We start from the raw sequence: 72089 nt of genomic DNA on the forward strand, positions 1-72089 counted from the left end.
CCGATGGGCCAGGCCCGGCGACATGCAGGTCAAGTTCGTTTGCAATGCGGCTGTACATCGGATGATCACCAGCTCGAAAGTCATGTGAGCGAGCAAAACCCCCCAGTTAGCTCGCAAACGACTGCAGACCATACTATTCCTACGCCCTGCATTTCCAGCGGCTCAAACTTTCCGAAACAGTTCCCCGGTGTCGCTTCTCCAGGTCAGCCTACGACCGAGCCAGCACAGACAGAGAAACCCGCAAGAACCCCCGAACAAGCCCTTAGGCGTTCTACGAGGACACGCAGACCGGTACAGCGTTTCAATTTAAAGGAGAAAGAAGTGCAGCATACTCTGTTCATCATTTTTTTCCGTTGCGCACGCGTCAACGTTCCGAGTCGGTGTTCGGAACGGCAGCCGCTATCGCCGCTTCTGTTTTTCCTTTCCCTTTCTCACGTGACGCATGCCTATAAAGGGCGAGCCTACTTCGACAATAGACCGAGGTTTTTCTCTCTTGCTAACCGGCGTGGCTTCTGTTCCTTGGCGCACCGCTGGTGGCCATGGCGATACTACACAATGAAAATGAGGCATGAATATGAGTAATGTTTGAGCAGATACCGCACCTTACAGAACGTTGGCCAGGAAAGTTCTGAGTCATGCTGCTTGCCTCCTGGCTTGAAGTGGTGTCTTGATTATGAATATGATGTTTTTCTTTCTGGTCGTAGAAGGTCAAGTTTCGTCAATCATGACTATGTATGTACTCTAACATGTGCCTTGACATCTTACTGCGGCGTAGTGACGTTAACTGAATTTCGTTGCATGGATGGTCACTCACGTGGACGCCAGCTTTATTACTTATGGGAGAGACTTGTTTTACTCTTAGACCGCTCAACGTGGAAAACATGCGACGCAAAACCATCACTTAACCACAAACTAGGAACACAAGAACCAGCCTGAGCGGCAGCGATGACTTCGCACGGAAAATAAACACTTTCTATCAAAGCAAGACAAAAATCCACAGCAAGTTTCAGTAGCTACCAATAGAAAACGATGCATCTTCTTCCTTAAACAGGAGGAGGTACCAAAACCTTGAGCCTTTCCCTATCCTTAACACTCGCACTATGACTGCAGACGCGCTAAGAAAGGCTAATATTAATAATAATCTAAATGCTCCTCTGATTTCAAATCTCCCTACAGATGCTCATTGTATCTTAGTTCAATCACGAAGACAAACGTTTACTAAATGCCACAAAAAACAAAAAACAAACTTGTTTATTCACATGGAGTCGCTTTGTCGCAGCCACGAAAGGGAGAATAGATATACGAACAATGCGTGCCGTTGCAAATATATCGCTTCGCCATCCGCACGCACAGGCAAACACTTGTGTGGCGACAAACAACTGAGTGCCTGGAGAATCTGTACACCACTACACCCCATGTCTCTCTTAATTAAACGCAGGCCAAGGACACGACAAAATTGCCGAGCTAAAGGCGTTGCCACGGGCGGCTCTATGCCTTGCCAAGTTATATCAGCAGGGCGTCTATAGAATCTCCACCGCTGCGAATTTTTGTTTAGTTTATAACGTTTAACGTCCCGAAGCGACTAAGGCTATGAGACATGTCGGAGGCCATGTGTTCGTGTCCCATGAACATAGTGCTGGTTTCCCTCCGCTTTCTATTTACTTCACTATATTTAATCTAGAATACGATTACAGTATCATTTCAGGCACAAGTTAAAAAAACTAACTCCTATGGTTTCCATGACTTCGCTGACTGCAGAGATATGCCTCCGGATAGTACCTACCTATACCAGCACTTACTGTGGTCAAGTGGCTCAGGCCACATAACGTAGAAGGTGCGCACACTGCACAAGCCGAGATATTCGTTGTGGCCAATCCTGGATTTTTTGAAGTCTAAAGTCTACAACCTTTGAAGTGCAGAGTTGATTAAGTAATTCCGCTCGAAAAACGGCCACACACGTGGCCTATTCTTGTGACGTTGTTGAAAACGTAGCAGAGCGAAAACACGACAATGAACACAAAAGTTAACAGGACAGCTTCGCCCTCTTCATAACGCGCAGCATCATCTGCCCATGCAATCATCAGTTCAGTTCAGTTCAGGCGTTCAGTCGTGTCCGACTCTTCGTGACCCTATGGACCATGTCACGCCACGCTTTCCGGTCTCTCAATATCTTCTTAACATCACATAGCTTCATCTGCAATGCCTCGAGAATGCCATCTAACCATCGCGTTCGCTGCCTACCCCTTCTCCGGCGACCCTCAACCTTTCCCAACATCAAATCTTTCTCCAGCGACTCCTCTCTTCTCATCAGATGACCAAAGTAGCTGAGCTTTAACTTTAGAATTTGACCCTCCAATGAGCAGTCAGGGTTTATGGTCGACAATATCGACTGATTTGATCTTCTGGCAGTCCAAGGAACTCTTAAGAGTCTTCGCCAGCACCACAATTCAAACGCGTCAATTCTTCGGCGGTCAGCCTTTTTCACAGTCCAACTTCGCATCCATACATCACAACTGGAAAGACCATAGCACGGGTTATACGGATCTTGGTTGGCAGACTAATGTCTCTGCTCTTTACTAGGCGGTCAAGGCTAACCATTGCTCTCTTTCCCAGAAGCAGGCGTCTCCTAATTTCATGGCTGCAGTCTCCTTCCGAGGTAATCTTGGCGCCCAAGAACAGAAAATCTGTCACAGCTTCCACTTCTTGTCCATTGATGCTCCAGGACTTGATAGGGCAAGACGCCATGATCTTCGTCTTTTTAGTGTTCAGTTTAAGCCCAAACTTCTCACTCTCTTCTTGTACGCGCATCAGAAGTCTCTTGAGTTCCACTTCACTTTCTGCCATTAAAGTGGTATCATCCGCATATCTAAGGTTGTTGATACGTTTTCCAGCAATCTTCACTCCAGCTGAAGACTCGTCCAGACCGGCCTTCCTCATGATGCACTCTGCATATAGGTTAAATAGGCAGGGCGACAGTATGCAGCCTTGCCTCACCCCTTTCTCAATCGGAAACCAATCAGTAAGACCATGCCCAGTTCTGACTGTGGCCTCTTGCCCTTCATAAAGGTTCCTGAGGAGACAGATGAGGTGAATTGGAACTCCCATCTCTTGGAGAGCTTGCCACAATCTGCTGTGATCAACGCAGTCAAACGCTTTCGCATAATCAATAAAGCAGAAGTAAATGGGTTTCTGGAACTCTCTTGCTTTTTCCATGATCCAGCGAAGGTTGGCAATTTGGTCTCTAGTTCCTCTGCCCTTGCGAAACCCAGCTTGCACGTCCGGAAGCTCCCAATCCACATACTGCTGCAGCCTACCTTGCAGGATTTTCAACATCACCTTGCTAGCATGCGAAATAAGCGCGATCGTGCGGTAGTTGGAACAATCTTTGGCACTGCCTTTCTTTGGAATGGGGATGTAAACTGACCTCCTCCAATCCCGTGGCCACTGCAGGGTTGTCCAAATCTTTTGACATAATGTATGCAGTGTGTTAACAGCGTCGTGGTTGAGGTTTTGAAGCAACTCAGCTGGAATACCATCAATTCCGCTAGCTTTGTTCTTAGCAAGGCTGGCTAAGGCCCATTCAACTTCACTCTTCAGGATGCCCGGCTCGAGATCAGTAATCACAACCGTCCTATGTTGGGTTTGCACATCCGGGTCCTTCTTGTACAGTTCTTCTGTGTATTCGTGCCACCTCTTCTTTATCTCTGAGGCTTCAGTGAGGTCCTTGCCATGCAATCATACCAACAAGCTAAAGCACAGCTCAAGTGAAAAAATACGCACCCGGGAAACTAGCCGTCTGTGTGCGAAAAAAGAGCATTTACAGAGACACCGCTCTCACCAACCACGCGGCCTTTCCCGTCCACGATTATTGCAGTTAATCCCGATTTTGTCTCAGCAATACAAATTTTAAATATCGCTTTAAGTTCTACTCGCAGAAACACAGTACTGTCATCGACGCCTCCATTTCTATAATTACCACCAGTATCATAATGAAAACTCTGGAAAATAAAATTCAAAACTCCCACCGCCACCAAAAGTGTTTTGTTCTATCTTTACCCGGATAAATATTCCTTCTAATGAGAGGCGCCTCCCTGCATTCCCATAAACTAAGGGCAGTCGAGCCGATAATACAGGGCACAAACAGTACGAGGAAAGCGACCGTATCCCTTTGCTGACTGTCGCTATAGGACGTGCACGTAAGGTTGGTGGACGACCAATTCAATGAAAGCGCTTGGACGTTAAATTGAATCGGGACGTTGACATAATCGGCGGCTGCGTTTCGATGGAGGCGAAACGAAGTGGCGTCCGTGTGCTGTGCGATGTCAGCGCACGTTAAAGATCCCCAGGTGGTCGAAATTACTCCGCAGCCCTCCACTACGGCCCCCCTTTCTCTCTATCCACTTTCACTCCCACCTTCCTCCCTTCCCTTACGGCGCGGTTCAGGTGTCCACAGAGCAAGTGTGACAGATACTGCGCCTTTCCCTTCCTATGAACCAACCAACCAACCAACGTTGACATAAAGAAATTGTGTCGTTCTCACGAACGCATGACCTGCAAAGACAAATTGCAGGCCCAACTAAAGCTGGTAAGCCCAGAGCTTTCCCCTATGACTACATGTGCCAATTTGAGGAACGAATTCAAATAGATCCTGCAGGGAGGGTGGCCAATCGCAAGGTATTAGCCGCCATTCCATACGCGTCGATATGGAATGGATATAAAAACCTTATCATTGGGATTCCTCGGCTGCAGAATCCGTTAGGCTTGTTACACTAACCTGTGTACAGGTGCACCGAAACCAAAACGGACCACATTCAACCTGCCTGAGTATGGCGCCGAGCTAAAAAGCTCGTATATCCATAGGGTAAATGCTACCCACATTTGATCACAGTGGTCTCCTAGACTCAAAGTGGAGGCATTCGTGCTGCAGCATAAATCACTGGGCATTGGAAAAGCCAAGACGCGCCGCCTATGGGCGGCTTAGCTGTGTCGCTGATAAGGATGATAGTGAAAATGACGAGGAGGATGCTGGCCAGCCAGCTTGTGGGTTTGTCCTCGTCTTATATCACTGCTTCCGCAAGTCCTGTATGCAATATCGACGTCAAATGTCAGTTATATGGGATTTTATGAGGCATAAGCAACTATGGCTATGATACGCCCAACACAAGTTTAGATTATTTGATATATCAAGTACCTAGACCTACATTCATATTTGATTCAAAACAATTGCTTTTTTTTTAAGAAGCACAAAAGCAAGAGAAAACTCGACGACTTATTGTTCGCTTTAAAGGAATGCTGGGTGAAATATAATGTGTTCTTTGTAAAATGCAGTAAAATACTTTTTTCCTGAGCCTTAAAATGAAATTCGAACAGCGGAGCGCGCGCAACAATATCCAGCTGAGGCAGTCTCCCTATCATCATCATCATCACAGATTGGCTCGTTGTTCCGATTTGCAACTGCTTTTCTTTCTTGAGAGACAGAGAGATGGTGGGAGGGTTCGCACACCGGAAGAGGCTGTGACATACGGGGGTGGTGCGAGTGATATTACGGAAGCCATATCAAAACGCTCTATGCCAGTGAGGTGAGAGCGCTCACTTAAACCACGCAGGCTATAGCCGCTAGACAGCGAAACCACGCTGCGCAAGCCATCATCTTTGAAGATAATAAATGTGGCGCTCCAATTGCACAACCAGAAGAGTACTGTTAAAAAAAAAAAAAAAACAGAAGGAAAACAGTCGCAAACCGGAACAAATTGCCCGTCTTAAACGATGACATTGAGACTGGCTCAGCTTACTTTTTTTTTTCACGTAATTCGCTAATCGCTTTTTATTTGGCGCCAAAAGTGCTACCTTTTCAGCAAGCGCGGAAAAATTGTCTGCAGGTCTGGCAGTCTCTCAAGCAAGATGACATAATAAGCTGTTAACGTCCAAGGTTATAGACTGAATACCTTCTAATATCCACGATTGGCCGAAAACATTTAGAGATGTTTTGTAGCCTACAGCTTGCAGGGGCTCAGCCATTCGTGCAGAGTAGGCTGTTACACACGCAGGTGGTGTCCGGACTTCGGAGGCACAGACTTTAATACATATGAAACAAGTTCTTCAAGCTTTATTTGTAGCGCACCTGTCAGGTTGCATGACAAAGTACCCTCTGCTTCAGTCATCATTCAACTAAATGACCCCCGAGAATATTGGCCGGAAGAAAATAAAGATATCCCAAACCCACATGCAATCATTATGTCATAAGCTGCGCGTTTAAAATTGGTCGGCTTGCCCCGTTACCCTCACCGCAAACAACCAACCCACAAACGCCCGAAACATAATTTGTACTCATTGACCTGGTCAAATATTGTTTGCACCGTAAACGAACGCTTGACGACAAGCCTTCGTCGACCCCACTGACTTGGGAGCCTTCGTGGAAGGTACAAGAATACCAACGCGACAGTGTTAACGATTTCCATCCGTGGCTGCCTGTGCGGATCTTGGTGTGTAGCACACTCTGCAAAACACTTAATCACTAATCCTTTATTTGTGCCCCTATTATCTCACGCATACTCCTTATCGTGAAGCTGTAAGCAACCATATTATGTGAAAGACCATTGGACATAGATATAAAGCCCTTCTCAATGATATCTCATGAAAGTACCTGCATCGTAAAGGGTAGCATATGTCTGACTCGGAGTGCAAGAACCCCTGAGAGTTCTATATCCCCTCGCTGCTTCTGCCAAATGGGCCGTGTCACACTGGCGCGTGACGTCACACAACCGCACGACCAATCAGTGCATGGGCCTTCCCTGCTGCTACCTACCATTGCCATGATCTGCACCGGCTGTCAAGACGTTCTGTTCATTTGTACAATAATTCGCTCGATCCCCTTGTTTTTTTCTTGGCCTTGCCGTTCGAGCCGCGTTTGAGATCAGAGTAGTATAGTATATTGGCATTTAGTGTTGCGACCATTTAGTCTATCTAAAGTGAAAACTGACAGCCACGCCTGCGAAGCACGCCAGAAGAAGCATAGAGGGCAAAATGCATGATCACACGCCTTTTACCCTATTCCTAAAATCGCCACTTTATAAACAGCAGTCTTCTTGGGCGGAAATAATCGTTGGTGCCCACGCTCAACGCATGCTATTTCTCTGCAAAAGCTATAAATGGGGCACCCCGCGCATGTTCGGATATGTAACGGTGGGGTAAGATAAAAGTGAGGATAAATAACTAAATCAAGGAACGAGATTGCGCGCCTGTGCCTGTAGGTGACGTGGAACGCAGGTTTGCCACTGTCTTCCGCATCCCACAATACTATGATTGAGACAATACCTGGCAGGTCTTGCATATGCAGCTCATTTATTCACATGGCCTGCAGTGGTTGGTCCGATCAAGTGCAACCCCTTCACATGCTCGAAAAAATGTATCAACTCCGACGCGTACGCACCTCAATCGCCAGCTTGGATTTGCCTTGCTCAGTGAACAGGCAGGTCATAGGATTCGCGATGATCGAGGCGGAACTCTTGATTGCTGACTTGAATTCGGCCTCACTGGTTTCAAGACCGCCTAGAACACCCGAGCATAGGCTGCTTGCTAGCAACCCGCAGACAGCCTCACTGGCTATGGAGAGGACTGGAACATTCAAGGCTGGGATGCTGGCTGTGAAAGCGCGCGTGGACTCACTGATTTCGCCTGGGTCGCCCAAGAAACCTTCCGCGTCCTGCGCCAAGAGAAAATAAAAAGCAACACTGTTGATTTCCACCATTGCCAGTTGTTGTTTACAAGAACCACATGCACTCCGACATTCAATCAGTCAACAAAGACAGCCTACGACAAAATGTTGTTCAAGACCTCGCCGAGGATTTGCGAAAAGGCACAGACGTGTGGCAGCCGGAACAAGTTGGCAGTATTTAAAGACTCAGAACATTTTCCCAACGGCCGGCATGACCTCGCAACATCAGCATTGAAGCAAAAGGGGCGTGCTCATGAGTGGGTCCAAGTCTGCATGATGCACCTGAGGCCATGTTTTGACGCGTGAAATAGCTGAAATAGCCGCTTTCAATTTCACGATGTTTACGATATCTGTGTCGCCGTTCCCTTTTCGCCACATATGCAAACATTGGACTACCTCTACCAGCTACAATCGACACATGGTCCAATCGTCCGAGCGCTCGATCTAATCACGTTCAGTGAAATTCACCTGTTACGAAGCAGATTACAGGTGCTATGAAAGTTTCAGTGTCATTATAAGCGCATGACACTTGTGCTTCTTCAACGCTCTTTACATTTGACATCAATAGTAGTGCTGTAATATAATTAGAGCGCACACTGGCATATCTTCTGGCGCTCTTCCGTGCCTAAACACGACTCACCGTTACCAGCAAGAACACTAGATGCCGGAAAGTCGGTGCTGTACTCATTTAAACTGAACGAGTAGCCAAATGTGTCATAACAATTTCGTTTTACTTTAAGTTCATTTCATCGTGACATCGACTATAACGAATACAGCAGGAGTTGAGTAAAAATACTAGTTCGCGCGGGTTGCATAGGTTTATTTTTTAGGGTTGAATGTCGCAAATCGATTAAGGATATGAAGGATGAGCCCTAGTGGATGGCTACGGAAATTTCGACCACCTGGGGCTCTTTAACGTGCATGATGTAATAAATAGTGCGAAGAACAGAAGGACAGAAAGGACGACGCCGACAAGCGCTAACTCGAAACTAAGGTTTATTGCTGTTACACCCAATATATGCATGGCACACTGAAAAAGAAGAAATCAAAGCGGGTTCCCTAGGGAACATGTCATGGGTAAAAAACCAACGCAGCAACAGGTGTCACTCATCAAGGAAAAAACCAGGGATGAAAACATTAGTGAATAATGCTGCATGGCGGAAGGTAAAAAATTATGCTCACAATCTACCAAGTTTACCGAAATCGTGGAGGCCTACCACATTACGTATCAGTCCCGATCTGTGTATCAGCCAGCCGTTGGTAAACGTGGAAGATTGTAAGCATTATTTTTTAGCTTCCGCCATGCGGCTTTAATGACACACGTTTTCTTCCCGGGTTTTTTTCCTTGATGCGTGACATGTGTTGCCCCATTTGTTTTTTACCCATGACTAGTTCCCGAGGGAATTTGTTTTGATTTGTGTTTTTTCCGTGTGCCATGTATATATTGCGTGTAATCAGCAATAAACCTTTGTTGCGAGTTAGCACTTGTCTGCGTCGCCCCTTCTGTCCTTTTGTTCTTTGCCCTATTTATTACATCGAACGTTCACCAACTCGCCCAGATTTCTGTGTTACTTATTCGTCAACGTGCCCTGGCATCGCCCAGTTCACGGGCGTTTTATGTAACGCCTTCACCGAAAAGCGGCTGCCACTGCCGGGTTATGCATCCCGCGTAATTGGGTTCCGCAGTCGAGCGCCATAACCACTGAGTCATCGCACTGGATAAAGGAGGGTAAGAAAGAAGCCTGGCCAGTCTGGTCGATATTAATATAAAGATTTTCTCTGAAAGGGATTAGCACCGATAAAGCTTGTAATGTTATCAAGGCGGGCGGATGAGCAAGCTGGTGCATATCCATCTGGAAAAAAAAAAAAAAAATCACTACAAACTCGTCGCCTTTTTTAGTACTTTTGTTGCGACCAGTGCGACACCATCTGCCCCAACGCACATCACCGGGAGCAGAGACCAAAGAAAGGGGATTTATGTAGTGAAAGCTAAATGGAATATTACAAATATGTCACCCAGATCCCCACGCTTTGAATTCGCGATAAGTGGTTATTTCATGCAAAGGAGTGGCTGGCTTTTCATTAGGCATGCGAGAAGACGCTCACGGTGCCACTGCAGTACTGCATCTTTTTGATTGAAGTGTCATTCCGTTGACTGTCGCCGTTCAGTGCAACAGTCAGAGGTGCATATGGGCTAGCGCAGCTGCTCTTCGAATGTTTCCTTCTTTTAAAAACCTTCCCAGTAATTCTCCTTTTGGGCCCCACAAGGTTTTCACAACTACGGCATATGAACCCAATAGAGTCCGAGAACCTTTTTCCCAACAGGGAGCGCATGCGAAGCACGCTGAGGGATCACATACGCTTGGGCTCCTGAAAAGACAAATGTTGAATTCGAGCAAGGGTCCCACTCATTATAAGGTGAACCTACATGCAGAATGCTGAAATTAGCGAATAAAACACCTAAAACGAGGGCATGACTTTCTTTAACAATATTGCCCCGAATTTAGTCCCCCTTTCTGGCTCCGCGTATAACAGGACGCTGAATCTTGAGCTTGCCACGCTTATGCATACACTAAAGCGAAAGCGTGTCGGTGGATCTTTTTGATTGTAAGTAAACACGTAATCTTGAGAATGTGGCGCACGGAAACACGCATCAATTAAAGAAATAGAAAATATCGTCGTAAAATGTGCAGCCATCGCAGCAGTGCACGTGAAGCCAGTAACGCTGCTTTCTTAAAAAGCATCGCATCGGAAGCACTGCCCTCGAAATGATGGCATAGGGAGTATGCATCCAAATCCTACAGCGCCATTTTGTGGTGCAGGTTGCAAACCAAAACGCTGCATTCCTATCTGATTGCCTTATCACCCCCTGCTTCGGCTCCGTTGCAATGGCTATGTTCTGCGCCTCAAAATGGCTCTCGTAACTTCATTTGAATACCTCCTATATATGGTGCACTAGAAATTTAGACGCAAGCCGGGGCCATGCACAGAAATACGGTGACTGCCGAAAACGCTCGTGGCATCACGGCACCCCCTATTGAGGAGTATCACACACGGGCCCCTCTTACTCAGTGCACGCCTGTACAGTTATAGATCTTTCTCATAGTTCTGGATGTAAGTACTTTGGGACCACAGGAAATCTCGGCCCTTGGCTAACACGCTTTTTCTACAATTCTAAAACATAGTAATGGATATAACAAACAAGGCCGGCCAGGCAGTGTGAAACCTGACCCTTCTGCGGCAAACTACTGAAAACGAAGACAAGCGGTAAGTGTCAACCTGTTAAGAGTAGGACGAAAACACAAAAAGCTTAATTGGACCGCTAACAAAAATACTTGGCAGAGACTCTTAAAACTGCTTATGTGCACAAATGCAAAAGCGTCCCCTCGTGTAGCATGGTGGTGTAATCGGTGCGGGATATTGCCTCTCCGCACGCGCCGCCCTCTCCACTGGAGGACTTGCGCGGAAGGTGACGCGTGAACGCGTATCTAAACGCGTATATATGTACACATTCGTAACTTCCTTCTTTTTCTTTTCTGGATTACTTGCGCGTCGCGATTAGCATCAAGCCTCGTGAATGTTCATTGCACACATTCCGCTTCTTACAACACGTTATTTTCAGGCGCTGGGTCATCTTACATGCGTACTGACCATGAGTCCTGACTCAACGCGAGGCATAACTATACGCTACGTTTCTAAAAACTCTGCCTCTCAATTCCGTCGCTCACTGAAGTTCTGCGTCAGTTATGTGTCTTTATCCCTCAGTCATGACTATCACATTGAAGTATGACTGTGCGTAATGTTTGCACAGCCTCTGTACCTTACAGTACGTTATCCAGTAAAGTACTGAGTGACGGTACTTGTTATCCTGGCTTAAAGTGGTGCCGTGATTATGGCATGACTGATCTCTCCAAGTTCGTAGAAAGTTACGTTAATTCATGACAACACGATTACTCTTAGAAGTGCTCTGAAATCATACAATGGCGTGATAACGTTATCAAAATTTCGGTATTCACCGATCGCAGACACCAGCTCTCGTCCTGATTGGACATGAACGTTTTCGCATCAGAGCGGAAACCGCTAACAGCATGCACCGTCACATCATGAGGTAAGCAGCAAGCAAGGAAGGAATCAGGCTGAAAGGCATCAAAAATTATATCCTACAAATACACTTTGTCCGCAAACGAGAAAAGCGTAAGAAGTTCCGTTAAAGGCATGATAGAAAACGACGTGTGTTCGTCCTTAATCGGAAGGAGGTACCGCAACATCGGGAGTTATCCAAACTCTAATACCAAACCTTCATAGCCGCTTCTCCACTTAAAGCCTAGTATTGCAGCAAAACGAGCTCCTGGATATATTTAGGCGCCCCCAATCTACGTGCATTACCAGCCACTCGCAAAGCCCAGCACTCAAAGAGGACGACTGAACCGCCTCCGGTGCGCGAAAGCCAAGGGGCGCTGCGGTTAAAAAAAGGAGGCAAGCCATTTGGAACCAGGAACCTCCCACTACCAGCGCTCACCTGTTCGCTGCAGGCGGTATCCGCAGTTATCTGCAGAAAGCGCCGGGTAGGAGACTTGTGGCTGCTTGCCGGAAACATGGCGGGGGAGCTCAGCGAAGAACACCACCGACCTGATTGCAAGAGATGGGCGGCTGCCATCAGCACGCGGCGCGTGTCTCGTAGCTGCCTCCTCTTTCTTTCTCTTCGTGGTCTCCAACCGCAGTTTTATTTTATCGTTAGAGTTATAGCGGACGGAAGGAAAATCTCAGCGGTATGCCGAAAGCAAAGTATATTCGCAGAGATCATTCCGAAAATGTTAAGGGAAATTTACTTAGCAAAAAGGCGCAGGGTCTGTTGTAAAGTGGTCGCCACCGCCTATAATTTGTCAAAATATTTATTGTCACGTGCCTCGGCGTTGAGCCGCAACGGTGATGAAGTGGTTGTTGGCGCGTGCAGAGCGCTCCCGCCGGACCTTGTTCGAAGAACGCTTCGTGAACGCTTCGAGAACGTTTCGTCGGTCTGCCTGCACTTGGCCCTGCAACCGCTCATCTGACGCTCTTTGGGTCGTGACACTGGTGGAGGTGCCCTCAATTCTTCCTTCTGGGGCTGAACCTGCGACCCACCTACCTCTCGTAATTACCCCCGTGCATCGTACAAGCCGTAACCTTCAAGGTTTGTAACCGGAGGCCTTTCCTATTGGGGGATCGCCCCTGCATAACACTCCAGCAGATATGGCAACGTCGCCGCCAGCTCATACGTGAGTACTCCATCTCCTGCTCCCCCCCCCCCATCCCTGTGCCACCCTGAAGACCCCTCGCATCCCATGGCCATTCCATGGTGACCAATTCGAAGATGCCGAAGACTGGTTGGCTCAGTTCGAACGGGTCGCCGCATTTAACGAGTGGGACGACCCGGAAGAACTCCGCAACGTTTATTTCAGCCTTGAGCACGCGGCCCTGATGTGGTTAGAGAATCGCGAATCCACACTATCCACCTGACCGGGCTTCCGAAGTCAGCTCCTAAGCTCATATGCCAGAAGAGACCGCCAAGAGAAGGTCGAACTGGCTCTGAAATAGCGCATCCAACTCTTAAACAAGAGAGTCGCAATGTACGTCAAGGATGCAACGCGTCCCTGTTATCGGGCAGACCCTTCCATGCCAGAACACAGGAAAGTGCGGCTACTAATGCGTTGGGCGAAAGAACAGTTGTTTTGCGGCCTCATGAGGAAGCAGCGTACCACCGTCGCGGCGTTCCTGACTGATGCCTTCCTTATGGAAAAATGCTGCAGCAGCGATCCAGCCAGTGAACCCGTCCAACGGCCACAGGCCCACATTCGACCAACTTGAACGTGATCATCTGAACAATCCAGGCGCTCTACGTGAACAAATTCGCTCCGTGGTCAGCGAAGAGATCCAGAAGCTTCAAGGACCTTTTCCCCTTCTGTGGATTGCCTGAGTAGCATAATGCGGTTTCCGCGAAGACGTCCTGAGCGCACTCAGGGCACCAGACGTTCCGGTCAGCCCACCGGCATCCTTTCCGCCGGTGACCTATGCGGACATGCTGCGCTGTCCTGCCCACTTTCTGCTCAACCGACGTACACTCCTCCGGTGGTTGCGGTTCGTGCTGCTCAACCGGCTCCCTACCGGGAGAAGCGGCGCCTGGCGCCACGGAAATGTGACCTTCGGCGCCCACCAGATCGATGGCGGCCTCTGTGCTAACACTGTGGCGAGGCCGGTCACCTCTACTGGTGGTGCCCTAACCGCGAACGGGTTTTCCCCGATAGTCCTCTTCCAAGGCCTTAAGAGCGGCCGCATGAAATCGCCAAGTACGTCACCCATCAGGCCTTTCCGCCATCTACGCCACGCCGTCAATCGCAGTCCCCGTCTCCTCGTCGCTCGTCGCCTTCCGTATCCCTTTATGCCTCTGCACCACGTGGGCCATACTCCAGCCCCCGTCCGCAAAACTAGCTCCGGCGACCTATGGAGGCGAGGCCGCCGAACACCATTTCGCCGAAAAGCTTCCTCCTCCGCCCCAATCGTATCGCCACGACAACCACTGTATCACCGATCAGCCTTCATCATCCGACCGAGGGAATCACTGCGATCGGACCGCCACAACCCCCGAGCATCTCTCGCCACCGCACCGACTAAATGGCACTTGAATTAACCGCCACATCGTAGAACATCTCCCGTCTCCGCACCGGCTGAATCCCTCCGAAGCAGTTTGCAGCATCTCCAAACCGCTCCCTCCGCCGCACCGAGTAAACCACTTCAACCCCAATTCGACCTCGGCGGGCTCTACAACCGACCGGATCTCCATGGGCATTCCTGTTTAGTCGACGCAAAGGAAGTCAGCGCGTTTATCGACGCCGCAATGAATTCCTCTTTTCTTAGCGGACAACTGCCGATGGCCCTGAAAAACGTCAAAACGCCTTAGGGTTGTAGCCACATACGTACGGCCGGAGGTCATGTCGCCGCACCCCGTGGTATGTGTATGGCCTGAGTTACGGTGAGTGGCTACACGTTTGTTGCCACTTTTTTCGTTCTGCGCAAATGTTCTCGCGATGTTATTCTGGGCATTGACTTTCTCCACGACCCCGGTGCCACAATTAATTTACCGAATCGTTTGATAACGTTCTTCACTGAGATGGCGACAGGGAAGCCTGAGCTCAGTGACTTTCGATCCGTACTGCGAGTCGCCGTCAATAATGACACAGTACTCCTACGCGTCAGCATCATCGCGACAGATCCTACAGCAAGCCACAGCGGGGACTGAGAATTGTCGAGCCTAATGTATTTCTTCTTCTTGCTCTAGGCGTTTTTGTACCACGTGGTTTAGGCGTTTTTCATGGCGATCAGACAGAAGTAGTCACATATTCCAGCAATGAGTATCGCCATCTTTTTCGCGGAACAGCCACAGCGTACCTAGACCCCTTTCAGTAATCTGTCGAATGCTTTACATGCGAGACAACCAGGTCTAAAGTGCGAGACGATTCAGTCAAGGGCGTTGACATAAATGCAGACCTTACGCACGCTGAAAACAGGGAGCTGCAGGACCTCTTGCTTGAGTTTGGTGCTTGTTTCATGTCGCCCTCTAAAGTGCGACTACAGCCATCGTGAAACACAGGATTGTTACGCATGAAGGCACTCTTCCAATCCATCAGCAGCCCTATTGTGCGTCTCCTCGTGAGCGAGACGCTATCCAGAAGCAAGTCCAAGTGATTCTAGTCGATGATTTTATCCAACCATCAAGGAATCCATGGTCGTCTCCTGTCGTCCTCGTCATGAAAAAGGATGGTCCACTGCTCTTGTGCGTCGTCTACAGAAAGCTAAGTAGCCTGAAGAAGAATGAATTTTACTACCTACTCGCGTTGACGACTCCCCCTGGCCAATCCCTCGCCGTGGGTATGTGCCATTTTGTTTGAGGTCGTCATCATCATCATCATTGACGACTCTCTGGACAGACTTCTACACGCTAAGTACTTTTCTTCAGTCGATCTCCTAAGTGGCTATTGGCAAATTGAAGCTGATGAGAGGAACCGAGAGAAAACTGCCTTCATCGGTTTAACGACATTCGTGTCCTCCCCTTCTGGCTGTTCTGAGCTTCAGCAACCTTCCAGAGGATGATGGACAAGGTGCTCACTGGTCTAAAGCTTCAGACATATCAAGTTTACTTGGGTGATGTGATCATTTTTTCTGCAACTGTCAAAGAACATCTGCACCGTCTCAGAGCTGTCCTCGAAGCCGTTCGGAACGCCAACCTGTCCCTCATGCCTGAATGTTGCCACTTCGGTTTCACTGAATTGAAGTTTCCTGAGCACGTCGTGTCTGCTGGCGGCCTCCGGGCTGACCCTGAGAAACTCGCAGCTGTTGCGGCATTCACACCTTCCTGAGACAAGGATGCAGTCCGGTGATTTTTGGGTTTCTGTTCCTTTTACCGTCGTTTCATTAAAACTTCACTCAGCTCGCTAGCCCTCCCATGGTCCTAACTCGGGATGATGCAGCATTTTCCTGGGGCAGCGAACACAGACAACTTCCGTCGAGCTAAGGCGCCGTCTCCAAGCTCCCCCAATACTGACACATTGCGACGACGATGCTGACACGGAGGTGCGCACTGATGCAAGCAACGGCAGACTTCAAGCCTTCCATATTCGATATTCAAGCCTTTTGTTTCGAATACAAGCCTCGTGACATAGTCATGCAATATATTGTCGGTTTAAATTCTAGAAGGGAGTTATAGAATAAGGGAAGTCAAGGAAAAAAAGCGCACTCTGGAGCAAAGCACGGGCGACCGGTAAGTTTCAAAATAGGGGTTCCCCCGACGTATTGGAGCCGCATCGATTGCAGCACCCTTACGGTAAACCATTAAAAACCGTGCAAGTATATAGCAGGTAACGAGTCTATTGTATTCACTAAACTGGGATATTATTGTACGAAATAATTTAAAAGCCCCAAGGGTACCAACCGTGGGCGGGGGGAAGTCCCCCCATGTAAGAGCTTTTGGATCATACCAGTTGGGAAACTCCGCTTCAAAAACAGAGCGGATTTAATGCGCATTTTTTGGTTGTCTATGAACAGTCGCGCCATCTAGAAGAGGTCAAAACAAGCCTGCTGTTATTGCCGTCATTGATTTCTGGAAACTGTTCTTTTTCTTTCTTTTTTTGCACTATAATAAAATGTAGAAGTGATATCCAAGACTTTTTTGCTGCTGCAAATCTTGAACATATTTTTTTTTTCCTGGTGATGCTGCATTTATGAACAATCTGAAAGTTTATAATTTAGCCGCGAGTGCCGCCCCTATTCGTAAACACCAAATTTTGACCAATAATAACCGCCGTTTTTAATACATCGGTCCTATGGTAAGTGTCTCAACTGGTAATATTAAAGAGCTCTGCCCATATGTAGCGCCGTCATTATCAAACCCATCACTGTGGCCAGCATAGTTGTTTCTCATTAAGTAAAAAATAAGCAAGGTTTGACTGGAGTTCTCCAGTCCTCCACTTCTCGAAGAAGTCGAGCGTCCTCTAGGACCCCTACTGTGGGAAATAAAGTTTTACCAAACCAAACCAAACTGGAGTTCTACAAACAGCAGTAGGTAACGCAATTTAAAAACCTATTAAGCAGTTTTACAAGTTTTTAAACACTTTTCAGACATTGTTTGTGACATAAGGAGTTTAGGTAGGACAATTGTGAAACATGTTTCCGAGTAGACGCTCCTTGAGTTTCGGTTTGAAAGTTCTCTTTTCGAGTGTCGCTTCAGCTTGCAGTTGAAAGAGCAAAGCATTTAAATTAAGCCATTGGAAACAAAGAGCCGCTTGCGCTCTCGTGCATCGCGATAGAACCTTCATGAGTTGTATGGAAGGCCGAAGCTCCAAAAGGCCCGGCATATCGCATCACGTGCATGTGAGTAAACGCGCCGCATGTAACTTACATTTGCAAATATCACGGCAGGCTCTTCCTTTAACCACGAGAGCTATACCTGAACTATGTACGCAAGGCGTGTGAACGATAACATCCCGAGACAAATGACACCTAGCGAATTGAACATAATTATTTTGCAGATTCTCTTACGGGAACAGCTGGGCTCATTCAGCGCCACGGGTTTACCACCATCTCTGTTAGACCAGAACAAGATCTGCTCACAGCAGTCTCAACCGTCATTTTGTTAAATTACATAAAGAAAATGAAGTAAACAGTAAAAACACACGCGAGGAGCCTTTAACGTTTGCTGTACGGAACGCTGGACATTTAGATTAAGCCAGGCAGAGGAGATTCGCGTGTGCTCAACGGACGAAATGCACGCAAAGTGCGTAACAGTAACAGGGCTAGCCAGCCTTGAGATAACACAGAAGAATCGTGGCACCTATATGAGGTTACAAAAGATACGCGACGCAACATATACCATAACAAATGCTCCAGCGGCGAGAAATTTATCGTTGTTTACAGGAGCTACTCTACAGCAGCCGACAGCTAACTGCACGCCGCCATCTTCCAACGATCTATTTTGCCAGGTTCGAACCTTTTTCATCGGCCAGATTTAGCAAGCAAAAATCATCTGGCAACTACAAAACAGTTTGATGATGGCGGGGCAATCACGAGGTCTCCACTCGAATGCATTGGCTGAACGAGTAGATTTCTCTTTAGAGTTCGGGTATTCCGTCTATGGCAAAACCGTTTTCATAAGACAACAAAACATTGGCCATGCTTCACCAATCCAAGCTATGCCAGGAAGCTTCATTTGAACCTTCCGCGCTTTCTGGCGTCTTGTCTCCATCACAGCCAAACAAGGCGAACTCGCTAAGCTTGGCAGCTAGATAAAATTAGCAAGAAATCAGAAAATATGGTTGTTTTTTTTTTCTTTTTTTTCGCTAAATTTTGATGATGCGGGCATCTTTAGACACAGCACAAGCTTCGTACGCCAGTTTCATTTGCCGTGAAAGCGCAACACGACGCATCGTTAACGAAGAATCGGTGTTTTGGGCGAGCGGCCGCTGCTTCGAGGGACACCGCCATGTTGCCGTAACCCAAACAACAGGACCATTTGCGGAAATGCTCCTACGCATGCACGACACAGGCGCAGCTAGCGCCCTGAGTAGGCGATTTGGCTTTGGTTGGAAAACATGACCCACTTTAGCTCCGCCTAGCCGTACATTCTTGCGCTATAGTGCAACGGATGATTTGAGCTGCTTGTTTCGCTTTCGCCGTGTGTGTGTGCCCGTGGCTTGAGAAAACTTATCACGTATTTTAAAGAAAAACTTTGGACACGTGCAAAAAGGCTGTCTGGGTACTTAATGACTGGTCCCCGAGTACGCGTCGTCTGCTGAAAAAGTAGTGTGATCCGCGTTCTCTTCAGCTGCACCTTTGTGGAGGCGCTGTTTTGTTCTCTCCCGGTATTTTTTTTTTTTTGTCAGGGCTATAATTCGGTTTTAGGTGCTTTTTCTTCTACAGCAGCACTACGTACAGAAAGGAGCCAATCTCCGCCTTGAGACAAGGCGGTGTAGAGCTTGCCTTTGACAGCTTGCACGAAACGCTGAGAGCGCTATTTTCCTGTACAGTGCAGTAGTTGACCGTAGAGCGGGCCACGCAAATGGTGCCAAAGCAATGGTTTACTGTGCAGTCGTGGGTTTTAAACGCCGAACGCGGATTAAATCGCAAAACGTTAAGTCCGGACAAGGCAACTGCGAGTTTTTCAAGATACCAAAAGTCCTCTTGCACGAATGCGACATAACCAGGAGCGACCGGAACGTCCCAGACGAGAGTGGCTTTCCCGCAACAACGACGGGACCCTCGCTCCCACCACCGTCAGGTTCAAGCACAGGATCAGCAGGTCATCCGCTGGTGCTTGTAAAAACAAAGATAGGGAATTGGCGGCATCGAAGGGCACGCCACGACGAAATATCAATGGACATGTACAAACGTAATCCAGTAGGCAAAAGTGACCGGCCCACCACAGCCATAGGCGCCTCCATGCAAGCAAGTGGGCGTGTCCGAATCAGACAGGCAGAAAAGAAGAGCACAATCTTCCGCCTCTGTACAGAGCGTGGTTGGGGGTCGGCAGGATACTCCAAGGAGTCCCTCATCCCCAGACTCAATTGCAGGATCTAACAGAAATGCACTGGTGCTTGTAAAACCAAGGATGGACTGTTGGCAGCAGCAGCGTGCACGCCACAACAGGAAACAGGTCAAAAATGCACCCAAGTATAAAGCAGCCAGAAAAAAAAGAGATAAATAAAGGATACCCCAGATTACGCAGAATACATAGCGCTTTCAGCGTTCATGCAAGCTCCCTATAGAAATTTTGCATGAAGTGATGCATGCTGGGTAATCCGCCATGATGTCTACAGCGGACGGCGGGCAGCACAATTCTACCATAGAACAGCCAGGCTGAATTGCCCGAGTGCCTTGTCGTTTTCGACGGTCCACCCAGCAAACACTCGGCTGTTCGTGCGCTGCCCTTACGTGCGTGAATAATGTCGGCAAATTTCTGAGCAACGTATGCGTCGACGCTGTGCCCGAAAGATCAGGTACCCTATGACGAAATGCAGAGCAGTGTGATGCGAACCGGCCATGCTACGCGCGGACGACTGACTGCACTATGCGTCTGGGCTTGTGGCCGCCCGCCGACATCGCCGTCATTCTCGATTTCTAGTTCTGGCGACGAATTTAATACTTCCCCGTATTGGCGTCGATCTCGCGTCTTTTGGCCCGTGCGAGCCATTCGCGTCGGCGTCGCTAGGGAGATCATTTGCCTTCTCGCAATCATGCTGACGCATTTTTGGAATCGTGTAGAAACCGCAGTCGGCCTGGCCGATCGCGCCAATATCGTCTGCGCGCATGGGCAAGAATGCAGACGAGGTTGTGTGGCAGTGCCGTGCTGCGCTGTCTGCTGTCGACAACAAGATTGCGGATTACCCAGAATGCATCGCTTCATGCAAGCTATACCTTCACCAAGAACTATCGACCTACATAGTACGTCCGTGCAAGAAAGAGCATCCTATGCTTTCAGAGAAACCCTCAACAGCAGCCCTGGTACGTGCTGGCAGCTTTCGCTAAGGCTTCAGTAAGGAATAAGAAAACGAAGAATTGTTCACTACAGCACGCAGTCTTATTACAGCCACTTGAATGCCACGCGTTTTTATCCAAACTAAGCCTGCGCTATGCAACAGCGACGCTAGTAAGTATATATAACGAGGGCCACAATGAAATACAAGGCGCGAAATTAAGACGAAATCGTTGTTCGAATCCGGCCCTTTCCGAAGAGGCTGGGTGTTATTGCTGTATTTCGCGCTCGATCCAAATGAACACATCTCGGTCTTATAAGAGTGCTGCCATCGACAAATTAGGTGAAAACTGAAATTTATGTACTATATGAACAACCACTATAAATGCAACAATAGCAAAGTGCTATCTGAACATCGAGAGCACGGCAGAGCCTCACTAGCAGCAGGAAACGGCCCGTCAGTAAGCAAAGCTCTCGCGTATCAGCGCAAGCGTGATGACGTAGCACAGCGTGTCGTCTACTTGTCAGTAAATTTTGGCCTGCGTCAGAAGCTGCAGGGACCAAGTCGGCAGGAACTCCTGCCCTATCAAGAAAGCATAGACAAACATTTGCACGTGTTAATAAATAGCAGATCCCCTTACACAGTAACATTCATCCGCGCATTACCGCCCATGTAATACACGTTTATTTTGTTTAACAGCGTTCAACACAATATTACCCGCGTCAAACGGGTAATATAATATAAAAAGACACTGTTGAAAACCAGTTGTGTCCTCTTCGCAGTGGCCGACCCCACCATCCCAGCGAGCGCCATGGCAGGGCCGACTAGGAGAAAAGGTAATTACCTCTCCTTAGGGGAAGAAGGATAGATGGATGGAATATAAGCGCCCCCGTTGAAACGGGATGGTAGCAGCAGCCATCATGACCGTTTTGGGTGCGTTGGATGCGCCACCATGACGTCTACGCGGGTTACCGCGAGGATACGACAATGAGAGCTTCTATCTCCAGGCGGCAACACGAGTGGTCGTCTCCCGCAGCCTCTCCCGCCAAATTCTGGGGGACAGCAGGCACGGAGTACGCGGCGCTCACGGGAGCACTCGTTGTACACGATCGTCCGTCCTCTGGTTCCCTAATGGTTCCCAGCAGCGAAGCGACCTCTATAGGCCGCTGTACGGTTGCTTTTTAGACCCGTTCCGCACGCATGCGGCCGCACCGAGACGACCGGTTCGGAGGGGCATACAATAGCGCACACCCGCGTCCTTCGTCCGCAGAAAAGTTGACTCATTCTCAACTTTTTGCCCGCACGTGCTGATCAGCAAGGCGACCGGATTGCAGCTATTGGTTGCGCTGTAGGCGACGTCTCTGGCTCCTCCTCCTCGATCTTGCCAGGCAACATGGTCGCCAGCGGTGTGAAGCGAAGCGACGAGCGAAGCGTAGATGGTCGTTGTTGCTCTGCCGCAAAAACCAATATACTTAGCGCGCATTGCTAATACTAGTGTTCCTATCGACTGTGATTTCCCCTCAAATCGGTTCATATGCGCCACTGTTATCTGCGCTGAGCTGAAGGCAGTGATCTTCCAACCGGCGAAGTGTACTAGGTCGCACCGGTATCATGATGTGTTTGTGATTATCGCTAGCCGCGAGGATCTTCACGGCCGACAGCCAGCAACAGTAGTTCACGGTGATTTTCATGCGCACGAATCGGCTCCTCAGCGCATCGAAAAGTGTCCGTGCATGTGTTGCGTAAGTGTTTACGACTTGAGCGACTGCCACCTGGCAAGGAAGAGGACTGTCCATGTTTGCAAAGTTCGTCACACACTGTGTTTTCCTAATGCTGAAATTAACTTGGTGACAGCTAGTCTGGCATCCGTTCCGCTGGTCGCAGTGAACGCAACAGATACGAGCACACGACGTTGTTACCGCGATGTGTCGATCGCCTGTGTTGATCGCGGTCCGTGTATGCGCTGCGCTTGCCGAGCCCTTCCCGTGCGAGCGCCGAGCCCTTCGACGACGTTAGCTGCGCGGCTTTCGGGCTACTAATATGTCACTATATTCCGCGGTTTGCGTTTTGTGCTGATATGGGTGCTCGACGGCACTGTGCAAACTAAGAAAATATCGTGTACTTTCACGGCAGCTGTCACTTTGAGAGTACCTTCCTGTTTATTTTTATTTCCTGCTAGCTATGTGCACCCACGACCGGCTTTAAAAGCCGGTCGTGTGTGCACCTATGTCTGCAATAAGTATCTGTGCGATGAATCGGTCGACTGAACACTTCTGTATGTGATGGGCTAAATACTTTATCACCACATCAGGTCTTTAAAAAAAATCATTTAGACGCGATGCCAAAAAAAAAAATAAAGTACAGTATGGCGGGAGGTCATGCTTATGAAAAAAAAGGCACACCATATGCAACTGTGCCTCATGATATGGACACTTTGGTGTACCTAAGGCGCGTTGAGCATGAAAACATATTTGGTTAAAAAGAAAGAAAACAATTGAAGAAATTATTGTGATTACAGTCTGCTTTCTTCCTGCATAACTTGGGTGAGTTAAGTTCATTCGACAACTGCTTAGACAAATGATGTATATAGGCTTTATACTGACATGATGCTGTTATGGAGTTGCACGCATTACATCCCATACTTGTTGCTTTGACAGCTCTACTCTCGCCAGACTGCATGCCAACTCAGTTTCATTGGTATTAAGTATCTATTCAGCTGCATTTCTTTGCTAAGGGGTACCAATTGAGATATTTCCGATGGTATCAAAATCAGATGTCGTCGATGCTCATGTCCGTGCCTATTTGCTGCTTTCATTTTGCTGTGAAGCCCATGATTACTTTCCTACTGAGTGATATCAATAATGTACGTGTGTGAACCTTACAACAATGTAGGATGCATTACAGATTTTTTTAGTCCTTGTTACATTTGCTGCTCGCCTAAACTTTTTTGCACCTTGCAAAGTGATCAACTGGGTTTTCTCACATATCAGTTTACATTTGCTGTATAGCCACCACTGTGCATGGTCTCATACCACATTTGCAAAGATTAATTACCTTGTCTTTTCATCGTGTGTTAAGCATTATCACATGGGTATTGGTTCTATAATGCTGATGTTGATCCACTATGAAAGCTCTGAGGCATGGATGTAACACCTGACTTGTTGACACTGAGGTCACATGTAACTTAACCTGAATTCATTCCTTTTCTGCTTGGATTGGATATGCTGCTTGCATTCACAGATTCACTACTCTGCTTTGCATCTATGCAGAGTGTTACCTTAGCTTTGCAGGATAAGGTCATAACAGAATGGTTACAATCTAAGCGGGCAGCTTAATTCATTTTGTGCAATGACTAGCAAATGAGCTGCCAAGCCTTGCAGTGGTGACTAACTGCTAACTATTTCAACATAATAAAGAGCGATTTGGGAAGCAGAGTGTGTGAGCTGAAGGTCTCAGTGTGCTTCACAATTCATGAATTCACAAAAATATTGTACACAGTGCAATGAATGGTATGATGGCAGTTTCACAGAGTAGTAGCCATGTAATTCAGTCTGTTTTACTTTCCTATGCAAATACAAAGAGCCTTAGAAGCCCTCACACACTATAATATAAACCTCGGTACCACAGTGGCAGTTTTGTTTGCAAGCATTGCTGTGCTTATTAATGAAAAATACATGGGTCACAAAAATACATTTTAACGAGGTGTAGCTGTATATGTGAACTTATTTCTTTTTTAGTTACAGTAATGACACAAACAGCCAGGCTGTGTGTTTTTAAACTGTGGGACTCAAGAAGGACATTTCTCTTTGGAAAGTGTGCAAGATAGTAACAACACTGTGTTTCATGGAACAAAAATTTGTTCAGCGGAAAATATGTCGGCTTAACTTGCTCTTAAATCTTTTACACAACACATTAAAATGGGTCTTGTGGAGCTGGCAAAAACACTGCTAAAAGACAAGAACAGTAGGAAAGGATAAATGCAATTGTACTATGTAGCAATTCTTGTTCTCCTTGTTTCTTCATGCAGTTTCCTCTTTTCTTTTCCCACAAGCTATCCCCACAGTGCATTGGGATCAAGCCCTTTAGAATTTACTCAAAGTCAGGACAGGAGAAAGTACAGGAAGCAGTGTGTATGTGTACTTGTAATGCACATTATACTTAGCCATCTCATATACATTGGCCTCAAAGTCCCCGCTGGGGTGGCGCAGTGGTTACGGCGCTCGACTGCTGTTCGCAAGGATGCGGGATCGAATCCCGGCCTTGGCAGCCGCTTTTAGATGGAGGCGAAAAGAAAGGCACCCGTGTGCTGGGCGATATCAGTGCACGTTACAGAACCCCAGGTGGTCTCAATTTCCGGAGTCCTCCTCTACGGCATCTCTCATAGCCCAAATTGCTTTGGGGCGTTAAACCCCACAAACCAAATCAAACCATGGGCCTCAAAGTACTGCTTATTCTCGTCATAATCCCAGAAGCATGCACCCCCTTCCAATGCAAAGCATCTGATAAGAGACTACAAGACAGCTTCCACCATATCAGTTAAAACCACAGCTGCGTCACGACTGTTTCATTTGAAGCTGACCACAATATATGCCAGCAAACCATGCATACCAAGTATCCCGGCTAAATTTAATCAAACCTTAAATTAGGTAGAGGGGTCTAGGCTAGTGAAACCAACCGAGAACTATTCAGAGTTGATTGCCCTAGTCTCCAATGGCTATCCATTTGCCATGGTTTTTCTGCAGGTAGTAAAAACTAATTAGTGACTTATTTATTGGCCCCAGGAGCAAAGCATCAGTTCTAAAGTTGTAGATAGGGCTGAAAAACAGCTACCCGCAATGTTTGCTTCAGGTATGATTTCCATAGCTGGCTTCCAAATCGAGCTACCATATGACTAGCTGCTCACACATATCTCAAACTCACATCATGCAAAGTCACACCATGGAGAGCACTTCAGACAAAAGCCGATTTCATTGTCTGAGCCACGTTTTGGGACATTGAAGAGGAATTGCTGTCATGCAGACACTTTATTTATTGAGTTTGTTGCCGTTCAAGACAGAGAAAAAAAAGCAAAATAGAAGGCACCTTTGTGCAAACATTTCTGTCAGCTGTTTTGGAAGATAGTTTACTACTTGCTTATTGATACTAATTGTTCTTGAAGCCAATAATTGAAATGTTAACTATATAGCCTCAATCATTATAGGGCTAAACAATGAAACACCAGCCTAGGCCAGGCAACTTTCAACAGCCCGCAGCTGGATTAATTCACTGGGCTAGGGCACATCGATTTTCTGAAAGCTAGGACACCTGGCATATAACACACTGCATGACGATCTTTTTTTTTTAGTTGTTTTAATGTCATAGCCACCTTCTGTTTTAAGTACATCACACAATATGCTAAGTACTGATTTCAGGAACATTAGGGTTAAAATAATGAGTTTTATTGCACAAACATTTCTCAAATGAAAATAAATTACCTTCACCCAACATCAATGCTTTCATAAAGCAGCAGCACAAAGAGAGCCCTGTGGAACAAACATATAGTAACATGGCAAACTGCAGCTAATGTAAATACTTGCCTTCCTGGGCACTAATTACCCTGGCATTCTATCCCCACATAGCAATCGCCAATAGCTCTACATGTTTCGTGCCGAAATCCTCATGCTTTAGCTTGCATGTTACCGCACTGAACTGCATCCAAGAAATCAATCGGTTGTGAGTGAGCTGTTTTTCTCTTCAGGCAACGCCTTGAGTCTCCATTTGCTTTTCACACATCTGTCCCATATTTCATTTTAATTTTCCTTTAGGGGAATGTGGTGGAAGGCAAAAGAGAAAGCTTGCATTTGTTTGAGGCTAATCATTAGTAGATCCTCTTCCATAATTGTTATCTTTCCCGTGTTGTGCTAATTCAGGCTCCACTAGATTTTTTTTTAGCCTTTTTTCATATTGTATACATGCCCAAACAGTCATATCATTCCTTTTTGAATGTTTCTTTCAGCATTCATAACTTTAACGCCTGGTGAATGCTGCCATTGCAGGTTCTCGTCTTTTATCCTCACTGCACATATATACCTTGGCATCAAAGGGACCGGTGCGGCTACTTTTGCAACTAATAGCTCTTTATTGGGCTGACTTGTGCCCACAAAACAATAAAGCAAAACTGCGTCGTCAATAGTAGCAATCGTGCTCATCGGTCATCGAACCATAAATGCACATTCATTCGACAGTGCGCAATTTAAATTTGGCGTAGAAACATCTAATTAAATCAGCGAAGGCATACTAGAAACGTCAGAAAAGTGGACAGACGATGCGGCGGCAGCTACGAACCGTGCGAGCAAAGGCCAATTCAAATTTACTGTAGTGGCCATGTAAGCACTCAGGAACTCTACTGAAGCGCTACTCATTTTGTAGCTGACGAGACCCCATGAGCACAACAAAAACCACGCCATAGTGATCCCGAGGCAAGCGAACTGTGCCTAGGTGAGAAGTGATTCGGGAGCCAGACAGTGTGATTGGAAGGATTCAGTGTGCCTCACAGTTCATGGGCTCACAAAAATATTGTCCATAGTGGAACGGTATGATGGCAGTTTCACAGAGTAACAGCCAATGTGATTCATTCTGTTTTTTACTTTCCTACTGAAACAAAAGAGCCTTGAAAGACCTCACTTTCTACAATATAAACCTCGCTAACACAGTGCCGATTTTATTTGCAAGCATTGCCGTGCATATTAATGAAGAATACATGGGTCACAGGGCTCCAATAGGCTCTTTTTTATTGTCCAAGTACCAAACTTCCATGTCAATGAAGTGTAAAGGCATTGCAAGGCTCATCTGCAGAAAATGTTTTTGTAATATGAGTCGTATATGTCCATACTAATAACAGGGTCCATATTAACGAGGCATTGCTGTATATGTTAACCTATTTATTTTTTAGTCATGGTAATGACACAAACAGCCAGGCTGTATGTTTTTAAACTGTGGGACTGAAGAAGGACATTTCTGTCTGGAAAGTGTGTGCAAGATAATTGCAACACTGTGTTTCATGGAACAAAAATTTGACGAGTGGAAAATATGTCGGCTTGACCTGCTCTTAAAACTTTTAACATTAAAATGGGTTTTGTGGAGCTTGAAAAAACACCGCTAAAGGACAAGGACAGTAAGAAAGAATAAATCCCATTGTACTAGGTAGCAATTCTTGTTCTTGTTTCTTCATGCAGTTTCCTCTTTTATTTTTCCACAAGCTATCCCTACAGTGCACTCGGATCAAGCTTTTTAGAATTTACGTAAAATGGCAACAGGACAAAGTACAGGAAGCGTGCGTATGTGTATTTGTTATGCACACTGTAGTTACCCACCTCATATACATTGCCCTCAAAGTGCTGCTTATTCTCATCATGTCCCATAAATACATGCACTCCCTTCCAATACAAAGCATCTGATAAGAGACTACACGACTATTTGAGCATTGCATATGACACACACGTCATTTATACTGACTCTACTTATGTAGTCTCAATGCATTACCAACCTGCATAAAGAATATTGTTACGATGCGGCAAGCCGATGAAGAAAGACGACAGAACATCGTAACAATATATTACATTGGCAGTTAAGGATGGCACTTCATTTCATATTGAGCACAATGTATAGTCTCAATGCATTACCAACCTGTATAAAGAATGTGTTACATTGGCAATCAAAGATGGCACTCCGTTTCATATTGGGCACAATGTATGTTGTGCAGTAGATTTCTAGAGATAGCTTGAATCCATGTAATAGCAATGACAAATGCAATATACATTCTTCACATCACTGAAGAGGCATATTGAAGGAAATTCTAAACAGTAATGTTGATGAAGGCAGTTTTTGAGGCCTCTCTCTAGAGTGGAAGCAGATGCCGGAAGCAAAGGTTCTGTCGTAGATGAAAAGGTTGCAGAATTTCTGCTAGTTTGTTCAGGAGAACATTGTTACATGTTGTATGTGTTTCTAATGTTCAATGTGACCAAAGTGGACATCTGTTTTCCTTGCATAGCAACCTTAAAGCTACACCTCAAGTAAATATGACCTGGCAGAGCATGACATTGTCCATGACATGCAGAACATGTAATACAATATGGGCCGAGGAATCAATCTTTTGCATATCACGTGGTAGCAGCCCCATGGTTTGGTTCTAGGGGGAGCAAAAGGGCTTCCTTTTAACCAAAAAAGAATAGCAACAATTTCCTTGTTTACTTTTTATTTGTCAAACAATACCATGCGCTTTGTTGTTGAGCAATAAATGGCAAACAAAGTAAATGTTTTAACCTTACTCGTGCTTTGCATACAATGGTTCTGTGAGCAATATTCATATATAATCATTTTTATATTTAGCTTACAATATTATAGCTCGAATATTAGTGTTCTGCTTCCAAGGTCTTTATATCTTGATTTGAAAAATGACCAGTGGAATATTTTACTTGCTAGAAGGCTTCAGGGGGGGGGGGGGGGCATCTCATTTAGCTTCCACAGCCGCATCACGACTGTTTCACTTGAAGCTGGCCCCAAGAGGAAAGATTACCCGTCTTTATGCCAGCAAACCATGCATACCAAGTATCCCTGCTGAATTTAATCAAACTTTAAATTAGGTAGAGTGGTCTAAGCTTGTGAAACCAACAAAGAACTATTCAGAGTTGATTGCCCTAGTCTCCAGTGGCTTTTCATTTGCCGTGGTTTTTCTGCAGTTAGCAAAAACTAATTAGTGACTTCTTTATTTATTGGCCCCAAGAGCAAAGCATCAGTTCTAAAGTTGTAGATGGTGTTGAAAAACAGCTACTCACAATGTTTGCATCACGGTATGATTTCCATAGATTTATTCACTGCCTTCCAAATCGAGCTATCATGTGACTAGCTGCTCACACATATCTCTCACCCACATTATGTAGAGCCACACCATGGAGAGCATTCTGACAAAAGCTGATTTTGTTCTCTGAGCCATGTTTTGGGACATTGAAGTGAAATTGCTGTCATGCAGACGCATCCTTTATTGGGCTTGTTGCCATTTAAGATAATGACAAAAAAAAGCAAAATAGAAGGCACCTTGGTGCAAACATTTCTGTCAGCTGTTTTGGAAGACAGTTTACTACTTGCTTATTGATACTAATTGTTATTGAAGCCAATAGTTTAAATGTTATAGGGCTAAACAATGAAACACCAGCCTAGGCCAGGCAACTCTCAACAGTCCGCAGCTGGATTAATGCACTGGGCTAGGGCACATCAATTTTCTGAAAGTTAGGACACCTGGTATATAACACACTGCATGGTCTTTTTTTTTAGTTGTTTTAATGTCACAGCCACCTTCTGTTTTAAGTACATAACACAATATGCTAGGATCTGGTTTCTGGAACTCTATGATTAAAAGAATGTATTCTATTGCACACATCAATGCTTTCATAAATCAGCAGCACTAAGAGAGCCCTTTGGAACAAACATCTAGTAACAAGTAGTAACAACAGGGCAAACTGCAGCTAATGTAAATACATTAACTGCCATCCTGGGAAATAATTACCCTGGCTTTAGTCCCACATAGCAATAGCTGCACATGTTTCATGCCGAAATCAATCAGTTGTGAGTGAGCTGTTTTTCTCTTCAGGTAATGCCGTTGAGTCTCCATTTTCTTTTCACACCTGTGTCCCATATTTCATTTTTATTTTCCTTTAGGAGGATGGGGTGGCAGTCGTAAGAAAGCTTGCATTTGTTCATACTAGAGGCTATTCAATGTTAGATCCTATTCCATAATTGGTATCTTTCCTGGGTCGCGCTGGTTCAGTCTTCACTACATTTTCTTTTTTAGCTGTATGCTGGAACCGTCGACCATATCATTACTTTTTGAATGTTTCTTTCAGCATTTGTGATTTTAACGCCTAGTGAATGTCGCCATAGCTGATTCTCGTCTTTTATCCCTACTGCACACGTATACATTGGCATATATAGATATCTTTACTGGGCTGACTTGTGCCCACAAAACAAAACGGCTTCATCAATAGTAGCAATCGTGCTCATCGGTCGTCGAACTACGAATGCACGTTCATTCGACAGTGCTCAATTTAAATTCGGCGTAGAAACATCTAAAGAGATCAGCGAAGGCATACTAGAAAAGTCAGAAAAATGGACAGGCGATGCGGCGGCTACTAACCGTGCGAGCAAAGGTCTATTCAAATTTACAGTGGTGGCCATGTAAGCACTTAAGAACTGTAGTGAAGCGCTACTCATTTGGCAACTGACGAGAGCCCATGATCACAGAAAAAAGCACGCCATGGTAATCCTGAGGCAAGCGAATAGCGCCGAGGTGCCGAAATCGATAGCACCCCACAACACGAGTTGCGCGCCAGCTTTGAATGTCATTTGAGGGAGCATGCTATTGGGCCGAAGGCGATGCCCGGGTGCGCCAATCGGGACGCTGGAACCGTCCGGCTGAACGGCGGTCAGCAAAACGATCGTACACCACCCCTTCCGCACCACGTCTGCAAGCGGACAGAATACGTGCGCCCGCACACGTGCGGAGTGGGTCTAAAAAGCAACCGTACAGCGCACCTAAATACCGCACGCTCTCGCCGCCTCCCACGGCAGACGCTGTGGTATGGCTTTGTGCGGAAAATGCGGCGCGCAAGAGAGATCCCGGCCGCCATATTTCCGGTGCGGGCAAACGTTCGCTGCCGAAGTCGATCCCCATCACCCACTCGGTGAGTCAGAAGTCCTTGTTACGTAGGCTTGCCCTTCGGTAGATAACCTTGCTGATGTATAGCTAGCCGGTATGCTCTGTATTATTTTCAAGTGCAATAAATAGCATTCGAGTGGTAACGCTGTATCGACCCCGTCCTTTTTTTCCTCCGCGGGTAGCTAGCGAGTACTGTCGAGCGCGATTTGAAGGTTATCGCGCGAGCGTCGACCGGGTACATGAACAGCGCCATGGCCCAGAAATCTCTGCCGAGGCGAGGGAGGTATCAAGCCAGCTTCTCTCACTCTTTTTGCTGTTCCTTTAGTAGCCGTCACTCCCTGCTGGAACATCACTTTCATTTTTTTTTTTGGTTCTACGAACAGGCAGTCATCGCTGTGAGCACGACGTATTCTTCGGTATTATCTGAAATTGGACACTTTATCGCAACAAATGGAAAGCTTAGAATAGAGAGAAAGGGCGGTGAGTATGTCGCGGGGGTGATGGTTGTTGCATGGAACAGCGAACGAGGGAGAGAAGAGTGCGAAATCATGATTTTTCCTGTTCCAAACCCGGCCGCCAGGTGCCTGGAGTGTAAGGCTGGTCGACGCTCGCGCGATAACCTTCAAATCGCGCTCGACTGTAAGCTTCATTCGCGGAGTGGCAGCGGGGTGGAGACCGTCCCCCCCACCCCCCATACCGCCACAATGCAGGCCCACGTGTGTTAAACCCTTGGGACCAAGGACGATAGTCAGTTCGAAGTGTGGTGTGCCTGCCCGGTTTTACGTTAGGCATGACGCGAAATTTGAGTGCTAGCAAGGCTAATAAGCTTTCTTGACAGCGAGGTGAGAGGAATAGCAGCGAAAACAAATGGCCATGCATGTTTCATTTCGTTTTTTTTTTTTTGTGTGTAGCATTTTTGTGTGTGGTGGCGATAATTTTCACATGTGCAGTCACGAGGAACGCACATGGAGCGCGAGACCGAGCCGTCCACGGAAAATAGCAAGCAGGAGGCGAGTGAGTGCCTCAGCCGGGGACAGCGGTCCTATTTTTCTTGTATATATTTGTAAATATTTTCTCTTCTGTCTCTTTGGCTCTAGGAGCCGGGTGCCGCAGTCTGCTAACTGGTATTGCAGCCATGATTGCCGGAAAGCACCAGAGCGTTCCGACACTGCTGGATGCGGCGGGCGCCATTCGCTAAGAAGTTGCTTTTGGATGGCAGCGAGCGAGTGGGTCCCCCTGGGTTCTTTGGCAGAGATGCACATCCTCGCAGCGTTATGTTCAAAGCATTGTCCTTATTCCTAAAGCGACTAGGCTTAAGGATGTTCTTGAGAGCTGCCAGTCGCACTCACACATCGGAGGACCGTCTAACTGTGGCATACAACATGTGCAAATATTTTTATTCACCTCGCTATAGCCCAGAAATCTCGCTTAACTGGAGAAAGCTAACTTCTTTCGAATAAACATGGTATATTTAGGTTAAAAAGGTGAATCGAAAATTTCGTGGAACCATATTACCATGCCGGCAAATGAACCGCGGATGCAAGTTTGACAGAAGCAAGCCAGCCTCGTTCAAATGAACGCAACCCTATGCGTGTCGGATAAAATTGCTTGGCACTCGCCTTGGCCCGCAGTTTTCCAAATGGTCATTTTTTTGCAATTTTTCAAACTTTAGGAGATCGAGGGGGTTACGCAGAGATCGAGTGAAGCTGCCTGAGCCTGCTGCCATTGTCTACGTTCCTGCCTGCTGCCCTGCGGCCGTGAGTCACCGTCCCGTGGTCTCTTAGAACCAGACCGGCTCAACAGGAAAGGAGGCCAACCCCTGCCTACCAACCAAGGCGCGTCAGCAGGAACAACACCCTCCCGTAACGCTGGCTTCTGGGACCTGCGGATGGACAGCAGGGACCCCTTCACCTCACTTCTTGTCGGATTTCACTGGTGCCTTGCCGGTGCGAGCTGTCCTGCGGTCGTCATTGCAAGCCCCGTTCGTACCTCGCGGATGGCATTAAAGGAGAAGCTCTCGACAACCATAGGTGAACATTTAAGGAATGAGGGATGTGGAAATCCAGTTGGCTCCCCCTTCGCCGCGGCCGATCACCACTACCCCACCAGGCGCCGGTAGGGAGGTATAATTACTTCCTCTTGTGGGAAGGAGAACCAGCGAAGGGTGCGACACCAAGAGATCTACGCCGATTCCTGCGAGGATACGGCAAAGAGAGCTTCTAGTTCCAGCCGGCAACCGAACCGTCGTCTGCCCGCAAAAGCTGGGGAGTTGCAGGCACGAACTACGCGGCGCACACGGGAGTACTGCTTATCCCTATGATACCTTTCCATCGCTTGCAGTCGCGCAGCCCGTTATTCTGGACTTTTTACGCACGTTTGTTCCTCTTCGCTTCAACATGCGTTTCACGGTGACGCTCAGGGTCTTGAGCACGTATCTGAGCATGGTCGGCACTTTTCCTCATTCTTAGTGCTCCAAGATTCTTGCGACGTTTGACTGCATTATCAGAATCAGTAGACTCACGATCCCGCCGCCTTCGTAACCGTCGGACAACAATAAGTCCGCCTTGTGCGGCAAAAGCTTATTGTGTGCCCTTTCCCAAATATTTCATCCCAATGAGCCGAGCACTAAGCCGGGGGAAAGCTTGTACCCATTGGAAAGCAGGTGGATACCCGGCAGCACCAGGGATCGAACCTGGTAGCTCCCGAACACGAGGCGGATGCTCTACCACAAGGCCACGCTTCGGCGAACGTGCGCCGCAGTGCCAGGCGGTCCGGCTTTATTGATTGCGACGCAAAGCAAACGCGAAGCACAACCATATCCTCAGCTTTCTTCACACCATCTACCGAAATGATCGAAAACAGGCACAATGTACCCCTTTACAATGCACTGCTTTGCGGCTGAAATGTCTGGGGTTGGCATAAAGGGGGAGAGGAAGAGAGAGGGAAACGCGATCGCCAGTTAAGGCACGGAGACAAGCTGCTTTACGACGCGGCGAGCGGCTCGGAGCCGAGACCCAGGGAGCACTGCAAGTGAACGTCTGCTGTCCGCTCCGCGAAGGCTGAGAAGTGCCTGATGAGAGAGGAGAGATACCGAAGTTGATGACCCGCGAGCGATACACGACTGCTCACTCCGAAGTAAGACTCGCTTGTGCAACGCTGTTAAAGTGAGCTAGAATTGGGTAGTGGGCTCACTCCTCAGCCGGCGCCATACTATGCGATGACGCCGCTTATGTCAGCAGATTCTAGTTCTGCGCGCCTCCGCAGGGGGCCGCCACCGCCGCCTTCAATGTAGCAGCGCGCGGCACCGCGCGCTGCGCGCCGTTTGCCTCCGCCAGCCTTCCCCTTAGCTGCTGTATTCTTGCCATTGCGGAGGTTTTGTTTTGCGGTGGGCGATGTGACTTCTTATACGAAGAAGCCACCCCGATGACAAAACCATTGTGCTAGGCTGCCGGACATGCTTACGGGAAAGGCGCCACGAATCGAAAGATATGTGGCTCTTGGAAAATAATGGGGACGAATGTAAATACTCCCTAAATCATATAAATACACGATGACCTGATCACATCAATGACACGTACACCAGCCTAGTTTTTCAATTGTATTTCATTCTATGGCCTTGTGGAAACAATAAGCCAGGGGAAGGGCAAGCAGGGCCAGCTAGCCGGATTGTCGACATGCTGCATCAAGGAAGCACAAAGCCAGACACGAATGTGAACAAAAAGGAGGACCAGTAGTTAGGAAACAACTTTATTCAACGCATTACTAAGCGTCAAGAATACGCTGGTATATCTGTTGACCACAGCCAGCATATTATAGCCGAAGTGCGTGATTATAGGCTAATATTTCACACTACTGGATATATGTTGCTAAATAGAGTCTAATGAACTTGAATTGCGAAGCTTGTACAAGCCTGCGAACCGCTTACTCGGCGCAAACTTCCGCGACAATGGGAACTCAGCTATTGTAAGTTCAGCTTTTGCTTCTTGAGCAAGCTCGAAAAATGACGGCCTGTGGGGCGATCATTCATGACTTGAAAACCACAGCTGTACACGGCGCAAAGACGACAACACAAGAAATAAAAGAACGCCATGTGAGCATGTGCTGTCCTTTTCTTTCTTGTGTTGTCTTCTTAAATTTGCTCCGTATACATATGCAGTGGTTCTCGAAAATATATGTTCACGGAGTTTTTTTTTGTTTTTTTTTTCGTGCCATAAACTGCATTCAGGCAGCAAATTAATTGATGCACTCGGAGTAGTAAAAGACACGCTCCCGCGAGAAATCGGATGCTTACAACATATACGCCTCGCCTCTCTCATCAGTTATGAAATTAACACGGGTGTACTTTTTGTCAAGGAAGCTAGCAGTGGAGCCGCCGTTCATCAGCCCGAGATGCCTACTAAATGCTTGTTTTCACACTCCTAGAGCTCCTGTCAGGTCCTTCCCTATTGATCAGAACACTGTCTACACGAATATAGCTAATTCGCAACTGTGCAGTTATCTGAAAATTTTCAGATTAAACTGCTGATAATGGACGGGGGATGCTCAACGGCAAGCTTTTAAGATGTGTTCAATAATGACTTGTGGCAATTTTTATGCACCTTTCTTCCATAAACAGCGTCGACAGTAAACTCAAATTCACGATTCAGAAGGCAGGCGCGACAAAAAGGTGCTGACAGCTGCGGCCTATTAGGAATACGGATACAGCGTTACACGTTACACGCGTAAACCTACGTGTCTCTGTACTCTATCATCGCGGCCGTGAATCACAAACCTCATAAAATTGGGCAATCGAGCGACGCAGTCATTTTCATACAAGCGCCTTAATTCACTTTTCGCCAAGGACTCCGGAGAGAAATCGGACACGCGTTTGCAGTTAGAAACCTCTTAGTTCATCTTATAGCACCAGTAGTAGCACAACTTGCTAATATGTCCAACCTCTGCATAGCTGCCACATGCAAATCTAAAAAGTGTGGACGAAGACGGTGCGTTTTTCTAAAGCGAGAAGGCTGCGGTCGCACGAACGCAACCCCTCAACCAGCAGAGCGCTACATTGAAGTCTGCGGTGGCGCCACCTAGTGCATGTGACACAGACTGTGTCAGGGAAGGAGCCCCAGTGAGCCCACTACCCCATTCTAGCTCACTTTAACGCTGTCCAGTGGTGGTGGTGGTGACTATGGTTTATTTTTGGGGAGGGGGTACTGGTCACGTCTTATGTTGGCCATCTTTGTGGCATCACTCTTGGTGACCAGGGGGAAGGGGAAGTTGGGTTTAGGGGAAGGTTGGGGAGGGGAAGGTTCCTGACGCCGCTATGTCGCCGCGACGGCCGCCACGCCCGCAACAGACACAACCCTCTCTCACTATCTTACTCTTTCACTGAGTGCATCTATGCGGCCGATCCAGCCCAACAGTGTTAAATCGCGTGATGCGGGCATAGCCACTTTCCTTTCCTCCTCTTGAAGTCATAACCTCCTTTATACACTCTGTGCCTGTCAACTCCGCGCTCCGCGGCCGTCACCGCCGCTCCTCCTCCGTTGACAAGTTACGCCACTGGCTGCCGAGAGATGGCGACAGCGACGTAGGGTTACCTTCGCCAGGCGAGTGTCGAGTGCGGCGTGAGTGTGCCGGGTGCGCCGTGTTGCAAAGCGGTCCGGATAGCCACGCGCTGCCGCTGTTTCGTGGACTGTTCTGCTGTGTGCAAGGTCATGCTTCTACTTTTCTCTGCCTTCGGGTGCTGCAGGAATGCAGCATTGCACCAACTGGTAAGTGCCAGCTTTGCTTTGTCCTTTCGGCGATCGCTGCGTTGTACTCAGCTGCTTTGAGGCTTGTAAAAACTAGTGATAGCACCAATGTGTTTATTAAGCGTCAATACTGCAATAGTAATGTTGGATGCGCACCTGTGCTTTCTGGACTGCAATGCTTATTGCTTCCCTGTCTAGCTCGTCTGCGTAGTGTCTTAGTGTGCTCCTGCGAAGCTTTTTTTTTTTTTTTTTTTTTTTTGCAGTATACGCTAATTACGAAACTTTGTGATAAAATAGAAACACAAGATTTACCTATTGTGAAGATGACTACTTTAAAGTCAGTTAAACCAAATCATGCAAAGTCTATATTATTTTCCCTTCTCGCACTCAACCGCATTAAGGCCTGTGAGCAATAATGACAGCACCAGAAGTGTGTTTATTATGCGTCAGTAAGGTAATAATAATATTAAATGTGTACGTGTATTTTCTGGACTGTGATGCGAACTTCCTCCCTGATTAGCTCGTCTGTGTGGTTTGTTACATGTGCTCCAGCGCAGTATTTTTTGTTTCGCTAACTGCGCAATTCTGTGAAAAAATAAAAACACGAGCTGTGCCTATTGTGACGATTATTTTGGAGTGATCGAAACAGAAAGATGCAACGCGTATATTTGTCTTTCCTTGTTTTTCTAGCTAAAAAAAAAAAAAAAACGTTTGTACGACACGCTGAATCATTGAAAGTAACAGCTAGCTGATACCAAAATTGTTCTCCTTGCAGATCTCAATGGCATACTGCGATGCAGTTGTTCCAATCATCTGTAAATCAAGCTGGCTTCTGAAGTGCTATCAGTGACAGCAGTCACCGCGAACTTTTTTCCCTACTTGTGGCAGCTATTCATCACACCACTTCTACATGGTACTCTTGAAGCACAATTGCTGTTGTGAAATGAGTAAAAAAATGCTGGTGCCTTTCTTCTTAAATTTAGTTTTATTGCAGCGTAGACTAGCACTGTAATTTTTCTATTACCATTGGTGCTAGCGGAGCAGTCATGCAGTTTTTCAAGCCATGCGCAATGTCTTGAAACTGCCTGACATAGAATGTCATATAGCGTTGGTGTTATTGCCTAACAAGTATCATGATCACAATTGTTATGCTTAGTGGATGTCGGCCTTACAAGTAAATATGCTGAATATGCACGACTCATGCTTAGGAGCAGTTATCCCGCTAGCCAATAACAGCGCTCCCGCACCGCGCCGACATTCGTACCCGTGCGACCCGTGCGCCTCGACGGATGGATGGATGGATGGAATATAGGAGCGTCCCCTTTGAAACGGGGTGGTAGCAGTAGCTATCATGCTCATTTTTCTAACTATATCTTAATTATTGATTTAGAATAGTTAACTAAACCATCATTCTATTTATTAAATTTTGTTCCTACATTACTAACATTATGTCACTTCTCTGCTTTTAAGCCACCAATCTTCCAGTCGTTTTTTGCTAGTTTCCACCGCCGGATTATTCACCCGGCCACTGTTATCTCTAAACCCCAGAGCTTCAGGAACAGTGATTGCGCCTGCACCAACTTTCGGATGGATACCATTACATTCGAGTATAATATAGGCAATTGTTTCACTGGAGTTTCCACATACAGCACATGCGTCCTCTCCATTGTTAAATTTCTTTTTGTAGCTGCGTGTTCTAAGGCACCCTGATCTAGCTTCAGAAAGTAGGGCACTGCCTCTTGAGTTATCAAAGAAATCTTCCTTCCTGATCTGCATTTTCCACTTTCGGTATAATTCCACACTCTGTTTCTTTTCCATCAAATTTATCCAATTTTTACCTTCTGTGTTTTTGACCTGTTGCTTAATGCTCTTTATTTCTCCGTCCTTATTACTAGCATACTTACTAGTTTGTTTCCTAGTTCTTTTCCTCCATTGTGAGTCAACGCTTTTTAGGTACAGGTATTTAAATACTTTAGCTGCCCATCTGTTACTGTCCAGTTTCCTCAGGCGTTCCTCATATAATATTGTCACGGTGTTGGCGACTGGGGCTAGATTAACAGAGCCGGTACAGGTAGAATTACACGGTCCAAGGTTTAGGTACGTCCTGCGAGTCCGGAGCCGATTCACTTCAACGTCGTCTTTAACTCCGAGCGCCCCCTGGCATTCCTCCCTCCTTAAGCGTAACGCACACAGTTACACGTGCACACAAGCGTACAAAAACAAACTCCCCCCCCCCCCCCCCCCCTCAAAAAAAAAGTTTGTAGATGTTCACCGTGCAAAATACGGCTTCAGTCGCAAGACATGAACTGTCTCTGGACGAGGTAGCCGACGGCCTGTGTGCTCTGATCCATCCGGGAGCACCTCGTAATTCACGTTACTGATGCGTCGCACGATTTTATACGGTCCGACGTAGCGGCAAATTAGCTTGTCTGAAAGGCCGCGGCGTCGAACAGGAGTCCACGCCCACACCTGGTCCCCGGTGTTGTAGGAAGCTTGTCTGTGGCGGAGGTTGTACCGGCGTGAATCCCTGTCCTGTTGCTGTGTGATGTGGACGCGTGCTAGTTGGCGTGCTTGCTCAGCATCTTGGGCAAACTGCTCGGCGTCAGAACAAAGTTCGGTATCTGTTTGGTAAGGGAGCATTGCGTCCTGCATCGTCCGAACCTCCCTGCCGTAAACGAGGCGAAACGGCGTGAAACGTGTAGTCTCTTGGACTGCCGTATTGTATGCGAACGTCACATATGGTACGATCGCATCCCAAGTCTTGTGCTGGGCGTCGACGTACATCGCCAGCATATCCGAGATGGTCTTATTAAGCCTTTCCGTCAGCCCATTGGTCTGCGGATGGTAAGCAGTAGCTTTTCGATGCGCCGTACCACTGAGATGAAAGACTTCGGCCATCATTTTTGAAGTAAAGGCAGTCCCTCTATCAGTAATAATACAGGTAGGAGCACCGGGCCGTAGTATAATCTGGTGTACAAAGAAATGGGCAACTTCAGACGCTGTACCACTAGGTAACGCTTTGGTCTCGGCATAGCGAGTCAGATAGTCTGTGGCGATGATTATCCAACGGTTGCCACCAGAGGACCGAGGGAAAGGACCGAGAAGGTCCATGCCGACTTGATCAAATGGTGCTCGTGGTGGTATTATGGGCATGAGGAGGCCCGCAGGCTTTGATTGCGGAACCTTCCGACGCTGACATTGTCGACAGCTCTTGACATAGCGCTTAACAACAGTGGCAAGGTTGGGCCAGTAGAATGTCTGTCGTATCCTAGCAAGTGTGCGAGAATAGCCCAAGTGGCCAGATGTTGGTTCATCGTGGCACGCGGAAAGGATTTCCTCTCTCAGAGCTGTGGGTACCACGAGGAGGTATGTTCTTGACTCGGATCTAGAGTTCTGCTTATAAAGCACACCACCTCTCAGGCAGAAAGTTGAGAGGCTCCGAGAAAAGCACTTAGGTATGGTGGCTGGCTGACCTTCTAAATAATCAATCAGTGCTCGTAAATCTGGATCTGCACGCTGCTGATGTGACATATCTGAAGCATCAACAGCTCCGAGGAAACTGCCAGCGTCATCCGTGTCTGGTGGAGCGAGCTCGACAGGCGCGCGGGAGAGCGTGTCGGCATCTTCATGCTTATGTCCGTACTTATAAACAATAGTGAGATCGAACTCCTGTAGGCGAAGGCTCCATCGCGCCAGGCGGCCGCATGGGTCACGCAGGTTGGCCAGCCAACACAAAGAATGGTGGTCAGTGACAACTTTAAATGGGCTACCATAAAGGTAGGGGCGAAATTTCGCAGCAGCCCAAATAATGGCGAGGCATTCCTTTTCAGTAGTTGAATAGTTCGTCTCGGCGCGGGATAAAGTACGACTGGCATAGGCGATGACTCGTTCAGCACCCTCTTGACGTTGCACGAGAACCGCCCCAAGGCCAATGTTACTGGCGTCGGTGTGTATTTCTGTCTCCCCCTGCTCATCGAAATGGGCTAGAACAGGCGGCGATTGGAGACGGAGACGCAGCTCGGCAAAAGCAGCTTCTTGTTCGTGCGTCCAAACAAAAGGGGTGTCTCCCCGGGTGAGCTGAGTCGGCGGTTCAGCGAGATCAGCGAAGTTAGCGATAAAACGCCGGTAGTAACTGCACAAGCCGAGAAATCGGCGAACAGCTTTCTTGTCACGTGGAATCAGAAATTCCGCAACAGCAGCAATCTTGTCAGGGTCGGGCTTCACGCCGGCAGCGCTGACGACATGGCCGAGAAATTTAAGCTCTCGGTAGCCAAAGTGGCATTTCTGTGGCTTAAGTGTCAAGTTAGCGGATCGAAGGGCTTCGAGTACTGACCGCAGGCGCTGAAGATGTTGTGCAAATGATTCTGCGAAGACCACCACGTCATCTAGGTAGACTAGACAACACTGCCATTTAAGGCCGGCGAGGACAGTGTCCATCATCCGCTGAAATGTGGCCGGCGCGGAACACAGGCCGAAAGGTAGAACTTTAAGTTCGTAAAGGCCGTCGGGTGTGACGAAGGCCGTCTTCTCACGATCTCGCTCATCGACCTCAATCTGCCAGTAGCCACTTTTTAGATCGATGGACGAAAAATACTTTGCACGCCGAAGGCGGTCGAGAGAGTCGTCAATCCGCGGCAAGGGGTAGACATCCTTCTTGGTTACGGCGTTCAGTTTGGGGTAATCGACGCAAAAACGTAACGTGCCGTCTTCTTTTTAACTAGAACGACCGGGGAGGACCACGGGCTATTGAAAGGCTGGATAACCTCATCTTCGAGCATTTCCTTAATTTGTGACCTAATAAGTTCGCGCTCGGTCGAAGAGACGCGGTAAGGGTGCTGGCGGATTGGGCGCACATTATCGAACGTCACGATCTGGTGCTTGGCGATGGGAGTTTGATTCACTTTTGACGACGATGCAAAACACTCTTTGAATTCGAGTAACAATGAAAACAGCTGGTCGCGATGGCTGACCGATAGCTCTGAGATGACATCGAGATTGTCGAGGGATGTGGGTGGTGGCACGGTTTCTGCGGACAAGCACTCGGAGACATCAGAGATGCGTTCGGCGAATGCTACGGAAGTGTCACGAAAAAGGTGCCGATACTCGTGCGAAAAATTTGTAACAAGTACCTTGGACTGACCACGGTGAAGATGTATCAAACTGCGGGCCACGCAGACTCCTTGTGTCAAAAGTAACGATACGTTAGTTTCGGCTATTGCGTCACCATCGTTAAGGGCATTGCATTTGACATTAACGAAGGTGCTGGTTCGGGGTGGCAGAGTGACACTGTCCTCATAAACTCGAAGCACATTGAGTGGTCGCTTTGCACCGCTGAGGGCCACTGCTTTCTCAGTAGAAAACGAGACCTTAGACTTCCAGAGGTCAATAATTGCGCCATATTCACGAAGAAAATCTACGCTCAGAATCAGGTCACGCGAACAGCTTTTCAGAACAAGGCAGCTTACCACAAATGTTGATTCTTGAATTTGAACTCTGGCCGTGCACATGCCCAGAGGAGTAATCAGATGACCACCCGCGGTGCGAACGTTTGTGCCAGCCCACGGAGTCAAAACCTTCTTGAGAACTGCGGCAAACTGGCTGCTCAAAATAGAATAATCAGCGCCAGTATCCAACAGAGCTCGAACATGGCGACCATCCAGTACTATGGGTATGTCCAACGAAATCTGCTCGCGAATGTCAGGCTTCTGAGTCTTTGAGTGCTCTGCGTTGGTGTACGCGGTCTGCTTCACCTGCAATTCGTCGTCGTTGCAGGTGCGTTGTTGCAGCGTCCGTTCCACCGGCAGTTCGTCGTCGTTGCGGGTGCCTTGTTGCGTCATGTGTCCCACCGGCAATTCGTCGTCGTTGCGGGTGCGTGGTTGCGTCGTTTGTTCCACCGGCAATTCGTCGTCGTTGCGGGTGCGTCGTTTCGTCGTCGGTTCCACCGGCAATTCGTCGTGGTTGCAGGTGCGTCGTGGTGGCGTCGAGGTGGCGTTATGATCGGTAACCGCGGACTTTTCCAATGTCGATGCGTAGTCTTTCCGTGTCCGCATCAATGGGGGGTCTCCCGAGCCGCGATGTCCAGCGAGCCTGCCCCCGAAGGTCGCTGGTTTCAGTTTTCCCTCTGGGGACTGGGCGAGCGGCCCTGCGCTGCCCATGAGGAACTCGTAGCAGATCGCGACGGGCGAGACCTGGGTGACGGTGATCTAGATGGTGGCGGACGAGACGGAACGATCCGGCGCTGATCATTGACGAAATCTTCAACGGCTCGAGGCCGTTCGCCGTAGCGAGGCCGCGGAGAATCAGCGGAAAACTCTTCGAGACCTAGTCGACGGTAGGGATAGCGCCGATAGACATGACCCGGTTCGCCGCAGTGAAAGCATAACGGCCGTCGGTCGGGGGTACGCCACTCGTCTGCTTTCCGTGTAGGCGGTCGAGAATCTGTGACGTACTGGATCACGGGGGCTGCTGTTTTCGGCCCAGCTACGTTCGGAGGAATCAGGGACGGCGACGAGGGCGGAGAGTATTGCAGCACCTGGGAGTATGTAGGGCGGTGACACTCTGGTGATGTAAGAGGAGCAGTAGGGCCAGGTTCACCGATTGGAAATGGAGGCCGGAGCGCTTGCTGCACCTCGTCGCGGACAACGCTGGCGATGGAGGAAGGAGCTGGTTGAGGTGTGCCATACATCAGTCTGAGTTCGTCGCGCACAACGGAACGTATGAGCTCCCGTAGCGCCGATGTGTCCATGCTATGCGATGGGAACTCAGCAGAGACGGAGGCGGCGTGGATGGTGGGATCCCGTGCCGAAGCTCGCTGCTGAAGCACTTTCTCTATAGTGGATGTTTCAGCAAAGAATTCTGCAACAGTTTTCGGCGGGCTGCGCACCAGGCCAGCGAAAAGCTGCTCTTTGACGCCACGCATGAGGTAGCGCAGCTTTTTGTCCTCGGACATCGTAGGATCCGCACGCTTAAACAGGCGCGTCATGTCTTCGATATACGCCGCGACGGTTTCGTTAGGCATTTGGATCCGAGTGTATAGAGCGCGTTCGGCCCGTTCGCGGCGATCTGAGGTTCCGTAAGTTGCCGCAAGATGACGTTTGAACTCCCTCCAAGACGACAGCTGCTCTTCATGGTTCTCGAACCACGTCCGAGCGCCATCCTCGAGGCTGAAATATGCATTTCGAAGCCGTGCGGCGTCATCCCAGAGGTTGAATGTAGCTACCCTTTCGTAGTGCTGCAACCAGTCGTCGACGTCTTCATAGGTGTCCCCGTGAAAGGTCTTTGGGACGCGGGGGTTTTGCAACGTCACGTAGGTGGGGGTCGCGCCAGGCATTGCGACGACGTCGTGGCTGCTGGTAGTCATGCCGGAGGGGGAAAACTCAGGTGGTAGGCCTCGTTGCCTGCGGCTAGTGCGGTGAACGGGCGTTTCCTCGAATATATGACCAGCACTCCTGCTTAGCGTAGGGGTACGGGACATCAGACCTGACCTCCACCAGATTTGTCACGGTGTTGGCGACTGGGGCTAGATTAACAGAGCCGGTACAGGTAGAATTACACGGTCCAAGGTTTAGGTACGTCCTGCGAGTCCGGAGCCGATTCACTTCAACGTCGTCTTTCACTCCGAGCGCCCCCTGGCAATATTTTACTCTGAGCTTCCCGCACTTCGAAAGATGCCCAGCCCGTATCTCCCTGTACCGCCTCATTTGTAGTTTTGCCGTGGGCACCTAGTGCTAATCGTCCAACGGATCTCTGATTTGTTCCTAATGTCGACTGTACCTCTGATTTTAGGCACAAAACCGCATTTCCGAAAGTGAGTCCGGGCACCATAATTCCTTTCCAAATACCCCTCAAAACCTCATACCTATTGTATCCCCACAATGCCTTATGCCTCATTATCCCGGCATTCCTTCGCCCTTTGGCCTTAAGTGATTGCTCATGCTTTCCAATGTATGCCAATCCTTCGTTTACCCATACCCCCAGATATTTATATTCTGCTACTCTAGGTATTTCAAGGCCTTGTATTTTAAGACCCTGATCAGTTGAGCCGTTGAAAATCATCAGACCCGACTTAACTGCGCTGAAACTGAAGCCTAGAGCGTCCCCTTCGTCTCCGCAATACTTAAATAGAGTTTGCAATTCTTCCAGACTCGCAGCCAGCAGCACAATATCGTCTGCATACATCAAACCGGGGAGGCGCTGCTCTACCGCCTTTCCACCTAATCTATATGACAGGTTAAAACCTAGGTTACTGTCTTGTATCCGTTCCAGGTTTATCATATAAAGCATGAACAGCACCGGTGATAGAGGACAGCCTTGTCTTAATCCTTTGCATACTTTGACATCCTCCGTACTTCTTGTCCCTTCCCACGTAATTTCTACTTTGTTATCCCGGTTTATTTCCTGTAGGAACTCTATTATCTCATAACCGATACCTTCTTCTTTTAATATGTTCCACAGGAGTTCCCTGCTTAGGTTGTCGTACGCTCCGTTTATGTCCAGGAAGGCCAAATACAAAGGTCTATTTTCCACTCTAGATATTTCGATGCATTGGGTAAGCACGAACAGGCTATCATCTAAGCGCCTACCATTTCTAAAGCCGTTCAGAAGTTCTCCGAGTATTTTGTTACTTTCAACCCATGCTTGCACCTTTAATTTCACCGCCTGCATGGCTAACCTGTACATAACAGATGTTACGGTAATCGGCCTGTAGGATTTTATGTGCATCCCGTCTCCTTTCCCTTTATAAATCAAATTCATTTTACTCTGCCGCCAGCTGTCCGGAATTTGCTTATTCTTTATGACTGCTTCCAGAGCTTTTAACAACGTTTCCTTACTTTTTGGACCGAGTTCATTAATCAGCTTGATCGGAATTCCATCTATTCCTGTAGATGTGTTTTTAGGAATATTTTTTTCTGCCTTTTTCCAGTTTAGATTGGTCAGTTCTAAGCTGCTTTGTATTCTGCTACCTTGTGTTGCTTCCTGATTTGCGGAGATTACCCTATCGTCGCTCTTAAATGACTCGGCTATAACTGATGTAATGTAGTTCACTGCATTATCTCCCTTTAAACAATTTCCCTCGTTATCTTGAATCCGATCCTGCTTTCTTTGATTCTTCTTCTCTAGCCAGCTTATATGGTTCCAGAATTTTCTTACTCCGCCTCTAGAGGCATCGTGTATATCAGCCATCCAGCGATCGGTGGACTGTCTTATTTTACTTTGGAAGAGGGCCTGCACCTGAAGTTTCTTTTGTCGATATGATTCCCATTTTCGGTCGATTTCCTCCTGAGATACCTGTGCTTTCTTTGCCATTCGGTGTTTCCTTGAAACAGCCCGTCGTTGTTCAATAGCTTCCCTGATTTCCTTATTCCACCAGCTCCGTGGCTTCCTCTTTCCATTCCAGCGGTTTGCTACTTTAACCTCCTGAATTTTCCTCCTTATGAGTAGTTCTACCTGTTCATAATCCCAGTCTTCCATGGGGCTTTTCTCTATTGCTTCCTCTATGTCTGCTGCTATCTGCGCTATTTAATCGTCGTTAAATTTTGCGTTTACGTTTTGTCTAAGTTTCATTTCTCTTTTCATCAAGGGCCCCATCTGCAGACTAATACGTTTATGATCACTTCCCAGACTACACTCCCCTTCTTCGCCTATTTCCATTTTTGTGACCTTGCTATAAATTTCCTGCGACATTAGACAATAGTCAATGGTCGTCTGCCTGTTGCGGAATTCCCACGTGATTTGGCCTTCACATTTTGTTTCTCTATTTACTATAACTAGATCGTGTCGCTCACAGAAATCTAGCATTAGCTTGCCGTTACAATCCGTGTATCCATCCAGATCGTCGATGTGGCCGTTCATATCCCCCAGTAGAATAATATTGGCCCCGTTTCCAAACTGGCTTATATCGTCACTGAGACATTCAACAAGATCCCTGTTTTCTTGCCTGCATTGATGTCCTGTTCCTAAATGAACTACCCCTAGCCATGTCCTTATGCCGGCAATTGTTCCTGAAACCCAGATATGCTCTTTACAAGATGATTTAATTCTTTGCCCCCTACGTCAAAGGCGCCCTCAGCGAGGGGACCGCGCAACTTTACTCGACGGCGCCGCTCTATTGTTTGCGCGGCGCGTTGACAGGCACAGAATATAAAGGAGGCTATGTTCAAGTTCACAGAGAGACGGATGGACAGAGAGAAAGCGGCTTCAGCTGCAGCTGTGCGGCCGCTCCGCCTCCTCAATGCTGAGCCACACGATGCGCGCGTCTCCATCTTCTCTTTCTTCTCTTCACGTTCACGAAAAGAGAGAGAATGAGTGGCTTCGGACAGACATGGGCAAAATCGATGAATACGGCTACTAGTGCTATGCCCTAAAAGCCACTATGATATCGTCGGAATGTACTACGCCTGCAAGCAATGGGGGCGACCAGTTTAAAAACGTAGTTAAGCCACTTTCAGTGCAATTAACAAAAAATAAGACCACAAGGTTTTGTGTTGCCCTGAACATGCAGGACAGATTAGGTAATCTGGTAATCTTAATTCAGCAATTCATATCAAGTCGGTTTTATGTATAACAAAAGAATGGGTTAGGCCCGGACAAAAAGTTAAAAAGATTTCACTTTAGTAGGTCACATGGCCACATTGTAAACAAGGTGAATACAGCAATATATATTTATATATATACATATATATTTGTGTGTGTTTCTGTATGTGTGTGCGTGTAATTATCACCCTATATACAGGTATGCATACACCGTCTTTGCCAAAAATAACCAGACTACGTGGTTCGCTTCTTAGCCATTTTGTGTTGTGTTTAAAAGAGATCTCAATATCCTAATTACTTGTACAGAAGGAGAACCATGTACGTACCCGCATCTGTGAAGGCAGTTTTTTTTTCTTTTTGGGATAAATAAAAGGTTCTAAACGCGGCTAAGAAGCCAACCCTTCAGCTTGGTTATATATAGGTTTAGTGTGGTTTATAGGGTTTAACGTCTCCAACGCCACTCGGGCTATGAGAGGCGCCGTAGTGGAGGACACTCGAAATTTCTACCACTTGGGGTTCTTTAGCGTGCACTTACACCGCACATTACAGGGGCGCCTGGATTTGCACCTCCCTGAAAAGCGGCCACCGAGGCTGGGATTCGATCCCGCATTGGTGATATATAGCAAAGGTATATATATACTACTACGTGGCGACAAGCAAGAAGACGGCAACCCATGGCGACGGGGTGAAGGATGATTTATTGGCTGGCCTAGCGCGGACTCCCCGCTCGCCAAACTTCTTCGCAACAATATATATGTGCTAGTCACGTGACTGTTTTTTTTTCTTTGGAGCTCGGAATAAAGATACGTATGAAACTCTCTTTATAGCAAATAAATGGAATGAAGTTTTTACACCACAGCACTTTGGCGCCCGTTCCTGCGTTTCGCGTTGTCGTGGGCCTTGTCCATGTAACTAGCTCCGCAGCTGGGGCAGCGCGGAGCTATCTCTTCTCTATCGGCTATCTCTTCACGGCGCATCGTTCCTATGGGCCCACGCGCTGCCTCCCGAAACCTGCTGATTTAATTGCTGTCTTCATTTCTCCCAACTGTTAGTGGAGTGTTTCTTGAAGGAATTTGTGTGAGAAATAAAAAAGTCTGTAATTGTACATACATGTCTTGCTCGAACTCTTTGCCTCAATCTGTCAAAAAGATTGAATCAGCTGATGAGCTGCGCTGAGATTGTGCATTAGGAAGTAACGTAATCGTCGGCAAATGTTTTTGGAGATGCTGTCCAAATTTTGGTTTGGTTTGGTTTGTGGGGTTTAACGTCAAAACGCGACTAAGGCTATGAGAGACGCCGTAGTGGAGGACTCCGGAAATTTCGACCACCTGGGGTTCTTTAACGTGCAACGGACATCATACAGCACACAGACGCCACTCCGTTTCGCCTCCATCGAAACGCAGCCGCTGAGGTCGGGTTCGAACCCTGGTACTCCGGCATAGTATCTCCAAATTTTGAAATTACATTTATTGTCTACAGTCAATATTAGATAAATTAGAAAAATATTCTAATTAACTAATGAGTTATTTTAGAAAGAAAAAAAAACAGGGCATATAGTAACAAGACTACGCGGAAATGTATGCCACAGTCAGGAAAACAGGACAATTATTTGTTTTGGTGGCAAAAACAACAAAATGACAAGACACGCATATATCCAAACAAAGATTAAGAAATAGAGTCGTAGAAACTGTAAAAATGAAACTATCGATGCATTACCAATGTCTCGCAGGCCTACGTTCTTTCACACGTATTCCCCTACTTCAAATTTATTTTGTGTCTATATAACGATGAATCGCTGCATCGAGAGTCCACATCCTGCGCGACAGAAACGAATGTGTCGATTTGTATGATTCCGAAATGAAAATGTAGTGACGTTTGTTTGGAAACGGATATCGGTTTAAGAATTTTCCTTGGCCATAACGAATTGATTTTTTGTAGCTTGTTGCCATGTAATACTCGTATAGTTTATGAACACGTAAAATATTCAAGTGAATACGTATCTCCCGGTGTGCACACGGTATAGTCTCCATTTGCTGTATTCCGGAAAACATTATTTACATTCGATTTTATTGTATCTCCCCCACAAAGGAGCAATAATTCAAGTGAGGCAAGAACAGCATATGATATATTATTATTTTCATGTGTGGAGGCAGAAATGACCGATATCTCGCTAGCACACCAACACGTATTGAAAGGCGACACAAGACCACGTTAGCGTAGGCGTCCCAGCAAATATGTTTACTGAAACATTCCAGGTGTTTAAGCAGTGTCTGAAAATTTTATGCAGGAATTCCCGATACTAGCTGAAAACCTGACATGATTGCCCTATTTCGCGCATGGAAGGTTACGGTCTGTATTTTTAAATATTTTTTTCTTGTTTAATATTAAAGAGTTTGCTTCACTCCAGTGTTTCAAGTAATCGAGCATGCCGTTATTCTGAGGGCTACAGATAAAAATGTAAATTGCGGATGCTCATTGATAATGATAATGTCATTAGTGTACACAATATATTCCTTTGGTTTCATGGTAATGATTGCACTAAAAGAAAAAAACGCGATTTTATTTATTCCTTTTTTTTACGACCTCAAAGCGATTCTCTAGATAAGATCCATGAGAGACAGTGGTTTCCCTCGTACTTTCTCAAGTGATTTACAATTATTGAAACCATCGAAGCCTTTTGAAAAGTCTGCCAATATACCAACGCATATTTTTTGTTATCAAAGGACGCAAGAATAATTTTATTTTGTACTAATAAAGCTGTTTCCAAAGGCCTTTCTTGAAGAAACCAATACTGAGGCGAAGATATACAGTTTAAGTTCCTTCAAAACTTTGATCGCCTCTTACAAATAATTTTTCTAGCCTTTTAGAGAAAATTGGCAAAATAGATATTGTCCGCTAATTGGAGAAGTCATTTTTATCGCAGTTTTTGAAAATTAAGTTGATATCCAGTGCTGCATCAGCTTAGGGAATATCCTGTTAATAGAGCAAGGTTTATATATGCGAATCAGTACAGGTGCTATAACGTTTAAACATACTTAACTGGCGTTGTAATAAACGCGTAATTACTCACCGACATCCGCTCTAGCGCACCTGCACGTCAACAAAGTGAAAGGTATAAAACCTTCTTCGCAACTTTCTAGCTAAAGAAAAATTTGTCATTGTACCGGGGTTCGAACCCGGAACCGCCTACTTTCAGTGACAGTTGCTCTGCCAACTGCGGTAATCAGGACAGCGAGCCGGGCAGCTGGCTGGTATGGTTTGTATGCCATCAATATCACGTGGTTTGCAGTTATTGAATAAGGCATAATTGCTACAAACTTCCTGCTCGTCATTGGGTGCAAGAACAAGTGTGTTATATTTCTTCTGTTATTCGTCTGCAACTCTAAACATTACGTGTCGTTTACAGTTCGGATGAAAAATTTATTCAATCTTTCGGCAAGTCCTACTCTTTGGATTTGTCTGCACTTTGCAAGTTCGAAAAACCCAAAGGCTTATGGTGCGCTCTTAAGCAGTTTGCTGAACTTTTTTCATGTTTGGTTGCTGCCCTGACGGCAGCCCATTTGAAACTGTCTTTTTAGGACTGCTGCAGCAGAGGCTCAAAGGGAGCACTTCAGGTGAGGCTCAAAGGAAGTACGTTTGCAAGACAAACGGAACCACCTTTGCAGGCTGCGAGGTGCACCTGTTTTTCTTCCCGCTCCTTAAGAACGCAGTCACTCTGCTGCGATAGGCCGTGGTGGTGCGCAGTGTATAGGGTGCTCGACGGCTGCGTCGAATCCCGGCCGCGGTGGCCGCTATTTGATGGCGGTGAAAAGCAAGGCACCCGTTTGCTTTGCGATGTCAATGCACGTTAGAGAGCCCCAGACAGTCTAAAATTCCGAAGCCGTCCACTACGGCGTTTCTTGCAGCCTGAGTCGCTTTAAGATGTTGAAGCTCGTGAACCGACCAGTCAATAGCCTTGTTGGAGAATTGCTTGAAGCTCTTTGATCACCGATCGAATGACTGGGTCATTATAAACGTTCAGAAATGCTTTGTTTTTCTTTATTCCTTTAACATTTTCACGCCTTTTTTGAATATCTATGGCTTACGGCTTTTACTGCGCGTTTTACAGCACTTTCCTTTAAAATTATTGTGATGAATTTATCCGAAGATAATAATGATTTGTGCTGTTGCATTTGGGGGTCGCGAGCGCCGTGGTAGCGTACCGCTGCCAGCAGTTATTACGTGCGGCGCGCGGCCCCTCGGTAGCGTTGGCCTGGCGGCTCCGTGGACGGCGGACGGCATCAAAGGTGTCAGCAAAGAGGAGGCGTCTTTTAACGAAACAACCTTTACTACAACATCGAGAAGATACGGGCAGAGAAGCTGACCCGGAGAGAATACAGACACTCTCACACAGCTGGTGTCTAGCGTCGTGCCAACGGCGCGTCAAAGTAGTCTCTCTCTCAGCGGAGTCGGCCGCTGCTTTTTATAGTTTTCCCAGTTCACAGGGAAAGGGTAAACCCTCACAGGAAAGGGAGAGCCAAACATGTTGGTTCACGACGAATGACTCAATCGCAGGTGTTCCGACCTCATCTCCTCCACCTCCTGCAGACGGGCGAGGGCGGCGCCCTCTCTCACGAGCTCCAGGCTTGGCCGGCGTTTGCCCACACACACGCACGCACACACATTTGGCGCGTGGCAGGAACACGCTGAGACTTGTCGGCGGGAGGAAGCGTTGCGCGGCCGATGAACGGCGTCGAAATGGCCGATCCGCTCGCGGTTCTGCCTGTTGCTATGCGGTGGCCGCGTCAGCTGTCCCACTTCTCGGTGGAGAAACGTAACAGACTGCCCCGCCGGGGAAGGGAGATCCCGAAGGGCAGGGGACTGCATCCGCTGTCCGGAGGGATCGGGATGTTGCTGCTAGCCGGGATCATCCGACTCTGTTTCTCTTGAGCCAGTCAGCCTGAAGAAGTCCTTGGCAAGTCCGGGTTTCCAAGGCACTCTGCAACTTGTCTTCAGGAGAAATTTCTGACAACCTACAGCATCACAACCACGCTAAAAACTCAACCGGTCAGCCAGCAAGCACGGCACAATCTTCACAAAGTTTTGCCAGACTATTTCCCTCTTATGCCCCCATCTATACTAAAGGGCAGCTCAGCAGCACTTGGAACGCGTCCACAAATTTGAAAATCGCATTTTCAAAACAGCACTTCAAACAAAGATAATACAATACAAATGTTAAAAATCCTATGTCAGGCAGAAAAACACCAACTAGTGAATAAAGGCTTCTTCTCACGTTATGGGCTTCGACTTGAGCCATCGGCGTTACCGTTGAGATCACCTTTTTCACTAAAGCTTCGGTTGTCCGTTTCACGGAGCAACCTTACCTTCCTGTTTCTGTGCAAATACCTACATGAGGATGAATCACTCACTTTCATGAACAACCTATCCCTCTCCTTACGGGTTGCGCACCAGTCACGCATTTTCTCGGCACGGGCGCATTTGTGCCGTTGGGATAGTCGCTTTCTTTTTCGCGATAGCTTCAATTTGTTCCATTCTTTCTTGCGCCTGCCTTTCCGCTCTTTTCCGCGACAGCACTGGAACACATGCTTTCTGCTTTCTTTTCGCAATCTTTGGAGTTTGCTCTCCTTACGATGGCAGCATTCTTTCTCGTGCCTGCCCTTTCGCGTTTTTCGGCGGCAGCACTGGAATACTAGCCTTCTGCTTCCTTTCTGCAATCGTTCGCGTTTGCTCTCCTTACGATGGCAGCATTCTTTCTCGCATCTGCCTTTCCGCGTTTTTCGGTGGCAGCACTTGAACACTCCAGTCCTACTTTCTTTCGGCTCGAGCTCTGGCAAGCTAGCGGTAACCGGAGCTAGTAGGCCACCGGTGTCGTCAAAGTGGTCAAAGTGCGGCGCCGCGTCTGATTCGCGGCCAGCAGCGCATGACTCACTTTCTGTCAAGTTCGAACAACAACCGCTAATGCCAGCCTTCAAGATAGGCATTTCCTCTGGCAGCTCGCCACTCACGTTACACGGGTCCTCCGATGAGCCGCATTGCTCAGCGCTAACCGGCGCACGATCAAGCTCATTCGACAGCTGGGGCGCTGCGGATAGCGTGAGGGTCATGTGTGCTACGTCCGCGTTCGCACTGGGGTTGCTTTCGCGAATACAACCTAGCGTGGTATCGGAGCACGAACTATTCTGACTCTTCTCTGGTCGCTCGCTGTCGCCTTCGCAAGTCTCGCTCTCCACAGCGGACGCGCACTCCTCGTCGGTCTGCCCTGGCTGATCACAACTCGCGGGCTGCGCAGTTTCCCTGATCGGCACTTCGTTTTCCTGCATGCCCTGCTCTACGACACAGCTGATTTCGGAAACCGCAATTTTCTCACTTCCAAGCTGGCTTCCTTCTCCGCCACGCTCTACACAAGCTTCTGCATTGAGAGGCGGTTCAGTTATTACCAGTTCCCCACTCTCGTGTGATGGAACTGTATCTCCTACAGCTACTTGGGTCGGCATGCAGTTCACCTCGCTTAACGGCGTCACTTCGGACTTCTCGCCGTTGGAGCTGGCGCTAACCTTCTCAGCTAGTGGCTCGACCAAGGTAACACGATACCCTTCTGTTAGAGGCTCGGTCGGCTCGCTACTGCGGTCACGTTGCTCGGCCGCTTCCCGAAGCTGTTTCTCACACTCCGGTGCAAGCTCGATTTGCTCCGGAACTTCCGCACTGTCTAGCCATTCGCTTACAGCGGCTTTCAACTGATAGGCCAAATCAAAGTACGACTCGTCACAATGTTTCTCGCTCTCATACCTCTTCCGAAGATCCTGAGGCGTTATCTGATATCGTATCAGCAATGACTCTTTTAGTTCATCGTAATTTTTCAAGCGGTCGCCAACCAATCGCTTGATTTCTTCCGACGCTTCAGCGGAAAGAAGAGCTACCAACTTCTGCGCCCAACTATCTCGCTCGAAGCGTTTACTTCTGCAGACATTCTCAGTCTGCCAAATAATCTGCCATATCCTCGGCGATGAGGAACGGTGGTAGACCATCTCGCGGTATTGAACCGTTACACCGCATGGCATTGTTAATGGCATTGCAAAGCTTTTCCGCGCTCATTCCATGTGCTGACGCCTGCAGCTGCATCAGCTTCATTACGCGGGCAGACTGCTTTTCTCTCTCCTCGCGACGTTCCCGAAGTTCACGTTCCTCTTCCTCGTGACGTTCGTTAATGATCTCAAGGCATTCCGAAAGCTCGTCATCTTCAGCTTCCAACGCAAGAATAGCCTTTAACACTTCTGGTTCTTTGAGTTTGCCTGACAAATTCAGACCCAACTCCTTTTCAAGCTCCAACAATTTCGGTTTGCGCAACGACTCCAAATCCAAACTCATGGCTGTTCCGAGTGCTGCCTTCTCTACTGCCCACTATTGCCTTGCTGCAATTAACCCAGCAACAACGACAACACAATTACCAGCTATGTTCTCTACTTAACAAAAGCCTGGCAAAACTCAGTAGAAGAAAGTCCCGCACTCACCAAACCTCGCAGCCAAGAATCCAACGCAGTCGTTCCGCTGCAGGCAACCAGTCATCACACAGGGCTCGTTGCACTGCTCCCGCCTTTCCGCTGAGCTGCTTTGATTCACGAGTCACGCCTCGGACATCTCCGCTCTTCCCACCGGACGTTGCACCTCGGTCAGGCCTCGCTCGTTTCACCGACCACGGTCACTGCTTGGTCGTCCTCGTCTCTCCGCTGTTCACCAGTTGTTGGACGACGGTGTCGCCTGGCTCGTCCCTCCAACCACGGTTACGGCTTGGTCGTCGTCATCCCACCGCTGCCACCAATTGTTGCATTTGGGGGTCGCGAGCGCCGTGGTAGCGTACCGCTGCCAGCAGTTATTACGTGCGGCGCGCGGCCCCTCGGTAGCGTTGGCCTGGCGGCTCCGTGGACGGCGGACGGCATCAAAGGTGTCAGCAAAGAGGAGGCGTCTTTTAACGAAACAACCTTTACTACAACATCGAGAAGATACGGGCAGAGAAGCTGACCCGGAGAGAATACAGACACTCTCACACAGCTGGTGTCTAGCGTCGTGCCAACGGCGCGTCAAAGTAGTCTCTCTCTCAGCGGAGTCGGCCGCTGCTTTTTATAGTTTTCCCAGTTCACAGGGAAAGGGTAAACCCTCACAGGAAAGGGAGAGCCAAACATGTTGGTTCACGACGAATGACTCAATCGCAGGTGTTCCGACCTCATCTCCTCCACCTCCTGCAGACGGGCGAGGGCGGCGCCCTCTCTCACGAGCTCCAGGCTTGGCCGGCGTTTGCCCACACACACGCACGCACACACATTTGGCGCGTGGCAGGAACACGCTGAGACTTGTCGGCGGGAGGAAGCGTTGCGCGGCCGATGAACGGCGTCGAAATGGCCGATCCGCTCGCGGTTCTGCCTGTTGCTATGCGGTGGCCGCGTCAGCTGTCCCACTTCTCGGTGGAGAAACGTAACAGTGCGCAGAATCTGCTCTATATGAAGCAAAAACGGCATCCCATATCCTGTTCATAATGCTCATGCGAAAAGCATCGAGCGCCTGATGCATAATGTTCTGCGTCGTGATTATACTGCTAGGTGCCCAAGCGTCTTTTTTTTTTAATTTTACATACATATTCAGCGGGCATGTGGATGGGAAAGTGTTCTAATGTCATTACATATTACTCCTGATTTCAAATGGCTTGCACTGATGTTACCGATAAACGATGGTCAGATTTGGTTTGTGGGGTTTAACTTCCCAAAAAGACTGTGGCTGTGAAAAGCACCGTAGTGGAGGGCTCAGGAAATTTCGACCACTTGGGTTTCTTTAACGTGCACTGGCATCACACAGGACACGGGCGCCTTGCTTTCCGCGTCCATCGAAAGGTTACGGCCGTGGCCGGGATTCGATCTCGCATTCTTGGGCCCAGCAGTCCATCACCCACTAATGCACTACCGCGGCGTGGCAAAGAAATCAATGAGTGTCGAGCTATGTGTTTTGGCACGTGTCGCCGTGCTTGCTAAAATTGTATAAGATTCGGTTCCGCAATCCTTGAAAATAATGCCTGAGTAGACAACCGATTTCATAGATGATATTAAAATCCCTTCCGAGAATTAAGGTTCGCATATTTTCATTGACATAATTCCGTAGGTTTTCAAGGCGATTAGTATATCTATTGACCTTTGAATGAGGTGGTCGATACAAAACACAAAACACCTAGTTTGAAAATGCTAGCGTCGGACATTTTAGAAAAACTAGGTGTTTACAAATTCAAATTACACAAACTTCTTAGCTCTTGACACATCGCGGATGTGTAAGATGCTCGACCATTCAACCTTTTTGCGCATTTGTCTCCCCACGAACTGCAATTTTTTTAACTTTCTTTCGTTTTTGCGACTGTCTTTGCCGAGTAACAATTCAAAGCTGTACACAGGTGCTCGTGTGTATATTGGAGCATTCGTCTTTTGGCCATTGTCTTTTTTGTGCCAAGATCTGTCGCCAGAATAAACTGGCATTTTGTGCGCCGCCATTGGCCTTTGATGTGAAGTCAGCTTCTTAGCTGTACTTCAGGATGAGCCACTGTATTTTGATGAGGCGCTCAAAATGCCCTTCAGAGCAACCGGGGCAAAATTTGCAGCTTACATGGTTTTATAGTTTGTGCTTGCGATAAAGTGAAGGTGAACATAAATAAAAACAAGGAACGAGACCATTGCCCTTAACAAAGAACGCGCCAAGAATTTGTTCCGCAGCACACCACCGCGCACTCTCGTGAGTCTGCTGATGAATGCTCATAGAAGGACGTTGCTCGCTCGACTTGCCGCACGTGCATGATGGTTAGGTTTCGTTGCGGAATTGAAATCCAAGCAGTCGGCGGTGGACAGCGAGACCATCACTAACCATTTTAGCTATCAGGCATCATGCAATGATCAGTTTACACCCCATTCCAAAGAAATCCACTGCTAAAGATTGTTCCACCTACCACACGATCGCCCTTATTTCGCATGCTAGCAAGGTGATGTTGAAAATCCTCCAAGGTAGGCTGCAGCAGTATGGGAATCGGGAGCTTCCGGACATGCAAGCTGGGTTTCGCAAGGGCAGAGGAACTAGAGACTAGATTGCCAACCTTCGCTGGATCATGGAAAAAGCAAGAGAGTTCCAGAACCCCATCTACTTCTGCTTTATTGATTATGCAAAAGCGTTTGACTGCGTAGATCACAGCAGATTTTGGCAAGCTCTTCAATAGATGGGAGTTCCAGTTCACCACATCTGTCTCCTCAGGAACCTGTATGAAGGGCAAGAGGCCCTAGTCAGAACTGGGCATGGTCTTACTGATTGGTTTCCGATTGAGAAAGGTGTGAGACAAGGCTGCATACTGTCGCCCTGCATATTTAACCTATATGCAGAGTGCATCATTTATTTATTCAAATACCTCACGGGCTCCGATTGGAGTATTATGTGAGGGGGGCTACATAACTGGGGTGCGAAACAGAAGCATGTAGAAGATGGTTATTTTAACATCGTTATGTTCAAAACGTTAACATTATACAATGGCAAACACAAGAAAAGAGAACAAAATTTGAAAAGCACACTATAGAACACACTTCAGTAACAGCACACTTCAGAACAAAACGTTGCTTATTTTTTCTTTGAAAATAACATAATCTGAAGTGTGAACAATGTTATCAGGAAGACTATTCCAATAAATGATGGCACGGGGCAGGGCTGATGCGTTGATTGCAGTGGTTCTTCCCGAAAGGCGTTTAAAACTGAGGTGATTATGCAATCGGTGAGATGTGCGGGCCGGTTTTGTGAGAGGTAGTGTGAAGGAATGATGGCTATAAACAATTTTATGGAAGAGACAGATAAGTGCTATTGTTCTACGAGATTCTAAGGATGGAAGGGATAACGACGCCTTAATGTTAGTTATACTGGAATGTCGGCAAAAATTAGTAAACAAACGCGCCTCGAACTAAGTCCCAGGGCACATATCAATCACTAGCTAAGGACGCTAACCACTCGGCCACACCGAGAAATCTCTACGTCGTTAAGAAACCCCTCATCGTTAAAGGTAGATAGGTCATTGACTTCGGATGTCAGTGCCGCAGCAGCGAACTCCCCCTGACCGCTGTCAGCAGGAACCAAAGGGTAAGGCGGCATGCTTTGTGTTTTTGTAGGGATCGCGTCCTAAACGCGCCGAAAGCATGCACCACGGCGCCGGTTGCATCAAACGTGTCCCCAAAGAGTTGAATAGGCGCCTTTCAAGTGAGCAGTCACAAATGAAAAGGAAGCTCCCCAACCAGCGCCCGGAGCACTCGCCACTGTGTACACGCGTATCAATTCTCAATGAGATGGCTGGACCCTTCATTCTGTGAACAACATAAGTCATCAAGAGGTGTCGCCTCAAGTCCTTCAAAATACCTCTCGCTTGCCTCTGCCTTCGAGCAGCGAATTCGCGTTCATGTTTTTTTTTTTTTTGAATGTCTGATCCTGCTAACAAGCGCTTTTTGAAAACAATGTCCGCGACGATCAAATAATCATAATCTATCGCTTTCGAAGTCACCGATAAAAACATGCTTCCAGCCAGCCTCTATGTCAGCCGGGGCACAGAAAAAAAGCAAAAATAAGAAACCCCACTGGCAAAGAGCGCCAGCTTTGCGTCCATGCCCCCTCGTCCTCACTCTCCTTCTCCCGCTCCGCGTGCATGTGCGGGTGCCTGTAGCCTGTAGCACGCGCTCTCGAGCGAGCAGGCAGCGCAGACACCGCAGACAGCCGCGCGCAGCGCGGGCGCGGATGCGCGTAGGTTTTGTAGTTCCTCTCCGCTCCGCTGGAAACCGAGCGCTGGCGTCGCGGAGCAAACTCCAGCTTTGGTTCCCTATAGCAAGGCTTTCTTGGGGAAATTATATGCTAGGGAATATTTGCATCACTTATTCAGCATTGCCAAATATTTTTTGAAGCAGTCACAATCTCTGATCAAATTTTCGGCATTCAGTTTGGCGTTGCAATCGCGAAAACCATTAAGCGTGGCCCGCATGGAGCGTTTCTTGCACGCGAAAACGCGTCGCACGCCCGACGCCCGCGCCGGCGTCGACGATTTCACTCCCGCATGGTCAGCAGCCGAGCGGCGTTTTTTTTTTTTTTTTTTCCCGCCCCGTCGCGATGCTCGCGCCCCCATCCGGCCGTGCGTCGAGGTCGCGCACATCTTGTTTTCCCTGTCGCCGCGAGCTTCAAGTTATGGTTTCCTCTCTTTCTTCTGGGTCAGGTGTGTCAAGAAAACAGGCACAGGCATCACTTCCAACAGCTATGGATCTAAATGCACATAGCACAAGTATATATTCTAGGCACTATAACACAAGGGAGGTATCTGAGGTCCACTGGCAAGGCTAGCAGCTCATAAACAACCTCCGAGCTCAGCGTAAACACTCGTGGCCCCAGCGGACGGCCCACCTTCACAGAACTCTAACCTAAAAACCTAAAAAGAAAGGAAATACACGGTGCCCGATGCCCGGACCTTGCTGTCGTCGCCTCGTGCGCGGAGCGACTCCGAAAGACTATATTGCTGCTCGGCCATTTCGGCCGAGAAACCCGAAACCTTCGGCGCCGTCGGAGCGCCAAACCCCCGTCGTTCTTTCGAGCGAGTCTCTCCGTCGCCACCGAGATCTCGGTGGTGTCGGTCTCTCTCAGCCAGCGTGGGCGTGGCTCCGACCGGAATCACGTGACGGCTGCTCCGGCTCTCATTGGCCCTCTGCCGCTGCCGACTTCCGGCGTCGACGCGTCGTCGGCGTTTTTATCTGTTCAGCCAGATCCCGAAGATTTGGCAAAATCGTCCTCTCCGGCGGCAAAAAAAAAACAAAAAAAAACGCTCCGCTGCCGTCGACGCCGGCGAATCGCCCGGAAAAACGCTCCATGCGGGTCACGCTTTACGCACTTATGTGCGTTAACAAGCGGCGGCAAATGCGACATTAACGGATTCGCCTCATTACATGGACAAGAATCAACACTAGAATCACTAGAAACAGCAGAAAATATCGCCTCGTTTTTATTTCTCTCTAGCTCAGCGAAGTGTCATCATTGCAGACTAGGAATCGCGGGAAAAACTAAACCCAGGTTTCTATCATGCCCTGTCTGACTGTGCTAACTTTCCGAATCATTTCATCCACGGGAGCTGTGTATTGGTATTCCACATGCAAGGCGTTCTAACGAAAAGCGCAGCTTCACAATGGCAGCCCGAAATAAGCGTTGATCGAGTTTTGCTGTGCATAGCGCCCTCCATGACTAGCCCAGCGTTCTAAAGGAACGAAAGCGTGCGCCGCATATGGAACCCGCTTACATTTTATCATCCCACGAAAGATAGTGAGGGTGCAGCCTTACGTCAGCGAACTTACACTCGCAGCCGACGAGCAACGGCCACTGACGGCGACCGCCGCTCGGCCCCAAGCTTGCTCCGCCAGCCGGCTGGGCTGCTCGGTTACTTTTGGCAGTGACGCTAGCTGACTCCGCCAGCACCGACTGTATAGCGCCGTAGGTGGTCTTGTAAGCACAGAAGACCATCTAGCTGCAGCATATTTTGTATTGTAGTTTCCATCAGCTATAAACTTGCACTTGATTCCTATATGCCCGCGTGCTCTGCTTTGAGTGCTTCAGCAAGGGACGAATGATGAATAAAGCCTTTGGGCTGTTGATGCAGCATAGCTCATAGTCAAAAAGGTATATCCGCCCACTTAAAAAGCATTATTTTCTATACGTTCTCTACATTCGCCTAGCAGAGAAACAAAAAATCTAGCTTTAATTCACAGATGTTATGGAAGGAAGTGTATTTAATTCAATTTGCATTGCACGCTGCCTAAGGTTTTACTACAAGTTGTGTACTTTTTGTGGCAGCTGTTTAACTAGTCGGACTTAACGTTTGCAGGTAAACATTTCAAAGAGAAAATATTGAAGAAATTTATTAAACCATAGCAACCCCACCATTGGGGACTGAAAATAAGTGTCAATTATGTATTCTTTTTACAGAAACAAAACAAAAGATGATGTAATGAATGCGTGCTCACCACCGAAATATTTGTTATAAAATTGTTGTTGCCTGGCCTTTCCACTTTTCAATAAAACTATTTTTGTCCGAAAGCTGTAAAACCGCGTGTAAAACTCTCACGACCTTCCTTTGAATATTTTTGAAAAGTCGGCTTAACATCACGTGTTTAAAGACTTGTTCCTATGCAGTATTCTCGGAAGATTCTCCGTGCTTTAATGGGAATATTATCAAAATATACTGCGACTCGACCGAGGGTATTTCAATCTAGAAATTATATTCGTTCGCTCTTACAGTTAGAAAAAACTACGCTCTTTCCAGCAGTGCTAAGGCCAACCCACATGGAGCGATTTTCCCGCGGCAAACCTTGCGAACTGCCGCCCGGCGGCTGTTCGCCGGCTATCAAGCCGGGCCGCGTATTGACAAACCATATCCCGTAGGAGCACTCGAGCAGACGACGCTCTGACGCGCAAGCACGTGACACGACGTCACTTCCTTTAAGTTGTTTTTTGCTTGTTTCTATTTTTTTTTACGTCAAAGAAAGATGGCGGCGCACGCGCGCGCGCCGTTAAACGCTTCGCCGACGCTGGCGTTGGGGCGTTGGTTAGCCAGACAAGCGCGTATCCTTCTACCATGGCTTAGTGGTAGTGCCTGTGGCTTAAGGGGTGTTGCGGCCGCATTTTGAGGCTTTATAAACGCAGTGGCCCAAGCCGTGCCATTTAGATGCTGGATACTGTGATGCTTGCAGTTCGAAACAAGTGTTTTGGCCGTCATGTTTGACACTGACAGCAAGCGATTTTGTGAAGCCACGACTGCTGAACTTTTGCTGCCTAAGCATGCTGGATGCCGACTGTGCTGGTGCTGGATGTGCAAGTGCGTCGATTCCAAGCAAGCTGCGCAGCGCCGCTGGATGCTCGCCTTGGAGCCACTAGTCGCTGAAAGTGCTGCCTTGGTTAGTAGCACTGCAAAGTTTGGATAAACACCGCTGGAATAAGGGGGTTAAAAAGGGGGGTAAGAGGGAAAAAGACGTGGTTACGTGGTGTATTTGTGAAACATTTGCTGTGATGCTGCATCGCTGCTCGAGGGGGTCTTCGCTAGGGATGCTAAAGCTACTGGCCTACCCAAGGGCGTATGTAGTCTACTACAGATGCTAAATTACATCTCAAAGGCCGTCTCTCATTTTATGCTACCTTGTGAGCAGCTGTCTGCACTCAGGATTTTTTTTTTTTTCAGTTTCCGACATTTAAATACGGAAATGTTTCTATATGGCAACATGCTGGGACAGCGGAGCCAGTTTTCTGAAATTAGCGGTAATAATCCTTGAAATGAAAACATGACCTCGTTTTGTGAACGCACGCATGATTACTGCGCCCTGTTCATAGCGGCAACCGCCCTTTTCTGAAGCCCATAATCTGGTGACGTCAAATTATTGATTCTGAAAGTAGTGGGATATTAGGTGAATTCGATAACCAAGTACTCACGCTTCTGTGGCTAAAAACAGCGCTGACAAGAGACGAAGCAGAGGGGACACGATGCTGTTTCGTCTGCTTCGTCTCGTGTTAGCGCTGTTTTTAGCCACAGATCATGCACCAACCAGCCAGAATGTCCACCCTCTTAAAGTACTCACGCTTGTTTGAGAGCACTGCGTTGAATAGGCATTCGTTGAGCGCAGTAGCTAACTTAACTGCACCTGTTAAGCAGAGGCAGTGGCATAGCATGCTGTGTAATTTGTTTTTTGTAACTCTTTATGTATGTGATCCGTATTCTGCTCAAGTGTCATGGCAAGAAGAAACAAGAGTGTTTATTTTTGCAGTCGTGGGCACCTCATAACATGCTTACGCAGGATGGTGCAGCTCAATATTGAATGAAATAAATAAGTGCTGGCTTTCACAACAACTGTTTATTCCTTGTATACATCTCAAAGTGACCTTGGCTTCCAAACTATCTTACAGCCGCTTCAAAAGCTTCTGAATTAGGTGACATGTTGTACTTGCACCATTATGCCTACCAATTTTTTTGAAGAAGGAAGCATTGCTACAAAATTAAAAGATTAAGCTCACAAATTATAGCAACACTTGAAGAGGGGAGAACCAGAGTATTTTGACATCACTCCCTTATGGTTTGCACACTGATCAGCTAGCAATCCAACTTTTCAAGAAACGCTTGTTAATGTCATCATCATGTGCAACAAGTGTGTTTATAGTAAATTAGGTACTACAAGGCTACCCCGATGAAAGTCGTCTAGGAAATAGTATGAAACAACCAGTTTTAGGCATTTAAATTTGAGGAACCCGAGTTCTATCACAGTCATAGCGACCATGTTCTAATAGAGGAAAATGTAAGGCACCCATTTACTGTGTGATGTCAGTGCATGTTAAAAAAAAATAATTGGTCAAAAATGAGCCGGAGACCTACACTACAGAATCCTGCAGAGCCCAAGTCAAATTGGGACACTAAACAAAACTGAAATGCACTGCTTCTAAATTGAGGTGAAACAATGCCTTTGCTGTCAGTAAATGCACGGCAAGCAATACATTGTAAACCATTTATGCAGAAGCAGTTTGTTTTACTGGCAAATTCCTTCAACTTTTTGGCAGGAAAAAGTGGCAGATGTGACTTCAGTTCTACAAATGACACTGGGCAGCCATGCAGCCATCAAAGAAACTACTTTGAATTGCAAATAGCCACATTTGTGTTTGCAAGGAGGCCCAAAGCACAGTGTATAAGCAAGATAGCGATGGAAATAATTCAATGAAAAGAAAGGTGGAGAGTTCGGCCAGCAGCAATATGACCCTAGCGTGCTAGAAAAGGGAAATAAAAGGAGAATGATCATACAAATGGTTGATGACAAAGTTGTAGTGCAGTGAATTGGTTCGAGTTATAGAGGAGACCACGCACACAGTGGATTGCACTCGTCTCGCATAGTCAACGTATAACACATGAAGTGCATGTTCTCCACATGGACCAGTTGTCATTGCACACATACACCGCGCAGCTACACACTTTCACTCTCATATTCTGGTCCAAATGCATACACAGGCTCGCCACGCACTGATTCTGAAAAATCTCAAACTAGACAGAAACATGATTGATTGCACTGTAAGCAGCTGTGTAGGCATGCGAAGCACAGCACTAACAATTTGTGGTGTTTGACTGTTAAAGTAGTGTGGTGTTGCTAGCATGTTTTTCTGAAAAAATCTTTCTGTGCAGCTAACTTCAATGCAACATGTGATTGAAGCTGGAACACCTGCAGCAGTACCAGACAGCAAGACAAAAGTGTCCATGCAGATTGCAGAACTTTTGTAGACATGGAAAATAATAAAGTATGATTCATACTTATGAAACCTTTGCCCTTGTCTTCTTTTTGATAGTGCGGCCCTAGGCAGCTGCTGCACCAAGATTTTCATAGGTCAACAGGCCCACCAGAACCAATGCACCCAACCGACCTTCTGCAGGGAGGCCCAGCCGCTACAGATTCCAGTGGCTATGGGAAATGTGTTAATAAACCAGTACTACTGGAACTAGTAGGATCCTAGCAAGAAACCAGTAGGAAATGTTTGCCTTGGATAAACAATTATCTTCTTTGGCATTTTTCAGCAATTGCTCTGATTGCTCTTATAAAGTGCTGTACTCTTACTACACAGCTCACAACCCCTAAAAAGATGTTGGCTACATATCTACAGAATATCATTTAATATCTCATCAAGAGATGTGTGGGCATATGTGGGTATTCGGTACATGTCCACTTTCTACTCTTTTCAACGTGGACGTTATAATGTATACTATAATGATATATTATTAACATTAGCGGCAGATACTCACTGGATGTTCACTAAGTAAAGTTCATTGGCTACGACTTTTTTTTTTGTAAATTGATTTTACGAACGTTTACAAGGGAAAGTTATCAGATTGATGGCATGTAACTAGCACTTTGTGCCATCATTTCTGCAATTAGTCATTTAGCTTCGAGGTTGTGACTTCCTTCAAAAGTCTCTTCTCTCGAGCTTGCCAGCTAACTGCATAGGTCTGCGTGGAAACTATCGCCTAATATATTGCGTTCGTGTACTTTCGGCTCCCGTATAAGCGAGAAGTGTAGCTCCGCTTTTTATTAAATTGACTAAAATCCAACCCACATATAGCACTAGCCGAGTATAAATTATTTCACAATGATTGAAATATACTGCTAAGAGCAATACGGGCTGATCGGCAATGTACGTACCTTTCTCCATCCTTTTGAACCTTTTGCACGATCCAAGACTTGTTGGTTTCGACGCTGAAAGCTTCCAGCCATTCGTTGACGGCTGCCTCGTTTGTCAGGTTCGCGCAATACACTGATCCGTGCCCTTTTGACGCGAGCTCATCTCTTACGAGCTCGAGCGGCCCTGGGAGCTCGTCCATCATCTCTAGTTATCCGAAATTGACACACAAGTTCGCCAAGCAGAAAATCACCCTGGCTAGCGCAGCGCGCAACGGATGAGCCATGTGCACGTGCGTACAACCCAAAAGCACCGGACGAACTGCCCGGAGCTATGCGAATGGGGAGAAGTGCAAACTTCGGGGTGTAGCCGAGCCGAGCGACGATTCCAGAACATACCAGAACAAGAACAGCCACGCAAGTGACCACTGGACTGAAATTTACGTGACACGTGACCGGTAACCGACCGACGTTTACAGAACACCAGAAGAAAAAGCCCGCACAATGGTCACTGGACCGAAATTAACGTGATCGCGTGACCGAACTTTTAGCCGACGGCAATTTGCGTGACTTTTACGTGAACTTCAGCTGACAGCCGTGCGGAAATACGAGCCCTGCGCGAAAACGACACCGAAACATGCGCACCTTTGACAAACACCAGTGGGGAAAAAAACGTAAATGCGAGCCCTGCGCGAAACGAAACAGAAATCATGAGGAGTCTCGTCACAAGGCGCTAGGGAGAAACAGCGTCGCTGCTACTCGCGGAAGTGACGTTTGTCACGTGCTTGCGCGTCAGAGCGTCGTCTGCTCCAGTGCTCCTACGGGATATGGTTTGTCAATACGCAGCCGGACCAGATATTTTCGCCGGCGGCCGGGCGAACGGCCGCTCCTGGGCGCGGCCACCGTGAGGTGGCAGCACTTGCTGCCGCTCCCTGCCGGCTGCAGCTCCGAGTCGTGTGCGTCGACGATATGCAAAACTTTAGAAAAGTGTGCTGAAGTTTGTTGTTCCCGTAAATAATAAGCGAAATGTCAATACTGAATCCTTCCTGAGGGTCGCTGAGTCGTACCGAGCGGCTGATATAGAAGCGACAACTGCAATGCAAGCAAGGTTCTGCTCACAACTCGCTGCCGCCGCGGCTCCGGTCCGCTTGCAAGCCGCATCCGCTAAAACGTGAAGCCGAAGCCGAAGTTATTCATATTTTGCTTTTATTGCTAGAGAATGAGATTGAGAGTTAGGTAGTTTTATGAGTAGACCATTTACTACAGTACGAAGGAATTTCATAGCGCCGTTAAATGTACTGTACCATCGATGCGAAGCAAAATAGGCCTATCGACGACTAGGAAGCAGCGCACGGCAGCGCACTGTCGTCCGCCGCGCCAGCGGGTGGCACTGCTTTAGTAAGGTCCCGCCATATGGTGCTGTAAGCGTTGCGGTTTTGCCTGCTCTGATTATACAGCTGAAGCGGGAGCTTTTTCGACGTTCCGCTCAACACTGGCTCAAACCCTGCTTCAAAGAGACGCGCCTGCAGTACGCTGTTGCTACGGCGTCGGACGTACACTCGGAGGCAGTATACAAGCGCTGTCGGGCGCAATTTGAGACGCTGCCTATTTTATGTGTTGCTCTTGAAATGCCTTTTAATGTGAAAAGTGCGCTGTTGAGTAGGCCGCAGGTCGTGCGTTTTCTCACTCGGGCGCCGACGCTGCCGACGCCGCCAGTTTTTTGCTGCATGTGGTTCGGCACGGCGGCGGCACGGCGGCGGTGCGTCGGCGTTCCGCCGCGCCGCATGAAGTTCGCAGAGAAAGTTCGCTCCATGTGGTTGGCCCTTTAGGCGGCTATTTGCGAAGCAGCGGCGCGAGCCTTCGCCGTGGCAGCGTTCTTCGTTCCCACGCCTCAGCAGCGGGCAGTGAACGTCAGTGGAATTCGAACTTGCGGTGTCATATGAAACCATGCGGACCGCCCTGCAGCGTTCACACGACTGGCGCCGATGGCGCCTGCGCGCTCTCTCTCTTTGCTTTTCCCTCTTCTCTCTAGCAGCATAGGTGCGCGCCTCGCGGGTTGTCTGCTGCTGCTGCTGCTGCAGCAGCTCCGCTCGCACTCGCAGAATAAACGATAGAACCACGACATGCCTCGTCCTGTCTCGCGGATCTCAGAACTGCCTGCAACTCAGTGTGAGTACCACTGCCCCGTTATTTTAAAATAATGTTCGTAACGGAGTAGGTTTTGGGGAGCATATGTCGATTTATTTACCTGTCATGCTGCTACACTTCCCGGCAGGGGTAAATACTAAGGATCACTAGGACGGACCTCTGCGTCTCAATTTCCTCTTGGGCTGCTTGGGTTGACGCTGCATGCATGGCTGTGCTGAATGACCGGTAAGATATTAATTGTTTATACAGTGCAGCGTATTAACTGGAAATTAGTCATTTTGCCAGTCATTGACATCTGATAAGATTTACAGAATGTGCTGATCTGCTTTTTATGCAAGCCGAGAGTCAGAAAAGCTTTTGCTTCAACTCTATTGTACCAAACAGAAAATATGCACTCTTCATGAATTCCAATTTCAGCATACTAACTTGGACACACAAATTTTGTAGCAGTGGTAAGTTCTACTGCTCATGAACAGTTTGCCTGAGTTGTACTAAGAAAACAATTTTGCATAATATGGCCTCTTTTGTTTTTGCTTGCAGATGTTTTGCACGAAAGAGAAGATGGTGACATGCAAGCTGCTCGAGCATACATCGGCAAGGGCTGCAGAAAGCTGCTGTCCTTATAAAAGAGAGCAAAAGGCGCATGCTAGAGAGGCTGGCCTGGCAGACACCTGAAACTGCTATTAACTGCAGATTTTGGAAGAACCAGGAGGCTAAACGACGGCCACTTGTCGCGGTGCATGGCGCCAAGAAGCACAGGAAGGATGCTTCGAAACAACACCACCAATTTAGCACTGACAACCGTAATGTTGAAATAACCAGGTTCCTCACCTGCTTAATACTGATTCACGGAAAACAGACGAACACCTATTCAGGCTGCAGTAGAAACGATGAGGCTTAGGTAAGGCTAGCGCACGTTTAAGGCACCCGCCAGGTATACATCGGCAGTGCACTAAACGACGCCTGCACGTCCATTGGCCGCGTTTTAGGAAAGCACAATGCAATTAAAATGAACTCAGACGGTAAATATAGTCGGAATTCATAACACCGAGTGTTTCGGTCGAATTTTCAATACTAACTGTACCGATGCTGTTTTAACCTGTACCTAACTTTTTAAAAATGGACACGTACAGGGTGGTCCTAAATATGTGCGAACAACGCGAAGCGTGAGCACATCCGGTCGCGCATTGAAGCCAACTGGCGCACAGGGGGCTGGAGGCTGTGCTTTGCGTCGTCTGCTGCAGCGCGAAAACGCACTGTCCTTACACTGCTCGTGTTTCATCACTGGGACAGCATAATAATTAAGCAACAAAGCAAAAAGTGGCTTTCGTACTTTTAAAATTCGTAGCCTGTCAATTGTCAGACGATGAACATAAAGATGACATGGAACGAGCGTTGTCAAATCATCCGAGCACCACTCACTAAGGCAGACTTAGCATTCATTTTCAGGAGCTTATCAGCCTCGCCGGCAGATAAGACGTTGCCATGCTCAAGCTAGGATGATAGGCCAATTGATAGCCTTCCATAGGACTGAGCCAAGGCTGCAGTGAGTGAACCGCGATAACGCCATCTCGGCGCGTTTGGCACATATTTAGGCCCACCCTCGTGCACATTAAATAGTTGCATTAACGTTTGTGTTGTGTTTATAACTGTAATCCACTGATTGCATTTTGTTCTCAATTTGGTGTTGCTGAAAAAAAAAACAAGGAGCGTATATTCCAGTTGTGTAGAAAGGCGGCGGAGAGACTGCCAGGAGTCCGTAAAGAACTTGAAAGGGGCCCTGGCCTACAGGCACATCAGACCAGGGCCTTCATTTTCTTAACAAGACCCTATTGATGCAGGTTATGCGCAATGCAGAATATGACATGAAAACACTCCTCAACCTCCTTGAAGCGTCTCCTCTACAGATTGTTTACACCTGGGGAGCTTACACAGGCTGTTCCAGTGAAAGTGAACCAGAATTTTTAAAAATAGGCTTTTCGAGATATTGAAGTCGCGTCATCGGCGTTGCAATACGAAGTTTAGCGGGCATCAAAAAAAAAAAAGGTGAATTATACTAACTAGTAGATTGGCTAATTAAAACCTAAAAGTTTACTTATTGACTATACTGTTACACTTTACTTTCTCGAATGTAATTTGCTATTTCTAGCCGACCATTAGTAATGTCAGGGTCCTTCAAAATGTGTCACCCATATTACTTTAAAATTCGATTACGCGATATCCTTTCGTCCTCCGTGCACTGTTCTTGAAAAGCGTGCCTCACTCGAAAACTGTTCTTGAAAAGTGTGAGTCACTCACTGTGTGGCGCACCTGTAACGTTGCCTCTCCCTTGAGGAAACTGCAACGATAGCAGCGATATGGTGTCCCCTCTATCCCCCAAGTCGCAAGCAGCGGAGACACCATAAAACTACAGCGCAGTCAGGGCATGGCAGATCGAGTGATAGGCAAGATCCGCAGTGACGTATAGCGATTGACGACAGAGCGCGATTCTCGAAAAGGGCGCCGAGAGGACAAAATGCGTATAGTGACAGCGTCGAGGGAAACCCCGCATTCAAAATTTGAAAATAAAACAATGCTATTATTACCAGACGACTATGAACCAATAGCGTGTTTAGAAACAGAGGGGACGCTCGCGACGCCGCAGCAAACTAGGGGTGAAAAGTAGGCTTAGCGCCCATAGAAATACAAGTAAACGAAAGTTTTCAAAGCAGTTTTCTCATTTCATGGGGCACTAATGATGTCGTTATTTGGTAAACCATGAACATTCTAGAACCGATTGTGAATGCAAGAAATTCCATTTGGGAGCCACAGTATGTTTAAAACACCGCGAAACGTTTGGGAGTGTAAGTTGGGACAGCGACCCATAGAAACAGATGCATACTGTTTCGCAAAGCACCAGAAGAGGTGGCCGGTTGTTATCCGTTGTAGAAAGTTTTGAAGAAATGTGTGACAAAGTATGCTACGTCATTCCAGATGCGATCTATTTTTAAAACGCCGCTAAAAATATCTTATTAAGCCATTCATACTGCCGACAGGCTCGTTATCAGCTGGATGCTTCTCCTAATCCCGCAAGCTTCTCTTGTAGCCTGATATGCTGCCATTTGCACTGAATTTGCTTAAGAATAGCGGTCTTTCATGGTGTGCAGCCTAGGGAAAACTTCATTCAAAAAGCACGTCTCAAACGTCATGACAAGGGAACGAAAGAGAACAGCCCACTGTAACAGACGGCTGCGCAGACGACGAGCGGACGACGCCGGCGCCGATGAACGCGAGCTAGGGCCTCCCCGTGGAAGGCACATATATATCGACAACAAAACTTGTTTTTGCCACCTCCTCCACGTGAGCAGACGAGGCATTTTGGGCTTCTGCGCGCGGTTCGTTCATCGTGCTGTGAGGCAGAAGGAATGAAGCATGCGCTGTGGCATTTCAGACAACATGAGAAGCTGTCGCGGTTGCGAGAAGCACCGAGCGGACAGCTATTTTCAGGGTTATGTCGGTCTGTACACTGGACATTTATCGAGGCACTTTAAATATTGATTGAAATCAAAATGAGGCACCACACTTGGTCACACTATTTGTTCAAAACGTCTGGTAACCTTTAACCATCTGCGGTGCTTATTGCTGCTCTCCGAAGCCGGAAAATTATTTTAGTACGTTTTGCTCTCATGTGTTTAGTAATTTGCGTCTTTATCGTGAAGTCAAAAAATTTGAGGTTCTCTTAGATATCTCTTAAGAGGAGAATAACGAAAGCCTACCCTTCCTCTCCTATCATTTGCCTCTCATTGTTTGCCTTTTATCGGCGTTCGTTGCAGTGCTACGTATAATTATAATTGGTTTACAGAGAAGGAAAGCCTCAGTATGTGTCACACTTTCTCCGTCAAGTGTGCGCTTGGACGGTACACCATCGCTCCTGTCGTGTGGCGTTCATCGGCACGCGTTCAAGTGTGGGTTTGCAGATGGCAGGAACGCTAGACATGATGAGACTTCTGGTTGGTCGCTTTGAACATAGCGGCTGGTGACGTCACTTTTCTGTCGACCAATCAGGTGCGCCGC

Source organism: Amblyomma maculatum, chromosome 1 (assembly GCF_055883805.1).
Source record: "Amblyomma maculatum isolate TAMU_Amacu chromosome 1, ASM5588380v1, whole genome shotgun sequence".
Lineage (NCBI taxonomy): Eukaryota > Metazoa > Arthropoda > Arachnida > Ixodida > Ixodidae > Amblyomma > Amblyomma maculatum.